Here is a 71,332-nt window from a genome sequence, read left to right as displayed (position 1 = left end):
TGCGGTTCTAAAACCGAAGCGTCTCGTAGGTGATCTTTCGAAGGCTGGATGATGTGGAAATACCTGAGTCATTGGCCAAATATTTCGTCCCTTTCTCCCTTTCCAGATGTGAAATCCATTACTTGCTAAAGCTGCCTCTGTGTTGCTCTAAAATGGGAACCAGAATGCTTTTCGCAGAAATATTAGATACTCCAAAAGTTTCTTTGGAAGCTCACCATTCAGAGCGTCTGTAACATAAGGCTGGGAACTCAAAGGTACCTCTCCCTTGATACTTGCTGCGAGGAATTTATCAGGCTGTTCTGAATCTGCTAAATCATCCTGACAGCTGGCTGCAGCGTTTCCAAAAACACATGCGCCATTTTGTCATGGAGATCACCTTTTTATTTTTTTGTGATGGTCCAAACAAGCCAAAGAGCTTCCAAGTAATTTGGGGCTAAGGAGAAACACATTGCGGAAAGGTCCCCGAGCGGCACCTCTCCTGACGCTCCAGGACTGGCTCCCCCAACCCCCCACACCTCCCAGCCCCCCTCACCCCCCCAGCCCCCCCCACCCCCCCATGCCCCCCACCCCCCGCCCGGGCAGGCCTCGAGGCCTCCATCATACTTTGTAACCCAGGCTTCCCCGCCCTCAATTTCCTTTTCTGTCCGCCCCGGCTTCGGGGGGGGGGGGGGAACCCCTAAGACTTTCCTGTGTCTTTCCTACTTTTCTCGATGAATAAATCAGGCAAAAATCTGCCACCATCCCTCACTTTTCCTGTCACTTAATCTGAGCTCATCTGTTTCTTGCCCCATCAGCATTTCCCCCTCGCTCCCCACAGCGTTCGTGCGAGGCAGAGTTCACATTCTCTTATTTATCTGTGTCCCACTGGAACTAGGCACCCCCCCTTACAAACGGAGGCCACGGCTTATTCCTCTCTGTGTCTCCGGGACATCAGATTGCCTGGCACATGGCAGATACCTAATATATATATATATTACATATATATTATAATAGATAATAATATAGAATATAATATAGAATATATATTTTAATGTATTATGTATCATATATTATAATATAGATATATTTGTTCAGTTATTCTGATATATGTACAATATATCGGTTATTCTAAAAGTAAAATGAAACTTCAACTATCCAGGACCTGTGGGAGAACTGGCTGAGTGTTCTTTGCGGGGATTGGTAAACCCTTCCAGGGCTCCTCGGAGCCTTTGTTAAATTCCTGGTTCTCCGTGATGATCCCGGCAAGCAGCGAGGGCGTCGGGGTTATGGGTATGCCACCCGTTCGTCCATTCTCTGAGCAAGGGCAATTCTGTGAAGACACGCCGCAGGGTTCTGTGGCTGAAGGAACATAGGAGGTGCGTTCCTGCCTCTGTTGGGTTTGTGACGTCACATCTTCCTGCCCTACTTGTGCTGGCCCTACAGAAGACCCCGTGCTGGAGTCTTTTGTCCCCGAGAAACCTAATGACGTCACCTTCTTGGTCTCTCCGTCACCCGCTCGTGTCCTGTTCTGTATCGGCACGGGAGGTGATGGTCATTCATAGTGGCGAGGGCGGTGGTGGTGGTGGAGGACCCGGAAATGGGTTCCGGGTGGTCCCAATGGATCTTCTGATGGAGATTTAATGATGCTCTGGTTTCTACCCGAGGTCATACCAATCAGCTCTGACAATATGGGTACACCTTAAGGCAGCCCTTCCTTTTGAAGGAAAGTCTCTCTCTTATGGATGACCTCGATCCTAACCCACTGCGTTGGATTCGGATTTTATTTAATGTCGTCGATCCCAAAGATTGATTACTCAAACCGTGGATGATCTACAACGAGCTGAAACTCTAAGCTGGCTTTCTGCTCGCCCTCCCAACCTTCCGCCCACCTTCACCTTCACACAGGCACACATCTGACCTGTTTCCTCTGCGTTGGTATGACCTCCAGCAACAAAACCCAATCTTAGCGTCGACCTAAGAAAAAAATACGTGGATGTCACGTCTATTGGCCCAAACGTGTACAATCCAATCAAGCATTTGACTCGGGACTGTTTGGCTTGTACGTGAGGTGATGAGAACAAAATGGGTTTGGGGAGGCCCTTCGGGAGTTGTTTTAAATTTCTGAAGCCAATAAGGTACGGCTCTATAAATTACTACTGTAGTACGCGAAACAGAGCCCGGGTAGATTTAATGAAGAAATGTGTCTCTAAGTGCCCCTTTGCTCCGAGGAATAACTCCCCCCGTTTGACAACAATTAGCAGGCGCTCCCTTCTACAGGTGAGGAATATTTTATACTATATTAGGTCCATTGTTTAATTGGCTGGATGCTATTACGAAGCTGTTGACAAGAAAGAAGTTTGCCATTATTGTTGACTCTCAGTCTCAACGATTTATGTTAATAATTTGGGCCCGACTGCGCGTTCAAACGTTAACAGCGAGAGCAAAGTATTGGTGTAACAGATGAGGTTCGATATTCGAGAAAGAACATTTAGTAAAAGGGCAAGATACGCGGCGCCTGGGAGGCTCAGTCAGTCAAGCCTCTGACTCTTGATTTCGGCTCAGGTCGGGATCTCCAGGTTCGTGAGGTCGAGCCCCACATCGGGCTCCGTGCTGACCGTGCGGAGCCTGCTTGGGATTCTCTCTGTCTCTGTCTCTCTGGCTCTCTCTCAAAATAAATAACTAAACTTGAAAAAAGGACAAGAGAGCTTGAAGTGATCACTCAGAGTGGATAATAATATGAACTCCTTCCAGAGGCAAATGAAGGGTGGGAACACACCCCTCGATCAATTAGGGAACCTGCCTATCTGTCAAATCCCAGTTCAAATGCTGAGTTTACAAAGCCTCCCTGGATCTCCCAGCAGGGACATCCAGGAAGCAGGAACAGAACAGACCGATGCTCGGCTCCGGGGAAGTGTTTGGCTGGTTCTAGGAACTGAGACAAGAAAGGTCGCTAATGCTGGAAAACAGCAAGGAAGGGTGAGAGAGGGCAAACGGAACTGGCAGAGTCATGGAGGCATTCTTTTTCCTGCGGGCATCAGAAAGCAACTGAAAAAAATTACACTGGGGGCGGACGTGGGGGTGGAGTGGGGCGGGCAATGTGATCTCATTGGCTTTCTCAAAAGACCACTCCTGCTGCCGTTCAGAGTACAGGCAAGCGGGAGATAATAATAGTGGAAACAAGACCAGTTAGTTGGCCTATTGAGGTGCCCAGCAAGAGAAGACGGTAGTTCAGACCAGTGTCGTGGCGCCACGGGTGGTGGAAAGGAAACAGATTGACTACATTTTGGAGATAAGAGTGTCAGGGACTGTCGGATCAATAGGCTGCAAGGGCTGAAGTTTGAAAAGGAAGCATCAAGGCTCTCCTCCAGGGCACGGGCTTCAGTAGCCAGTTGGTGATCATGACAAGGAGCTAGGGAACCACGGGGACCCAAAGTAGCACTTTGGGGCACTCAGTGAAGGGATGTTTGTAGACTGGGGGGACGGGCCGGGGCGGGGGGGGGGGGGGGCGTGGCTATGGAATCTCCTCTCCGTGCTAAAGCATCTAGGATTATTTTCAGTCCAACTAGCTTGTCTCAGCCTTCTTGGTCAATGTGTCGGCAGCGGATTCATTAAGAAATATTGATAAAAGGTCTACCGTGTGGCCAGCACTGCTCACGATCGACCCGGGGCCAAAAGAGAACTCGGACAAAGTAAACTAGAGCTTTTCCATGTGGCCATTTGAGAATTTCCACTGGCGGTACACAACGGGAAAGAACAAGTCAGTCCCCAGTTAGAAGCGGTAATCTGGATCAAGCAACATAGTTCTCGATGAGAGGAAAACAATCTTTTCAAAATAATATGGAAATTAGGCAGATATTTGAGCCGATGCAAAACTAAGTTAGATGCGGGGTTGAACGTCAGCAATTAGGAAGAAGTTGAAATAACATGGCATGTAAAACAGACGAGGTAGTTTATGTTCAAGGCACTAAATGTAAACCAAAGAGGGCGGCTGGGTGGCTCAGCCAGTTCAGTGGCCACCTCTTGATTTCGGCTCAGGTCATGATCTCACGGTTTGCGGGTTCAAGCCCCACGTTGGGCTCTCAGCTGATGGCACGGAGCCGGCTTGGGATTCTCTCCCTGTGTCTGTCCGTCCCACCCTACTCATGCTCTCTCTGTCTCTCTCTTTCTGTCTCAAAAATAAATAAGTAAACATTTTTTTTTTTTTAGAAAAGACAGTAAAGGAAGCGTCACTTACAGTCCCAATTCTGCCGCGAAATCACTTTTTGACCTTAGGCAAAAGTCCCTTTGTTTTCTGGGCCATAGTTTCCCCACGTACACAAGGCAAGCGTTGGACTAAATGGCCTCTGAGACCTTTTTGACTCTAACACACTGTGAGTCTAGACCGCAGAAAGCCTAGCCGCGAGTCTCACGGCTAGGGATTGAGTTGGGGTTCTATAACAAGCTTTTCCTGAGACAATAAGCAGATGAAATACACCCACATAAAATGATTTCTTAAAATTATATCTTGTCAGGGCACCAAAGGGTTAGAGATATGGAAATTATAAGTGGTAGAATTGACATGTAATCCAGAAAAAAGACATTTATAGTATAAGAGGATAAGAATTGCTTAGTATTTTTACAGCATAATCAGGAGAGACTGATCTGTTCTAGGCAGCAATTTTAGACAGAAACGTACCAGGAAGGAAGAACTTGGAGTCTTCGAGACCCCGGAGCCTGACAGGAACCTCTTCGAAACTCGATTTTGCTCTCCCTTCACTGTGATTCCTTGCTCAAGAAGCTTCTGAGAGGTGGACCGCACGGCCAAGTGGGGTGCCTATCACACAACTGGCTCCAGGGATCAGCCTGGGGGTCCCCCCTCTCGCGGTAAACGCATTGCCCAACTTTCCGATTTCCATTTGGTCTCTCACACGTTTTTCCTCGAAGAATGAATCCCTTCACTGCAACCAGAACACCCCTTGGGGAAGAGGGTTAAACACCAAACACCACAAGACGCAGCCCCCGGAGCGGACGTGGTCTTAAAAGCATAGGAACCGGGAAGGAAGTAAACGTGCCCCTGGCGCCAGAGTTGTGTTGTATTTCGCTCCAGACGCCGCCTGGTTATGGGGCGATCGTTCCTGTGGCTACAGACCGACAGACTGAGTGCGTCTGCCCCTCGGACTGTGAGAAGAACACGCGCTCTGAGAGTAAAAGCCAACAGACAATTTCATCCTCGAGATGGAAAAAGCACTTGGCAGGCGTCGTGAATTTCGTGCGCGCCACATTCCGATGAGCTAAGCACCACACTCCTCGCCTACACGGTAATCCAGAACTTGCGTTACAGGAGGAAAGTCTTAGTGGGTTGAACCGATCTCACACACATCCTTCTTTCTTCCTGAAATGTCCTCCTTCTTATTAGAAAGCAGCTGAACTCTCCGCAGGCTTTTTCATGTGTACGACCGGTTTACGTGGGCATAACGTGATTTCCCCCCCGTTTGCCAGCTCAGCAGAGTGGCTGTTAAACCACACAAATAGGTGTGGAGCCTCTGCGATGTAAAATTCTCAGATGTGTGGGGAGCAACCCTGGGAAGGACCCTACAGGCTCTGCAAACCGCCTGCGACGACATTATTAGGAACACAATTCTAGAATACAGCTTCAGCGTGTCTGTATGAGGCCGGCTTCAGAATTCCGGGGAAACGCGACGTTTTATTATCAGCAGCGGAAGGGTTTGGTTCAGTTGCAGCGAAAAGTGACAAAGTGGCAACCCATTAAATACCGTGGGGGAGGGGCCGTCTGGAAACATCTTGTTCAAATTGTGCAGTAAACATGTGGTTTCTAATTCTCTTGGTTACTGTGTTTCCTCTAAAAGGATGAGAAGCCCTTGTTCCCCAGGTCCCCGGTCCCCTCCACAATTTTGGTTCCATTTCGGGAGCCGGCTGGAGCCCGGATTCTTTTACCCAAAGAAGAAAATAAAAGACAAAGAAAGAAAGAAAGAAAAAAAAATTCTTGGGATTTGGTTTGCTTTTCCTTTTTTAAATGTGAATGCAGAGAGGTACACACAAAGGAAAACAAACTATCTGATAATTTGATGTCTGAGCTCTGGGAGCGAGGGTTTTAAATTGGGTGAACCGGCCAAACCAGAAGTTGAGCCCTGGGGAGTAATTAAACCGGGAAAAGACCCAAAATACTTGTCCTGGAAAGAAATGGAAACACAAAAGTATAATCTCTCTCCAAACAGACCGGCCAACTATCTTGATTGGTGAGCGCCCTTTATGATAATGCAGTGTTCTCGCCCCAGCACTTTGCCTCAGCTCATTTTAAATAAAAAGTTCAAAGTCTACATTCTGTTGCTGTCAGACCTACTTCTCACACCTTGAAGGAAGGGAATTCAAAATTGGTTTTGAAGTGTCTTCCAGACGGAGACCTTTTTTTTTTTCTTCTTCTTGGTTTTTTTTTTTTTTTTTTTAACCGCTTTAGTCTGTTCCTTTTAACAATTAGCCACTTATTTAGGAGTGGGGGGTGGGGGGCAGGAGGACGGTACCCCCCACGGAAAATAAAATTGCGCTTTCCACTTTTGAGGTTTTTAAGCTACGCCGGACCCTACTTCAATAAGCATGTCAAAAGACCCCTTTAGCAATTAAATGCACTCTGGATTGGAAATATACAACATACGGACACATGTAAAGTCGCCAAGGTATAGTTTCTCATGAATTCCTCCTCAACCCCTGGCTATCCTCTTTGCAGAACTTCTTAACGATTTCCTGCAAGGAACTGATTTCATCAGAATGTGTCTCCAGATAATGAAATAAAGGGAACGAGGCAGAATAGCTGCAGATTTCGGCATGCGCTTCAGATGTTCAGTAGATTGTGGCCAGGTATAGAACCCTCGAAGTTGTCAAGGAAACAGAGCGGCTTTGTGTGTCTGGTAGGGCTTTTCTTCTGCCTCTGCCTCCACACTTCTTCATTTACACTAACTGAAGCAGTCATGTCTGTGCCTTCTGAATGTTCCAAGTCACATGACGCACTTGTTCGGAAATACACTGCAGGCAGACGACATTCTTAAATACCGAGACGTTCCTAGGGAAGGCCTAATTGCAAATGTGCCCTTCACTCTGCAATGTTCTTCACAGATTGCATTTTCCTTAAACCAAGAGTCTCTTGAATTTAATCCCTGGAAGCGAGACTGTCGAGTAATCACGGGGAAACTTCCCGGTATTAGTCTTTCAATTCCCTCAGCACTTTGGTCTTAGAGCAAAGATAAAAACGTGATAATCCTCTCTAATCATCACAAAGTTACCTACTTAATCGAAAACCCACTGATGGGCCTTCGACTCCCGAATGGATAAGCCAACTGTGGTACATCCATAAAAGGGAATATTACTCAGCAGGAAAAGGGGAAGCGATGTAAATGACTCTCGCTCAAAGCATTATCCCACGTGACAAAAGCTAGGCTCAAATGGCTACACATTTTGAGATTACGTTATAGGTCATTTGAAAAAAAGGCAAAAACCTAGAGGGTAGAGAGCAGATCAGTGGATGCCAGCGGTTGGTGGGGAGAGAGGGGTTGACTCCACAGGGGTATGGGGGATATTCTGGGACTAATGATTTGGATGGTAATTAGACATTTGTCAAAACTCACAGAAGTATACACCAAAAATGGTAAATTTTACTATGTCAGTTATGCTTCAGTAAACCTGACCTTTAAAAAAACTTGTTTTTTTATTTTTTTAAAAAAAAATTTTTTTTCAACGTTTATTTATTTTTGGGACAGAGAGAGACAGAGCATGAACGGGGGAGGGGCAGAGAGAGAGGGAGACACAGAATCGGAAACAGGCTCCAGGCTCTAAGCCATCAGCCCAGAGCCCGACGCGGGGCTCGAACTCGCGGACCGCAAGATCGTGACCTGGCTGAAGTCGGACGCTTAACCGACGGCACCACCCAGGCGCCCCAAAACTTGTTTTTTTTAAAGGTTACTTATTTATGTTAAGAGAGAGAACACAAGCAGGGGAGGAACGGAGAGGGAGAGAGAGAGAACGCCAAGCAGGCTCCACACTGTCAGCACAGAGCTCAACGCAGGGCTCGAACTCACGACCAGAACCGCGAGATCACGACCTGAGCCGAAATCAGGAGTCTGACGCTTAAACGACTGAGCCACCCAGGTGCCCCCCAAAAACCTTGTTTTTACTCCCTCCCTCTAAACAAACCCACACTGGTGGTAATTTAAGCTTAGTATGTACAAGTTCTCAGTATAGTCATACAACAAATCACATGCACTATCATTATGTGAAACCAGACCACAGATTGGAATTACTCTAAGACAAGGGGCTATGAAGCAAAATTTCATTCCAAGATTCTTTATAACATGTTTTCACCAAGAAATGTTTCAAAGTCCCAGTGGCAATATCATAATGCTATAAGTTTCACTTGTACATTGCAGGTAAGAATGACCCAAGGTTATCGAAAGATGAGCTATAAAGACGAAACATTTTTATAATATGGTGTTTACATATATATCTCTCCAAACTTAGGTGAATTAAGTTTGCCTATTTATCATATACTGAACTATCGATAAGGTGACACTTGGAAGCTTATCATATTATACTTCTGGTAAACCAATATTTTCTTCTACTTTTTAATTAGTATTCTGATTATTATATTAGTGACTGTAAACATGATGCTAATATGGGGCGCCTGGGTGGCTCAGTCGGTGGAGCGTCCGACTTCAGCTCAGGTCATGATCTGGAGGTCCGTGAGTTCGAGCCCCGCATCCGGCTCTGGGCTGACGGCTCGGAGCCTGGAGCCTGCTGCGGATTCTGTGTCTCCCTCTCTCTGCCCTCCCCCACTCACACTCTCTCTCCATCTGTCAAAAATAAATAAACTTAAGGCAATTACGCTAATAGAGTTAATATAAAGGGGACCAACACTTAGGGTACACCTGCTGTGTGTCCGACGCTATACTTCCTCTTTCTTATCACATTTAATTTAAAATTTTTGTGACGCATGTAGGACTATCTCTGGGGGGTTTCTTTGTTTTGTTCTTGAGAGAGAGAGAGAGAGAGAGCGCACGGGCGTGCGCACGTACGCACACGCACATGGGAGTGGGGGAGGGGCAGAGGGGGGACAGAGAATCCCAAGCAGGCTCCACGGCCAGCGCAGCGCCCGACTGGGGGCGCCATCTCACAACGGTGAGATCGTGACCCGAGCGAGAACGACGAGTCGGTTGCTCAACCGAGCGAGCCACCCAGGTGCCCCTGTTTTATTGATAAGGAAGGCAAGGAGGAGAGAGACTAAGCGACTTGTCCCAAATCATCCAGCCCGCTCGTGGTGCGGTCTGGATCCCAAGCCAGGGCTGGTGGCTCAGAAGTTGAAGAGCTGCGACTTTCAGGTGACTGAGGTCCACTGGGTGCTGAAATAGGCCTGAGACGATTCAAGGTCTCCACGATAGAGTTGGAACCCCCGTACTTGATTCAAAAGGGCGCCAGAGCACTTTTCATTAGCTCAAGACATCTTATTTAAGGGGTTTTCGTGGGTCTGACTGGCCTAACTTCATCCATTTTTTTTTTTTTTCCATCTCAAATTGATTCCCTACATTTCACGGGGTCTTAGAAAAAGGTCTTTAATCTTCCAAGCCTGCAGACACAGTCAGGCATTTGAATGTTATTTCACGATGTGTTTGTAAAGGAAAAAGCCAGTGACAAAGTGGGGAAAAGGCAACACTTGCAAAAAGTCCCAAGCGCGTCTGTTCTTCTAGAACGTAGCTACACACAAAACACACATTACAGTCTGAAAAAGACAACACTATCTCCAATTGCTTCCTTTCTTCTCCTCAGATGATTAAAAGATTAAAGAGAACATGACCGCCTTTTTCCGGCACTATGAACTCCTTTGCAGAGAAGCACGGCCCGGCTAACTTCTTAAATTATCCAGTAGTTTGAAACGACAAAACCCTTCCACAGTGAAGGATCGTTAGCTCAGCTGTGTGGCCTGAGAACCTTGAGGCATTTTATCTCAGGCTAGTACTAAAATCCCTAGCAATTGAAAATCAAGTGAAATTCCCACACTTTGTCATTTAAAGGAGTGACGACTTTCCAAACTAAATGATCGGTTTCATCTGATAAATGCCTGTTGGCTTCGCGTCGGGAAAACATCCCCCAAGAGCCGGCCAACATAAGACCCCGCACACGCTGGCCCTGAATATCCCTCTTTTGGAATACAAACCCCATCGTTGCTAACCAAAATGTTTATGTAAGACCCATCAGAACTAATGACTCCTCTCCAGATGAAACGCCAAGGGGAAAAGCGAATGAAAACCCCCGAAGAAACGCCTCGGAAACGAAAACAGAAGCATCATGTGTGGTTACGTCTACTTGGAGTTTTCTCGCATGGGTCCGGGGAGCAGTGTTATCGGGCTCGTAATTACATTCCGCACGCAGGCCTGTTTCAAAGCAACCGAATTTTCAGCCCCGCCACTCCTGTGCGGCAGCTTGCAAAGTATTTCCTTGCTAAAACTCCGAGATAAGAAAACAGCCAAATTCACACCGCGTTTTGAAACTTCCTGACTTAAGTGTTTCGAATGCTCTTTTAACACTGTTTTGAACCCGTTTTTATTTAGTGTGCCCTCAAAGGTGTCTTGTTTTTTCAATTTGAAAAGAAAATTTTAAAAGCCAGTACTGCTCAGACTTCCCAAGCAAGAGCCAGCTCCCCTCGAGAGAGGAGTGACTAAGTACTGAGTGAGCGCGTTGTGTTTCAGGCAGAGGAAACCCACTTCCTTGATGTAGACAACCCACCTAGGGCGCGCAACAAGAAATCCGTTTAAGTCGGTCAGATACAAAAATCGCTAATCAATTATTGTTTTCAGCACTTTGCAGTTTCAAGGACCTAACTCAAATATCCATTTGCTTCAGGGCATTTGCGTCTGCTAAAACCCTCTCTGGGAACCAGATGTCATATTCCAGTCTTTCGAAATCTCGTTAGGTGGCCTCGTTCTCATCTCCACTGGAGACTCAGGAGAAGGCCAGATGTTCAGAGAAGATCCAACGGGTGACGTAATGAGACTTGTTTCTTATAAAACGGCACTGGACAGTTAGCTTGCTACAAAATGTGATTTAAAAGGGCATGCATGGGGGGGGGGGGGCGCCGGGATGGCTCAGCGGGTTAAGATGGAACCTGCTTGTGATTCTCTCCCTCCCTCCCTCCCTCCCTCCCTCTCTGCCCCTCCCCCTCTTGCACGCTCTCAAAACGAATACAGTTTAGAAATAAAAAATCAAAACCTACACACTGGCCACACAAAGCACGTTCCGCAGAACAAGACAGCAAATACACCACACACACATACAAGAAAGGAGAAAACGGTATCGCAGTGCTCAAGTTGGGACTACGGAAGATACTTTCTTCCTCTGTTTCAACCTTCCTTTCCTGGGTTGTTTTTTTTTTTTTTTAATTTAAATTTTTTAAGTAGGCTCCGCGCCCAGCACGGAGCCCAATGTGGGGCTTGAACTCACGACCCTGAGATCAAGACCTGAGCCGAGATCAAGAGTCAGATGCTTCACCGACTGAGCCACCCACGCGCCTCTCAACTTTCCCTTTCTAATTTTCTTTCAGGAGTATGCATTTTCTCGAAATGGAAACTTAAATCGTAAAAAGATTATTTCTTTAATCGTAGAGAAAACAGCTTTGTATTTATGGCCAGGTCATTTTGTTTTCACAAACAATCGTCACGGGTGCCTCCGTGGACACCCTCTGGTTTTGCTGACAGGTAGTAGTGAGTTAGGGTTTCAAGTCTCTTCAGATTCAGAGCCTATTTATTCCATAACTGTAACTCCTCGCTTACAACAATCTGGAGCCTAGAAATTCATTCTATCAATAGAGCTAAAAAGAATCATTTCCGTCATCAACACATTTTCACGGAGGACCCCCAAGGTAGGGATTAGGGGTCTCTCCCTCCTTTGCATTTCTGTGGAACTTCTTGTCCCTACAGCTTATGTGGCATTTAGCATTATTGCTGACTTATATTCGATCACGTTTCCACGTACTCATGTGTCGTCTACCAGGTACGTAATAAACCCCTTGAGCGAGCAGTGATGCTTTTGGTCCACGGCGTCGCAATATGGCGCCTTGGAAGTAAGAGTCACTCAGCACCTGTGATGATGTATCAGCCTCACGCACACACCTAGACCAACCCGTGGGGTGGTGGGGACAGAATGAGCATGGTAGATTAGGACTGGTCATGAGCCACCCCCTTGGAGCTGAGAAACGCGTCACTCTTCCTGAACACTGGGGAAAGAGAACACCAAAACGACACAGGACATCCACCCACAAGGAGAAAGGGGCTGAGGGAGTCAGGAGTGGCTTTACCTGCAGCAGCAGCAGATGATGATGATGATGATGATGATGAGATGATGGTGCTGTTGATACTGGGTCGGTGTTGAACACTTCAACCTCGAGAAGCTCAATTGATTGGACCCTGGGATCTGGAACACGCAGAGAAAATGGGTGAATACAGTCGCGACGATATCATTCGGTAGAATTTCTCGTACTATATGCATACAACACAGATCACATAAGCCCATATTGGTATCTACAATAAACACCCACAACGTACGAAATAGAATCAGTTACGGTTTAATTATGCTGCGCTATTAAAAGCGCCCGCGCCAGAAACGTATTGTTTTAGACAATCATTTTATTTCTCATGTGTGGAAAACACAGGCGACAGATAAATAAGGAGAAGACTCCTGCTGTAAGTTTGACAATTATGATTTGATACGCCCAAGAATATAAGTTGATTCATAAGATAGATTCCGTTGATGTGCTGCAGTACAATCTCGTCTGTTTGTAAAAACGCGGATCGTTTGGTTTTCGTCTTGTTTTTGCATCTTCCTTGAGGCTTACCCAGGCCTTTGCACTGACAAATACTGTATCAATATCGGATGAACGAGTAAATGAGTGAGTGATTAACAAATTGTGAAAGCAGAGAACATAATACTCATGCTATCCCTAGTATGAACATCATGGCCCCTGCCGACACGTAATATTATTTTGCCATCATTTTGATCTCTGAAAAATACACCCAGTTTCAGGGCAGATGTGAGACCGTACAACGGACGTGGGAGTCGATCTAGAGTTGAGTCAGCGTTTTTCGTCCCTCTTCCAAAAAGAGTAATCGAAAAGCATGTACTTCAGAAAGCTAGTTTTGGATGTTGAAAGGCTTTTTCCAACCAACTCTAAGCAACGCTCAGGTTGACTGACTAATCGTCAACAGCTCCTTCACAGAAAATACACACACACACACACACACACACACACACACACACACACAGAAGACAGTTCAGACAAACATTTATGTTATGCCTCTGTACCTTTCCAGGACGAGAGAGTGGACAGGAAAAGCGATTCAGGGAATTTCAGCAGGGCAGGGGCACAAGAAGATAGAACTTTCAAGTAATTTGACTAAAATATATCAATTACCCAGGAGAGAAAGCCCCGGCCCCTCCAAAGTCCCCAGGGCCATTGTCTAAGAAAGAGCCAAGTAATTGAACATGTATATGCAGCTGCGTGAGCTCTCAAAAGATTAAGTGATGAAATATTTTTCTTTGGAAACTGCTAGGGAATTGTGCATTTCCCCGAAATTGACATTAAACACAAACAAGATTCCTGATAACGATGCTTAGATAAGAATGCTTTCATTCGGAAAGTAGCAGCGTGGAAGAGGTCGTGGCACTCTGTACAAATACGGAAAATGACCGCAAATGTGACCTGATGAGAAAGCCACATTTATGGACGGCATCTTGAGACTTTGTGGTCATAACCCATCTAGTCAACTCTTAAGGGAGTTCAGAATTGGGCTTTTAGCAGACGGCAGCGGAAGGCTGTGTCAGGCATGTTATCAATTAACCACGCAGGCCATTCGCTTTACAAACTTTTGGCAAACTTTCCCTAAGCATGAAATGGGAATGAAGAAACGTCTCCGTGGAAAAGATGGGAATAAAGGAAATAATATCAATGAAAGGCTTAAGCCTTGAAAAGAGATGAACGGTAGAAACAAAGGGCAGGAGAATGCAGTAGTAAGAAAGCAGGATTCCAGAAGCCGATTGCCCACATTCAAACCACGTCTCCACCAGCCACGACCTGGGCAAGTTCCTCAAACTCTGGGACTCAGTTAGCTCATCTCTAAAATGAGACATACGGTAAACACTTCACTGAGTTACTGGGAGGACTCGGACACCGAGCCCAGTGCGTGGCCCAGAGGATACGCGACAAATGTTAGGTTTTTCCTTCTGTTCCTATGTTCGTGAATAACAAAAATGCTGATGAGGGGCTGCTGTATTAGGATACGGACTGCAAGGAGATAGGGCTTCCTCCCACATATTAAAATCAGCTTCTTTCATATGTGAATAAACCGATCCAAATTATTCCGTATGTTTCAGCGAAATAAAGATGACTTTTTTTTCACTCTAAATAACCTTCCCCTTTTTAAATGTAGCTTTTTAATGTTTATTTTTGAGAGAGAGAGACAAGAGTGCGAACGCGGAAAGGGCAGAGAGAGAGAGGGAGACACAGAATCCGCAGCAGGCTCCAGGCTCCGAGCTGTCGGCACCGAGCCCGACGCGGGGCTCGAACTCACGGACCGTGAGATCACGACCTGAGCCGAAGTCGGACGCTCCACCGGCTGAGCCACCCAGGTGCCCCAAGATAATGGCTTTTTGTTGAAGTGGCACTTCTGTGGAACTTAGGAATCGCCCTACAACAAATAAATCTCTGTGGCCTGGTGAGTTGTTTCACACAGAACTCCCTTTGTATCAGAGGCAAAATATCAATATTCCCGTTTGTTGGCCCACGCTCTTTAATCAAGAATCACAGATCATGTGCCATAGCAACACGAGCTGATTCTGATCATGGAGGGGACTAAAACAGAATTCGCGGGGACAAAGAGAATGGTACCAGCCTCAGTGACATTTGTTCAGGTCCCGCGCGGGACCCTCACTATGACACTGCCGAAGAGAAGGGCCAAAAACGAGCAATGGAAAGGCCAGATGTAGGCACAAGACAGGAGAAGGAGAAGCAAGAACGAGCATAGTAAGTTTCTTGCATGGGCAGACTTACCAAAGGCCGTCCTTCCCTTACCCTGCAATATACATGTGCAAGCACACACACGTGCGCGTGCGTGTACGCGCGCGTGTGTGTGAGTGCGCATACACAGGCACGCACACTTCTGTTCACCACTCATCCCTAGACTTGGATAATAGACGAATCTTTTGCAAGATGCAGTTCCCCTCTCCCAATATTCACTCACTTCATTTATGACAAATCGTTACCTGCAAGATAAAAAAAAAAAAAAAAAAACAACAACAAGTAGATCGCTGTTCCCGGAAATGAGAAGGCATAGCCAGAGAAAAAGTGTCATCTGGTAGTGCCTCGGTCCTCTTGGCATTTAGCGATCTTTTTGGTAGATGACTTGAGTCAGAAAACCTTTTGAGAAGATAGAACAAATGAGGAGCTAATAAAGCCCAGTGGTTGATGTGGAGGTAATAACACATAGTGGTTAAGTTAGAGCCAGTGTTGTGCTGCTAAAGGGCGGGGGTTGGGCCGGGAGCCCCGATATGTACAATTCGCCAATTTCCAGGACGTGAATACACCCACCATGACCATCTCAAGTTTCCAACAGACGTGGCCAATCACACGAGCTTCCTGAAAGTACAACAACGGGTTCCCACAAGCTAGTGCAAGCTAGCTCCCGCGCACCGCTGATTATAACTATATGACCGTAGGGCTAGTCGCTTAATCTCTCTGACTTTCACGTTCCTCTACTGTAAATCAAAATCACCATTATTATTATAGTATATTTGTCACGATCCTCCCCATCATCATTGTTGCAATCGCACTTATAGCCAGAGCTTCTGTGTTTCATGTCAAAAGCACCTTCGATCACATTCCAAAGTCTCTCATGATTAGCCAACTTAGCGTGGTCCAATGTCGAAATCCAAGACCATGGTGCTTATGGCAGAGCATCTCCCCAAATGCCCCCTCAGTGATGTAGTTTATCTCCAACTAGAGAGAAGGGAGGAAGGGACAGGAAAGAAAGGCCATCCTTATTTTTTCTGACTATTTTCTGCTTATACCCATCTACCCATCCATCATCCCTCTGTCTATTAAATTAGCATTAACCGAGTACCTACTATGTGTGAGGCACTGAAGATCCAACGATGGGCAGAACAGGCAAAGTTACTGTCCTCAAGGAACCTACCGCCCTCGTCGGGGAAACAGACACTGAACAGTCACCAAACGGACATGAGAGCTTCGAAGGAAAGGAGTGAAATATATGAAAATGTACGGCAAAGGAGCCTGACCTAGGGCAGGGACAGGGAAAGGGTAGAAATGTGCCAGAGAAGGCTTCCCTTAGGAAGTGGTGATGAAGCTGTGATCTGAAGGATAGGCGGCAGTTGACAATGTACAGATGGACACACAGAAGGCTGGTAGATAAGCAATTGGCTCTTTGGGTCTGGACCTTTGAGGAGAGGTCTGGACTATGGATACAGAGAAAGGGTAAAAGTAAGAAGGTGACCTAGGACCGAGCCTTGATGAACTCCAACATCTAGTGGTTACGAGTTCGACACCCGTATTCTCTACTAATTGGGACCCACTCCTAGCCATGTTAACAAACACCTGGAGAGACTACATGTGTAGGGATTAAGAAAAGGAACTTCATGGGGCACCTGGGTGGCGCAGTCGGTTAAGCGTCCGACTTCAGCCAGGTCACGATCTCGCGCTCGGTGAGTTCGAGCCCCGCGTCGGGCTCTGGGCTGATGGCTCGGAGCCTGGAGCCTGTTTCCGATTCTGTGTCTCCCTCTCTCTCTGCCCCTCCCCCGTTCATGCTCTGTCTCTCTCTGTCCCAAAAATAAATAAACGTTGAGAAAAGGAACTTCATATGGTAATTCTATTTTTCATTTTTTTAAGGAACCTCCATCCTGGGTATTTACCCAAAGAAAATGAAAACACTAATTCGAAACGATATACGCACCCCCATGTTTATTGCAGCATTGTTTACGACAGCCAAGATATGGAAGCAACCCAAGCGTCCATCCACAGATGAATGGATAAAGAAGAGGTCGAATAGATATACGATGGGATATTACTCGGCCACGAAAAATGAAATCTTGCCATTTGCAACAATATGGACGGAGCTAGAGGGTATAATGTTGCGAAATAAGTCACTCAGAGGAAGACAAATACCGTAAGATTTCACTCATATGTGGAGTTTAACAATCAAAACAAATGAACAAAGGAAAAAAGAGACAAAAAAAGAGACCCTTAAGGATAAGAACAGGGGCGCCTGCGTGGCTCAGTCGGTGGGGCGTCCGACTTCGACTCAGGCCACGATCTCGTGGCTCGTGGGTTCGAGCCCTGCGTCGGGCTCTGGGCTGACAGCTCGGAGCCTGGAGCCTGCTTCAGATTCTGTGTCCCCCTCTCTCTCCACCCCACCCCTGCTTGTGCTCTCTCGCTGTCTTTCAAAAATAAGTAAACATAAAATTTTTTTTTTTAAGTATAAGAACAAGCTGGTGGTTGCCAGAAGGGAGGGAGGAGGCGGGATGGGTGAAATAGGTGAAGGGGGCTAAGAATACACTTACCATGATGACCACTGAGAAATGTATAGAATTGTCGTGTAACTATATTGTCCACCCGAAGTGTATGTTAACTACACCGGAATTTAAAAGGTAAACACATCAATAGTTTAAAAAAATTTTTTTAATGTTTATCTGTTTTTGAGAGAGAAAGAGAGAGAGAGAGCACGTAAAGAGAGAGGGAGACAGAGGATCCAAAGCCGGCTCTACGTCACCAGCAGAGAGCCCCGTGGGGGGCTCGAACTCACGAGCTGCGAGATCATGACCTGAGCCGAAGTCGGTCGCTTAACCGACCCGATACATAAATATATTTTTTTAAAAAAAAGCAAAGGAAAGGGAGTTCAGTGTCAAACTGAGCTGGGCTGGAATCCGAGATTTGCTTCTTTCCACCTTCAACAAATTATTGTAACTCCCGTCGCCTCAAATGTGCCATCTATAAATGAGATCGTTACAGTACCTGTCACACAGCTGCGGTGAGGATAAAAGAACATAACACACACGAAGCACTTAGCACGGCGTCTGGCAAGTAGGAATCGCTCAATCAGCGGAAGTGAAGTCAAGAACCCACTGTCACAAGTGCGCTCCCTAACCCCGTGCTGGTGAGTAGGCACGAGCCCAACCAAGCTAACACCGTGTCTTTCTTCTGTTGGCATAACTGGAATGTAGCCGCTCTTCGGGTACCATTTATGAGCCCACCCGGCCACAGAGTACGCCAGTGCTTGGGGATGCGGCACGTGGTTCAATTTTGTCCTCAGAACTTGGCTTCTCGCTAAGCGAAATTAGTCGGAGAAAGACAGAAATCGTGCGAGCTCACTCATAGGAGGACTCGAAGGGACAAAACAGATGAACAGAAGGGAAGGGCAAGAAATGCAGTGGAGCTGGCGTGCACCTACATATGCCAACGTAACTTCTTCTCTTCCCCTGTGCGCGTCCTGCCATCTATGATGTTTCTTGAGGCCCGGTTAACCTTCCCAACACTGTTCCCAGCATTGCCCTACTTACTGAGCCGGACATGCATTCATTCTCATCGTCAACACGCATTGAACTCTAACTACCTGCAGGTAGTGTGCTAAGTTCTAGAGACGGAGGGTGAAAAACCAAAGTCCCCAGTGGGGGTAAAGACTGCGGCCAGAGTCTAAACATCATGATAAAGGTACTTGGTGCAAAAGAATCAGCGTGACTGAAAAATCATCTAACCACCAGCCACTACGTTTTTAAAGATTTTTTTTTTCAAAGTTTATTTATTTTTGGGACAGAGGGAGACAGAGCATGAACGGGGGAGGGGCAGAGAGAGAGGGAGACACAGAATCGGAACCAGGCTCCAGGCTCCGAGCCATCCGCCCAGAGCCCGACGCGGGGCTCGAACTCCCGGACCGCGAGATCGTGACCTGGCTGAAGTCGGACGCTTAACCGACTGCGCCACCCAGGCGCCCCTAAAGAAATGCGCTGTAACTGAAGCGTGAGGGACAAAAGAAGTGCAAGAAACGTTACGAAGCTGGGGAATTTCCTCTGGGGGTGTATTTAAGAGCTATCCATGTCTAGGGTCTAGATTAAGTATCAACAAGGTTTTGGTTAATTCCTCCATGAAAGTGGGGGGTGGGGGATGGGCCATGACGACATGAAGAAATCTCTTCCAGAATGGTATGATTCTGAAACTCCTTAAGCAAAGCAAAAGCAAATCAAAGGCCGATTTGGACAGCTACTACTGGCAATTCATTAAAAAACCTTGAAGCTTTCTTCATTGTAGGATGGGGGGCCAGACTGTATTTCTGAACAAACTATAGAAATTCCCCTGGAAACATAACATAAGCCATTTTATTTTTTCAATGTTTATTTATTTTGAGAGAGAGCGCGCGTGCACAAACACCCCCCCCCCACACACACACACGTGTGCACGAGCAGGGAAGGGGGAGAGAGAGAGAAAGAGAGAGAGAGAGAGAGAGAGAGAGAGAGAGAGAGAGAGAATCTTAAGCAGGCTGCATGCTCAGTGTGGAGCCTGATGCAGGGCTCGATCCCATGACCCTGGGATCATGACCTGAGCCGAATCAAGAATGGGATGCTCTGGGGCGCCTGGGTGGCGCAGTCGGTTAAGCGTCCGACTTCAGCCAGGTCACGATCTCGCGGTCCGGGAGTTCGAGCCCCGCGTCAGGCTCTGGGCTGACGGCTCGGAGCCTGGAGCCAGTTTCCGATTCTGTGTCTCCCTCTCTCTCTGCCCCTCCCCCGTTCAGGCTCTGTCTCTCTCTGTCCCAAAAATAAATAAACGTTGAAAAAAAAAAGAATGGGATGCTCAGCCAGTGGAGCCACCCAGAAGCCCCCGCGTATGCATTCCACGGACACATGATCAAATTCAAGGCCTACTGGAAGCAGAGCTTACACCTTCCTGACATACATACCTCCAGAGAATGATCAGATGGCTAGTCCCAACTGGACATCTAATGTCCCAACTGGACATTCAAGCACTACACAATGGGGACGCACGAAGGAAACAGGGACGGTTGGTCCCTTGCAACGACACTAGAATTTTGAGAGTGGGATGTGAAAACCCTTTGGTACAAGCGAATGAGCCAAGCGTGTGAACCTAGACCAGAACTTCGCTGCACCCAATATTTCTGGAAATAAATGGATCGATCATTGGTTGGAACTTCGGTATTGTTTTTGAAAGTATCATTTTATGAACAGTTTTGTTGGAAAGGGATATTTTTTTTTTTTTTTTGGTAACGGGATTTAATAGCAAAACTAAACGTGATACATGCCCAAATATTTAAAGTTGTCTGATTTCTCACTATATTTGTTACCTGCGAAGTTTTCAGTCATATAAGAACATCTTTAGTTGCACGTGCCTGAACTATGTTAGAATTTTGCTCCTTTAAGGGGCGCCTGGGTGGGTCAGTCAGTTAAGCGTCTGACTCTTGATTTGGGCTCACATGACCCCAGGGTAGTGGGATCGAGCCCCACTTCAGGCTAAGCATGGAGCCTGCTTAGGATGCTGTCTCTCTCTCTCCCTCTGCCCATCTCCCTCTCTCTCTCTCTCTCAAATAAGTAAAATAAACATTAAAAAAAAAGAATTTTGCTGCTTTAACAACACTGCAAATAGCCTGGCTGGTTCAGCCCATGCAGCACAGGACTCTTGATCTCGGGGTTGTAAGTTCGATCCCCACGTTGAGTGTAGGGATTACTTAAAAATAAAATCTCAAAAAAAAAAAAAAAAAAAAAAGAGAGAGAACACTGCAAATATATAGCAGCTGCCCAAACTTAATTATAGTGGTGTTCCTTAAACTCGAGAAATTCTATACAGCCTGGTTTCCAGGGTTAAAATTTGGATATATACTCTGAAACGTTTCATATAAAATCTAAGCTTGGAGAGATTTTTGTGTATATGTGAGTGTTAAATTTCTTTAAAATTACTACTTATAATTTTAGACTACAGAGCCCTGAAAATTAAAGTTCTTTTTTTAACTATTCCAATTTTTACTAGTATTTGTTGATTGGATTTTTATTCCTCACTACAAAATAATATAAACTTAGAACCTGTTGCCTAGCAGCAATTTTAATCGTTAGAAAAATTTGAAACATCAAATCAGAGTTTTAAAAATTTATGTCTTAAAGTTACGGATTTGTATATGCAACATTGTTTAAAGAAATGATAAACAACGTGAGTCACCTGTAGCACAACTCAAAGTATTTTCCAACGAAACACAATAAACGAGTAGATCACTGGGGCTCAAACTCACGAACCGTGAGATCATGACCTGAACGGACGTCAGACGCCCAACTGACTGAGCCACCCAGGCATCCCTGTCTTCTTTTTCAATAACTACTTATAACAATGATATTTAAGTCGGCCTTCCAGTTCCTGACATGATGGAGAATTCGTGTGGGTTGCTGGCTCTCTCTCCTGAGCCCAACCCTGAAAATGACCCAGAAGGGTGGATGTGTTTTATTTAAGTTTATTTATTTATTTTGAGAGAAGAGAGAGAACAGGCAGAGAGAGAGGGGGAGAGAGAAAATCCCAAGCAGGTTCTGTCTGCCCCATGAGCACAGGCAGAGCCCAATGTTGGGCTCAAACTCACAAACTGTGAGATCATGACCTGAGCAGAAATCAAGAGTCGGACGCTTAAATGACTAAACCACCCAGGTGCCCTGAGAAGGGTGTATGTATTGAGGGAAGGAAGGTTGTGAGATTCTAGAATAGAAAAGGAAAATTGGGGGCGCCAGGGTGGCTCAGTTGGTTAGGTGTCCCATTTTTCAGCTCAGCTCAGGTCTTGCTCTCATGGTGGTGAGTTCAAGCTTTGCACTGGGCGGGAAGGAAGGAAAGAAGGAAGGAAGGAAGGGAAGAAGGAAGGAAGGAAGGAAGGAAGGAAGGAAGGAAGGAAGGAAAGAAAGAAAGAAAGAAAGAAAGAAAGAAAGAGAAAATGAACATTTCAAGAGATTCCTAGGGACAGAAAAGGTAGTTGGATCCCATTGTTAGGGGTGGGGTTGTTGGAAAGAGAGAGAGAGAGAGAGAGACAGAAAGAAAGAAGGAAAGAAAGAAATAAAGATGGAAGGAAGGAAAGAGAGAAAGAAAGAAAGATGGAAGGAAGGAAGGAAAGAGAAAGAAAGAAAGAAAGAAAGAAAGAAAGAAAGAAAGAAAGAGAAAATGAACATTGCAAGAGATTCCTAGGGACAGAAAAGGTAGTTGGATCCCATTGTTGGGGGTGGGGGTTGTTGGAAAGAGAGAGAGAGAAAAAAAGAAAGAAAGAAGGAAAGAAAGAAAGTGGAAGGAAGGAAGGAAGGAAGGAAGGAAGAGAAAATGAAATTGCGAGAGATCCCTAGGGACAGAAAAGGTAGTTGGATCCATTGTTGGGGGTGGGGGTGGTTGAGACTAAGTGCCACCCCTCTCAGAGAGGGGGATGGCTGAAGGTAGCTTTCCAGTTACACTTTTCAGTCTCACCCACATTTTGCTGGGAAGATCTTCCTTGATCCTGGCACCATGGCAGGCTAGGAAACAACAGGGGCACTAGCAGAGGATGCTGGGTAACATCTGCAGAGCCCTCAAGCGCAGCTGTCATCAAGAGCAGATGACCACAGCCATCTCATGGGTTAGTTGTTTAAAACCCACGGAAAAAAGGGCGCCCGGGTGGCTCAGGGGGTTAAGCATCTGACTTCGGCTCAGGTCATGATCTCACGGTTCATGAGTTCGCGTCTTACTTCAGGTGAGCTTGAGCCCCACTTTGGGTGAACACGAGCCCCTCTCCGGATGAACCCCGCATCTCTCTCTCTCTCTCTCTCTCTCTCTCTCTCTCTCTCTGCCTCTCACTCGCTCGAGCCTTCTATCTCTCTCTCAAAAAAACCCAAAAAACAAAAACCCAGGAGGTTTCTTGAGGATCGGGGTCACTTGAGACAAGGGAGGCACAGAAAATATAAAGAAAGCTGAGATTATAGCCCAGAAGTTGTTATTTACAAACTCAGAGACTCCCGCCCCCCCCACCAAACACTCTCACACACTCACACATTCAGGAATAGTGGGTGGTGGGAGGCGGGTGGGGAGGGAAGTTACAGATATGCAAGAAGGGTGGTTAATCCACGTGGTAACAGATTAGAGTTAGAGACAGAAGCGTCAACTCGCGTTACCTTAATAGAGATATTGATAGATATTGATAGATCTCTATAAATAGATATTGATAGATCAAGAAATATTTATAGACCTTAAGGTTGTGAGTTCAAGCCTCACGTTGGGTGTAGAGCTTATCCTAAAAATTAATTAATTAGGGGCCCCTGGGTGGCTCAGTCAGGTAAGCATCCGACTCTTGATCTCGGCTCAGGTCATGATCTCACAGTTTGTGAGACTGAGCCCCACAGCGGGCTCTGTGCCGACAACTCAGAGCCTGCTTGCGATTCTCCCTCTCCCTCGCTCTCTGCCCCTCCCCCACTTGTGCACGCACGCAGCGCTCTCACTCCCTCTCTCTTGAAATAAATAAATAAACATAAAAAAATAATTTTAAACCGGTGAATGTTACCACGGGTTTTAATGTAACAGAAACATAAATTTCATTGATACTGATTTCAGATTCCACATTACGGCTTAGCTTTAAGAAATTAACCCTTGTCGGGGAGCCTGGGTGGCTCAGTTGGTTGAGCGTCTACTTCAGCTCGGGTCATGGTCTTCCGGTTCACGAGTTCGAGCCCCGCATTGGGCTCTGTGCAGACATCTCAGAGCCTGGAGCCTGCTTTGTGGATTCTGTGTCTCCCTCTCTCTCTCTCTCTGCCCCTCCCCTGCTCATACTCTCTCTCTCTCTCTCTCTCTCTCTCTCTCTCAAAAATAAATAAAACATTAAAAAAAATTTTTTTAGATTAATCCTTGTCAAGTTTTGGTGTATTATCAAAGGAAACTGTCCATCATTACCTAAAAAGGCTAATACAATAGCCTCCCTTTCCAGCTTCATTTGTGTGTGAGCCTGAATCTTTATTTATTTTTTTTAATTTTTTTAAATGTTTTTAATGTTTTAGTTTTAATTTTTTTCTTTTTTTTTCAACATTTTATTTATTTTTGGGACAGAGAGAGACAGAGCATGAACGGGGGAGGGGCAGAGAGAGAGGGAGACACAGAATTGGAAACAGGCTCCAGGCTCCGAGCCATCAGCCCAGAGCCCGACGCGGGGCTCGAACACACGGACCGCGAGATCGTGACCTGGCTGAAGTCGGACGCTTAACCGACTGCGCCACCCAGGCGCCCCTATATATTTTTTTTTAAGTAGGCTCCACGCCGAACAGAGGGCTTGAACTCTCGACCCTGCAATCAAGAGTCGCATGCTCTACCAACTGAGCCAGCCAGTTGCCCCTATATTAATCACAATAATATTGTCTAGTATTCCGTTTTAATTTATCCATTGAGTTTTTTTACTATATCTCTTTACATATCTATTTAAGTGGTTACTCTAGGGATTACCGTATACATACTCGACTGAGCACAGTCTATTTAGAATCAATATTTTACCACTTCAAGTGAGATGTAGAATCTTTCTCATCATATAGGTCCTTTTACCCTCCTCACTTGGTGTACTTGTCTCATACATTTCACTTATGTATATTTAAAATGCCATCAATCAATGTTATAATTCTTATTGTTGACCTTCATAATATTCTAAAGAACCTGAGAATAATAATTTCTTTTTTTTTATTTGCGAGAGAGAGCACAAAAGCGGGAGAGAGGGGCAGACGGAGAGAGAGAGAGAGAGAGAGAGAGAGAGAGAGAGAGAGAATCTTAAGCAAGCTCCATGGTCAGTGTGGCTCGATCCCATGACCTTGAGATCGTGACCTGAGCCAAAGTGAAGAGTCAGACGCTCCAACTGGCTGAGCCACCCAGGTGCCCCTAGGTCTGTATATTTTTTATTTATTTGCTGAAAGTTTCTATTTTTCCACTTGTTCCAAGAGTATTTGACTTTCTCCGACAAAAATTGAGGGAATGTGTCACCAATAGCTTTTATTGCAAATTATGAAAGAAGTTTTTCGGAGACAGGGAAAATCGTAAGTCAGAAACAGATCTACCTAAAGAAAGGAAGAGCGTTAAAGGAAAGTAAAATAACATCTTTTATTTTTCTTATTCTTAATTTATGTAACAGTTTCCTAAAATAATAGCAACAACGTATTTGGTGATGAGAGCCTATGGATACGTGAAATGAAGGACAGCAATGGTGTAAGAGACGGGAGGGAACAACTGGGAATAGGAGAAAAAAATGGAATCACATAAAATGCTTAATTAAAACCAGGGAAGACAGAAAAAGAGAAGATGGCATATTTGCCCTTATTTATTGAACCATGGTTATAATAGATGCTTCAAAGTATCTGTCATAATTCCAACATCTGTGTCATCTCGGAGTTGGAATCCGAAGAACATTTTGTTTTTTCCCTTGCAAATTGAGGTTCCTAAGTTTTCGCATGCTGAGTAATTTGGGATCGCATTCTGCACATTTTGAATACTCTAGTATGGAATACTCTGGGTCCTGTTTGATTTGTAAGCAAAACGCTGTGGTTTTGTGTTTGTTTTCTTTTTTGATGCTGTTTTATTTTTGCTTTAGAATGTAATAGAGACTGCTCGGGTTCAGGCTGCACGTTCCAGCCCAGCTTCTGTGGGCCGGGGGGCCGGTGCCCGTTCGGTTTTCGGGGTGTCCTGAGCCTCACTCGGATCTGTCTTCAGCCACAGCACTCAGTGGCCAGTCTGAGCGGGCAGTGGTCTAGTATGCGAGTCAGAAGCGTGCCCGGGAGTTCACACACGGCGTCATGGTGTCTCTCTCTCTCTCTCTCTCTCTCTCTCTCTCTCTGAGAAGTTACTGCCTCTCAGGGGCCCTCCTTCGCCGTCCTCTGGCCAGCAAGCTGGGCTGTTCATTTTCCTGTTCTGATGCAACAGATTCCCTCTTCTGCAGATGGTGTTGAGGGGAGGAAAACTCTCTTCCTCTGCCCTTCTGACTTACAGGCTGGGGCCCCTGTAACAAAGAGGAGATTCACGGGAGGAAAACGTACACGCTTATCCCATGTCAGTTTTCATGGTAGGTTTGATGAAGACTGGAGGGTCACGGGAAAATGTGAAAGGACAAGAAAAGGAGTCTGAGCTAAGTGTAGCAGACCGGGGGTGGAAATAGCCAGGTCTGGTCATTCGGATTCCTTTCGGCAGCCCTCTGTCTTCGGAGATAAGGACGCTCCTTGCCCCTGGGTGGCGAGTGTAGGAAGGACTTTCTCAGGTCATAGACCCTCACGTGTGAAGTGTCCTCCCTCCCCCCAAGGGGTCGGACAGCAGAGAGGTACAAAGAACGTTCCTGTACTCCGCGCCCTTGAGACAGGTGTCTTTCTGCGTTTAGTTGTTTTAGGCGATCTCCAAAGTCCCTTCCGACACAGAAAGGCTCTTCTTGTACATTAAAATTTTTTTATTAAATAATTTAAATATTGGTAGTAGCACACTACCTGGGGTTCAGGGTACCTTTGTTTGGACCCCATTTTTCATGTGGTTTCCTTTTTTTTTTTTTCTTTTTAAGTAGGCTCCACGCTGGGCGTGGAACCCAACGTGGGGCTTGAACTCACGACTCTGAGATCAAGACCTGAGCTGCGATCAAGAGTCAGGCGCTTCGCGGACTGAACCACCCAGGCGTCCCCAGACCCCATTTTTCCGTGAATCCTACTTACTAATTGGGTGACCTTAGAAAGATTACTTAAACTACCTCTCCCTTACTTTCCTCTTTTTTTCCCCCCTCCCTTTCCTCTTAATAGCATTTACCTCTTGGGGTTGCTGTGAGTTTTAAATGAGATATTGCCTATAAAGTATTTAGCGTACCTGACACATAGAAATAGTAACCACTTAGTACAACAGGAGCTAAATAAATAAATAAATAAATAAATAAATAAATAAATAAAAATAAAACAGGAGCTGTTACTTTTGTAATTTAAGGGGGGAAAAAAATGCTGTTCTAGGACAAATTTCCGTTTCAAAATCTTTGTATTATTATCAAGCAAGCAGGCCGTTTTACATGTCATGTGCTTTTGAACTTTAGCACCAAAGTTCCAACATGGCTTTAAACGGCCAAATTATACACACCTCATTGTTGTTCTTGTTCATGGTATTATCACACACGTTTATTAGCATGATTACACTGAATGTATCTGGTTATTCATGTGTATATTCATTAGGATTCATTCATGTGTATATGTATCTTTTTAAGTTGGAGGCAATATTTTTTTAACGAGGCACAAATTCCAAAGTGATTTATTATTATTATTATTATTACTATTACTATTATTTTAAGTAACCTCTTATGACAAACACGGGGCTCAAACTCACAACCTTGAGATCAAGAGTTCCATGCTCCACTGACCGAGCCAGCCAGGCACCCCTTCCAGAGCGATGTAAAGAAGAAACGTGGGCAATATGTTGTTGAACTCTGTGCTTCGGGAATACAACTCAGTAACAGGAATAATAACTTGCATTTGCATATTGCTTGTCTAACTTCCGAAGCACTTCCTCATCGCCTTTGGCGATTGAGTTAAATTGCACGTTGTAGTCCCAAGAGTGGAAAATCCGTCTCCACTTAAAGACGGGACTGAAAACAATCAATCTTTCATTTTCATACACTAGTATTTGTGCTAACAAGAGCTGCACTTGCGTCCTGGACAGAACCCACCCACCATCCCAGCGGTAGGACCTTTTTGGTCCTCCACAAAGTTAAGTGGAAGACAGAAAATCATTTTTGTGGTAGGCATCACACAAAGTCATGCAAGAGATAAGAAACCAATGGCTTATTTAAACTCAGGAGGTAGGGGCGCCTGGGTGGCTCAGTCGGTTAAGCGTCCGACTTCGGCTCAGGTCACGATCTCGCGGCCCGCGAGTTCGAGCCCCGCGTCGGGCTCTGGGCTGATGGCTCGGAGCCTGGAGCCTGCTTCCGATTCTGTGTCTCCCTCTCTCTCTGCCCCTCCCCCGTTCATGCTGTGTGTGTCTCTCTCTGTCTCCAAAATAAATAAACGTTCAAAAAAATTTAAAAAAAAAAAACTCAGAAGGTAATTTAACTATACTTAGTCATTTTACACGTGTAGAAGCATTCGACAAAAGATTTGCTGAATGAATGCCCGGTTGAACTTTTTATTAATTTAAACGATGAATTGCAATAAGGTAACATACAATTGAATTTCTGCCACACGTTTAAAAACCAAATTAATGGTTTTATCTAGTTTTGAGAGGGAGAGAGAGAAAGAGAGCAGAAGCAGAGGAGGGGCAGAGAGAGAGAGGGGGACAGCGGATCCGAAGCAGGCTCCGTGCTGACAGCAGAGAGCCCGACTCGGGACTTGAACTCACAGGCCGCGAGATCCTGACCTGGGCGCAAGTCAGGCTCAACTGGCTAAGCCACCCGGGTGCCCCTTCTGCCACACATGTTCTGAAGTTTACTTTTATTTATTTTGACAGAGAGAGAGAGAGAGAGCGTGAGCAGGGGAGGGGCAGAGAGAGACGGAGACGCAGAATCCGAAGCAGGCTCCGGGCTCCGAGCTGGCAGCACAGAGCCCGACTCGGGGCTCGAACCCCGTGAGATCACGACCTGAGCTGAAAGTCGGAGGCTTAACCGGCTGAGCCCCCCAGGCGCCCCTCTTTGTGCCTCTCCTTAAGCACTCTTCTCATTCTGTCTTGGTTTTATAGCTGTTTTTATATTGCCTTCTTATTCATCCTATGTTCCTGTCTCTTCCCTGTGCGCACTTTGAGGGCAAGAACTCATCCGTGCGGTCCCTAAAGCAATTAATAAGGAACCTTCCCAGTCTATTGTGCACGCCGAACAAGTATCTGTTGAATCAAAAAGGATACAAAACCTAGTTCCCTAATCTTCCAGCAAGTATTTCAATTTCGTAACTGTCCACTAAGAAAATAAGGCCCACCCTTGTACGTGACGCATATATGCGTTTGGGAGTATCATGAGTTACGTCCAAGCATAATAATCAAACAAACAGGAATACCATTTGGCAGTTGGCAAAGAGGAATCGGGGAACCACTGCGAAGTGGTTATTTCCAATCAACCATGCATCCATGGATGGTTTGTGAACCATGGTTAATTTAATATCCACACATACTTATTAGAAGTATTCAGCCTCTTGCTATAATCAACTTGTTTATATATTTACGAGTAATGACTTTCTGGTTATTTTAATTAAGAAACCCTTCATTCATTAGGATTCTGTTGCCTGATATAATCCCTTCCAATGGGGCAAACTGGTATTTATTGCAGTCGTAGGAAGAACAGGTTGACAAATTGCCACAAAGAGGTCTTGATTAACCTGTTAGTGGAAGAATTCAATCAGATAAACATTCTGGAGGGCAATTTTGCAAAAAATGCCAAATGCATATCCTCTGATCCAGGAACTTCGAAGAATCTGTCCTCACCACTTGCCCTAGTATATGCACATGATATGAACTGAAGCGTTGGATAGAAGAATATACACATTGGGCAACAACATAAACGTGTTGTCAATGGAGCAGCGGCGAAAGAAACAATGGTACAGCCACCCGGTGGACTGCTACACAGCTGTGAAAAAGATTGAGGAGGGCTGCCTGGGTGGCTCAGGCGGTTAAGCATCTGACTTTGGCCCAGGTCATGATCCCATAGTTCGTGGGTTCGAGCCCCGCGCTGGGCTCCGTGCTGTCAGCACGGAGCCTGCTGGGGATCCTCGGTCTCCCTTTCTCTCGGCCTCTCCCCCACTCATTCTCATTCTCTCTCCCTCTCCCTCTCTCTCTCTCGCTCGCTCAAAAATAAACGTTACAAAAAGAATAAAAAGTTGGAGGAAAAGCTACATGCAATCTGATGTCAAGGAGCTCCTCTGTTTTTCCGTCAGTCTGTCTCCCCATTGCTCGGGCTCCAATCTCCATTGTCTCTGACTGACCTCTTTCTTGGGAGACAGCCCAGGGCCCATCCCCAGTCTGTCAGTTCTGGCTAGCCCAATCCATTCTGTCTCCCACCTCTCTTGGTTTTCTCTTCCTGTTTTTGCTTTTTCCTTTCCCCTTTTTTCTTTCTGCTAGCCCAGGTCTTCAGCACCGCCCCCCCCAGCTCCCAGTTCTCACAGTTGCCTTCCAGTGGGTCTCCCAGCCCGCGGTTTCTCTTCCCAGGCCACCTACCCTCCCTCTGTCCTGTACAGGGTTCTCCTGATCCCCGGGCCGGGCGCCGGCCCGAAGCCCTCCGTGCCTCCCATCGGTACGTGTTCCAACTCCCGAGGAGGCTGGGCAGTCGGGCACCCTCCCACGGTTCGGCCCCGTCCAGACATAACTCCCAGGGCCCCACGCGGTGACTTCTCAGGACCCCACATGGTGCCGGGCTGACCCCTGGCCCCAGGGGTCCCCGTCTGGAAGGCCCTTCCTGCCTTTCCAGCTCGCTGAATACTAGCGATTCTTCGGTATCCTCCGGTGCCACCATTCTTCCTGGGCCCCAGCAATGCCTTACTCGTCCAACCCCTCACAGGTCACCTTCCCTAATGTCTGTCACTGCCGTAGGGGAACGTCCCCGAGCGCCGTGGGGAAGCTCTTAACAGTGGAAACCATGGCCCTCGCACTGACTGGCTGATCATGTAACGTGCAGTGTCTCCGCCTCCGCCAGCGCGTGGGGACAATCACGTCGCGAGAATTGATGCCTCCCTGACTTTTGTCCCTATCTGCTTACGGGGGGAGGCCGCCCTCCCGCAAAGCGCCCTTCCAGTGTTTCCGGGAGCCTCCGGGCAGCATCTCATTCGGGCTCATGATTGAGTCCCTGTCAGCTGTCCAGGCCTGCTACCCTGTGGCACACGCCGTCGCTTTCTTCATTTCCTGCTCTCGATCCCGGCCAGACTCCAATGCCCCCCACTGGGCACCACTGCGGCTTGCATTGGATACCACCAAATTATATTTCTTTGTGCTTGCCACACTGCTGTGAACCTAACAGTCTCTCACAGACATTAGCCGTTGAATGAAGGATGATATTCACTAGGACATGCTTTGATTTGCTTTTCCGGTCGCGGAGATAGGTTGCCCCGATTTCTTCTCACGCTCTCTCCAGTCACCACCGGGACCCGTCGGCAGACCTCGTGAGGTGGCTTTTCAGGGCTCAGGCTACACCGTCCTGAGCTGCGGAGCCAAGTAATCCTACCGGCCGGGGGTCGCCAGCCCAAATCGACGGGTCCCCCTCCGACGTGTTTTGATCCTCGCCCGGAAACTTCCGCTCTCCGGGCCTTCAGAGTTCAAATCCGAGTGGGAGTTGATCTCACGTTTCAGGAGGAGGGCAGCTCACACCTCAGACAGAGTTTCTTTGTGCCCATCTGGTGGGCCAGAGGGTTCCCTAGTGCAGTTCTCATCGGGGGACGACGGGGGAAGTCCGACAGTCCACCCAAACACTTTCCCCACGAGGAGCGCGGCGCACTTAGCGGTGGAGGGACAAACGCGCAGCGGGCGAGAGCGTATGTAGTGGAAGGGACGGGCAGAAGACGGTTTATGGGTGTTTGTTTCTTGGTGCTTAACCATATGACCGTTCAGACTGGCTCCCGGGAGGCTTTGAAGTTAAAGCCCCTGGGAAAGAGAAGGGTTCACACTTGGGGGTTTCAGTCCCCCAGACCCAAGGTCAAGTAAACCCGGTGGTGCGAAAGGCTCCCCCAGCAGAGGCTCAAATGGTAGGAAACCCATCTGGGCTCTCTTTTTAAATCCGGGGAGGATATGCGAATACCCTACCCTTATAAAAAAGCAGAAACGACTACTTCTTTAGCAGTCCTGGTTAGAAGAAAGAAAAAAAAAAGAAGAAGCTTTCGAATCATATAAATTGGGTTAGTCACTTCCTGTGACACATATAACAAAGGAAAGCTGACGGTCTGCAATGCATGGGATGTTAGTGGCAGATCCAGCGCTAGAATTTTCCAAACCCGGGGCGCCCGGGGGGCTCAGTCGGTGGAGCGTCCGACTTCGGCTCAGGTCCTGATGTCACCGTTCGTGGGTTCGAGCCCCGCATCGGGCTCTGTGCGGACAGCTCAAAGACTGGAGCCTGCTCCGGATTCTGTGTCTCCCTCTTTCTCTGCCCCTCCTCCACTCACACTCTGTCTCTGTCTCTGTCTCTGTCCCTCTCTCAAGTAAGTGAACATTAAAAAAACTTTGAAAGAAAGGTTTCCGAACTTTCTGCAGTGGGTGTCGAAGTTTCACCCACTACTTTCATACGACATTTTGGGAATTTCTAGGACATGTTCTGTGACAGAGGTCTCACTCGAGGAAAAAAACCGTAAGTAATTCTTCTTTGTCTATACAAAGGCCTAACAGGGAGTGACTATTTACCTACCAAAAGGATCCTCATCCCCTACAGAGTACAGTTGACCCTTAAACAAAGGGGGTTGGGCGCCCTGACAACCCCCCCCCACCCCGCACAGTTGAAAACCCCCGTATGACTTCCGACTCCTCAAAAGCTTATACCTACTGTTGATCGGAAGCCTTACAGATAACGTGAAAAGTCGATCAACACACAGTTTGTGTGTTATGTGCATTGTATCCCGTATTCTTACAGTAACGTAAGCAAGCAGAAAGAAAATGTTATTCGGAAAATCCTAAGACAGAGAAAATACATGCACAGTACTGTATTTATCAAAACCAATCCACGTGTAAGTGGACCCACACTGTTCAAGCTCATGCTGTGCAAGGCTCAACTGTCATAGGAGATTTTTTTTTTAACGTTCATTTATTTTTGAGACAGAGAGAGACAGAGCATGAACGGGGGAAGGTCAGAGAGAGGGAGACACAGAATCCGAAACAGGCTCCAGGCTCCGAGCCGTCAGCACAGAGCCCGACACGGGGCTCGAGCTCACGGACCACAAGATCATGACCCGAGCCGAAGTCGGCCGCCCAACCGACTGAGCCACCCAGGCGCCCCTGTCATAGGAGATTTAATTTACACAAATATGTTTTCTCATAACATTTGCCATTATTTTGTTTTATTTTTTTAAGGTTTTCTTTTCTTTTTCTTTTTTTTTTTTTTAAGGTTTTCTTTTTCAGTAAGCTCTACACCCGACTGGCTTCAAAACCCAAAATGGCGCTCGAACTCGCGACCTTGAATCCCACTTTCGTAGACTCTTTTTGGATGAGAAACATTGGGTTCTGGGGGCCCCGTGAGGCGGGTGGCCAGGGCAGAATTTCCCCCCTCCATTTTGTTTCATCTTTACTGTGTGTGGTTCTGTTTTCTTGTTGTAAACTATCAAAGCAATTGAGAGTCAGACATAGGAAAAGACTCTCCATCCTGTGCCGCTTTCACAACTGCGCTCCATCGAGAGAGAGAGAGAGAGAGAGAGAGAGAGAGAGAGAGAGAGTGTGTGTGTGTGAGCAAGTGGGGGAGGGGAAGAGAGAGAGGGAGACAGGATCCAAAGCAGGCTCTGTGCCGACAGCACAGAGCCCGACGCGGAGCTTGAACCCACGAGCCACGAGATCACGACCTGAGCTGGAGTCAGACGCTCAGCCGACGAAGCCACCCAGGCACCCCCAGTTCTGGACCTTTCAACGGAACTTTACAGAACACCTGGGTGGGGGGTGCAGAGAGACAACTGAGGTAGTAGCTTTCGACGACCAGCTTATGATGGAAAGTCCACACTCCGTTCCCAGCCCACCTCCTGGCAGGATCCTTCCAGCAGGTGCTGGCTTCAAAATCCACACCGACAGGAATCTTCAGGAAGTCTCACGCCAGGGATTTCCAGATCCAGCTCCCCTTGGCTCCCGCCAAAGGCGCCACCCCTCCCGTCCTGCCCGCTAAGATGGCCGGCCCACTTCCCCACCCCAGAGTGGTTGGCACTGAGATTCTTAATTTCCTCCTGGGGAAATCCCACTCACTCCTCAAGTCCCGATACCATGGCCCCGAAAGATAATCAGGAGTCCACAGTCCATTGCCCAAAGGCTGGTATGTTTAGTCTCAAATAATACCAAGGGGGCCATCGTTCAGCTGGGCTAGCCAGCGCTGTCACGGGTCCAACTCAGTTCCAGGAAAGCTCAAACCTCTCTGGCCACAGACTGATCTCAATTCCAAATCTACTGAGAGAGAAATCCCAGGGCAAAAAGCCATACCCATCTCGGGGTGGGGGGATCGGAGCTTAATCCATCTTTAGAAAAAGCGACATTCTTTAACTCTATTGGAGAGTAGTTTGTTTAAACCCAATTTACATCACCAAACAGATTGATTAGCATCTCACTCTGAAGTAAGTTTCCTCCTGAACAAAGGCTTCTTATGACAAAAGTTGCTCATAGAGGCAGAGTTCCCCCAAACAAAGCCAGGACCTGCTACCCTTGGAGGGTGTCCCTTCCAGCCCCCTCATGCTTTTCTTCCTACCTAAAATCTACCCAGCTCAAATCCCTCTTCTTCCTGGAAGCCTTCCCTGACCATCCCCGGGCCACCAGTGTGTCTTCCTCGAACGAATCACAAGAGCTGTGGCCTATCCTGTTTGCCTGGCAATGGCTCATCCGTGGACTTAAGGCTTGGAACTCTGCTTGTATTATTGCCCTAAACTGTTGAGAGTGATTTTATCATTTGTGGGTTTTGTTTTTTTTAAATCTATTTCATTTTGAGACACAGGGAGAGATCAGGGGAGGGGCAGGGAGAGGGGGAGAGAATCCCACGCAAGCTCTGGGCTGGCGGCACGGAGCCCGAGGCGGGGCTCGCCCTCACGAACCGTGAGATCATGACCTGAGCTGAAATCCAGACTCAGACGCTTAAACCAACGGGGCCACCCAGATGCCCCTCTTTTATCATTTAAATCTAGGCCCAAATATCATGAGCTACTTAAAGAGCGCCAACATCTCTCGGGCTTCGAAAACAGGTTCCGAAGGGTGAGCCGATGTTCTGAGGCCACACAGCTGGGTCACGCAGACGCAAGTCTGATCTGGCTCCCCAGAGAATGTTCTCCTAGCTGTTATTTCTAACTCCCTCCCAAGGAGTGTATTGACTGGCCCCTGAGATGCGTGGAAAGGTATACGGCAAATTCAGCGCCGGCCTAAGGGAGGAGGGCCTGTGTGTCAAGCCTGTGAAATCGGTACTTAATCTGATAAGCAGTGGGGCACCATGGAAGGCTCTTGAGCACAGAAGTGACAGGAACAGTGTGAGGTGTTAGGAAGATCAATCTGACAGTTGGGGGTAAAAAAACAAAAAAAAAAAACAACAAAAAAACCCCCAAAAACAACAAAAAAACCAGTGATGAGAGCCTGAAGGCTGGAGAGACCATAGTCCAGGTGAGGCAACAGTTCGAACTTGAAGGAAGGAGGAAGATGTATAAGATAATAGAGTCAACTGATCACGAAAACACTAAGAAGAACCGTCAGCACAACCCTCCCAAGTCCATTTCTAGAGCCAAAGAGGTGAAGAAAAGGTAAGCTGTCCATAGTATACAAAATGAACATACTTTTCACTTGGCGTTCCTTTTCTTGGGTCTCTTCTGATTCTGGTCTCCTCTCTCCCCTTGCGACTGAACTACAGTCACCTTACACGGGACTCTTCGGTTAGGTGTTGAATTTGTTTCTAAGGAACACAAACGTTTACAAGTTAGCATTGCAACCATCCCGACTGGGGACACAGCCACAGTATTGTATCTTCAGCGCTGAAATACAGTCAGACCTGCCCGATGTTTTTCTGCCTGGTTCGAACACCTCGGCTCGAATAACGCCTCAGAGAAAGCTGTTGAAATTAAAGATGACAAAGCGTGAATCGGGCACCTCTTCTGAAAATGGTGTGTTAAAGAAAATAAGGGAGGGGCACCTGGCTGGCTCCGCGGGTGGAGCATGCGACCCTCAACCTCGGGGTTGTGAGTTCGAGTCCTAGGTGGGGTGTAGGCACTACTTTAAAAAAAAAAGTGAAATCTTCAAAAAAAAAAAAGAAAGAAAAAGAGAAAGAAAATAAGAGATGTTTAACTTGTATTCAAGTCAGGGATTTGGACCACATCTAGAAGTTTAAACAAAAACAAAGAATTGCATGTACTTTTTTTTCTTGATGAGGACATAATCACTAATTTTAAAAACATTGAAACACTCAACCATTTTTTTCAAAACCTGATGCAAACGTGAGTATTTTGTCTCCTGCTCAATTCTCTGACCTTTCCTATCAGCCCTCCTCCAGCTGGATTTTTCCAGATCTCTTTTGATTATTTCTCTTTCTTTTTAAAAACATTTTTTTAATGTTTATTTATTTTTGAGAGAGAGAGAGAGAGAGACAGAATGCGAGTGGGTTGGGGCAGAGAGAGAGGGAGGCACAGAATCTGAAGCAGCCTCCAGGCCCCGAGCTGTCAGCACAGAGCCCGACGCGGGGCTCGAACTCACAAACCATGAGGTCATGCGTGACCTGAGCCGAAGTCAGGTGCTTAACCGACTGAGCCGCCCAGGCGCCCCTGGTCATTTCTATTTCTGTATCTCCAGAAAAGCGTATGGCTAGATGCTACTCAGACAAATGTGATCCTATGACCCCAGATGACAAAGACCCACTGGGTCCCATGATTTACACATCAAATGCCTTTCAATAGCTTCAAATATTTGGGATTACGAATGCTCCAATAATGCATTAGGCACTTGTGGTGGTATTGAAGCCACAAGAAAGGAATATTACTTTATTAATACAGGGTTGAAGATGTGCTCTTTCATCGAGGGAGGGAAACACACGCGGTAAAATGCACATATGCTCTCCTTCTCTGATACCACAGAATCCAGAGTAAACCTCATCAGACAGAATGAACCCCGGCGCCTGGCACCACAGTGTGCCCAGTCTTTCTGATTTCACGAGTGGAACGGTTAGTCCCCAAAAGGATCGCACCGAAAGGGGAAGTTGTCCCATGTACGGCACTCCGAAAGCTTTACTGTTACTGTGCCTCTATTTAGTGTGCCGATTGTAATAAAACCCATGTGTGAATGTTTATATTTTAAAGATGTTGGGGCTCCAATATGTTCTGAATTAGGGCTCTGGAAAATACTGTATAGATTCAGCACAAAGCTAACCGAAAGACTAATCTTCCCATTGTTACACTTTAATTAGTGCGACCTGTCACTACAACTTTTTATGATGGAAAGTATCAGGCCTTTTATCTTACTTTTAAGCCCCATTCTGCAAACAGCAGAAAGGGAACTGAAAAGACAAAGGAAATTGCATTTTATGGAACAATAAGGAGAGTCTTTAAAAATCCGGGGAAGTTCGCAAACGGCCAATGAAATCTACTTGGAGGCACCACCACTAGAAAGATGGCCGTTTACTGAGGACGCGATGATATTAGCAATCAGCTACCTCCTTAATCCCCTCCACAATCCAAAGGCTAAGAAAGCCTCACTAAATATTGTTCTGACACCTTTAGGAGGAAATCTGACGCCGAAAAAAACACAAAGATCGGTCCCGAAATTCGGAAAAGGAATTGGAAGATTTACAGAATCAGCCGGAAATTAAGCCCCACACAACTACAAATGTGACGGCCTGAGCTACTTTTATTAGATGAGCCAGATTTAGCAAACTTGACATCTAAGTAAATAATGCACTCAACATGTTCTCAGGAAATGGTGACTTAAGAGAAAGAAAGAAAGAGAGCTAAAAAAGCCAGAAGCCACAGACAAAAATAGGGCTCTCTGAGTTTGTACAATTCTTTTCTGCAAGCACTGTTTATGTCAACGTTATTGTAGTTCGTCCTCAAGATAGAAGAGGCTTGATATGAATTAACGTGCTGTCTTGAGGAAACGTGCGTGTTTTGAAAGCGCATGGGTCAAAAATCACACACACACACACACACACACACACACAAAGTCGAACGTGCAGTGTTTCTTTTCTGGGAGTGAAAAATAATTAGTGCTAACATACTTTTCCTTCACTCTTTCATTATTTATTCTCTAATTTGGGGGAGATTCAGCTGGTTTACTTTGTGTCTGACTTGGAAACCAAAGCTTTAAACTGAGATAGATTGAGAGCTTCTCAAAGCAGAATAGGGAAAGGAGGAGGGGGCTCGGAAAACAAAATTCCTGCCTTACAAATTCCAAGCCACAGGCTAATTGGTTCCCTTTCTCTGCTCCCCGCCTGCAGTTAAATGCTGGATCAGGGGCGCCTGGGTGGCTCAGTTGGTTAAGTGTCAGACCAGCTCAGGTCACGATCCCGAAGCCGGTGAGTTCGAGCCCCACGTAGGGCACTCTGCGGTCAGTGCGGCACCCGCTTCGGATCCTCTGTCTCCCTCTCTCTCTCTGCCCCTCCCCTGCTCGTTCCTTCTCTCTCTCCCTCTCCCTTTCTCTCAATTAATAAATAAACTTCAACACACACACACACACACACACAAAACACAACAATGAAAAGAAGCTGGCTCCTACATCAGAAGCCCACTTCAAAGCACACTCCAATTCTAGACTCCTCCTCAGCCCGACCCACCCATTTTGTCCGGGGTCAACAAACACTATCTATCATGGTGCCATCATCTGGCTACCTAGTGAATTAAAGTTGAAAGAGAATTGGCAAAAAATTTTCCTGTGGGGTAATCCGGAGACTCCAACTAGCACTGATTCCAGACAGAAATAAATTGTGGGTTTAAAAATAACCTAAAACCTCATGGCTGGCTCAGTCGGGAGAGCATGTGACTCTCGATCTCGCGGTTGTGAGTTTGAGCCCCGTGGCGGGGGTAGAGTTCACTTTGAAAATAAATGAGTGGATTGATTTTTAAAAAGTAATGACCCCAAACCTCAAAGGAAATCGTGGTGGAACCCAACAGTATTTGTTGGGAGCTCCTTGTATTGAAAAGACTCGACAGAGAACGCTCTACCTCTCCCAAAATGCAGATGAACTAATTTGCCCCTAGTTGCTGCATTCAAAAGGTATCATCTTTAATATCACGGAAAGGCAATCCTTTAGCACCCGTAATGCTAAAAGTTAACTTTAGACTTGGCTTTTTGTTCCAAATAAACCTGTTGGAATGTCTATCGAAAAGCAATACAGGGTAGGTGGAAGGATTATTGTTCCCACTACAGAAAAAGCGAGAGCATTATTTTCCGATCCAGGAAATGCCAGAAATCTGAAGACAGCACAGTATTTCTAATGTTACCATTTTTAATATGTCATGATCATTGACACAGAAAGCTGCAGAAACGTGGAGGAGGACTTTTGGCATAACGAATGGGAAATGATCAGAAATACAAAAAGACTTGGGTTTTGCATTGAAGTTAAATGTTAAATCAAACAAACACACGCTGAGGAATCTACCTCCTGCGTGTAGATGCCAATTTGTCCTCAGATCTACATCTATGTGTCCCTGGAGGGTTGGCAGTTCGACGTTGGCGAATGGAAGTAGAGGAAATTGAGACGACTGTCCACAGTGGAGAAATAAATCTGCCGTGGACAAAAGTCATTTTGCAGCTGATCAGTGGAACAGGCCATTTTGAGATGCTGACCCTTAAAAGACCACCGGTGAACGAGTAGATAAATTGGGGGCACAGCGTTCCAAGAATTTCGATTTCCGCCATTCTCTAGAAAATAGTTCTAAAACTTTCATAGAGATCAGATTCACCTGGGACACTTGTTGAAAAGGCATATCCCGGGGCGCCTGGGTGGCGCAGTCGGTTAAGCGTCTGACTTCAGCCAGGTCACGATCTCGCGGTCCGTGAGTTCGAGCCCCGCGTCAGGCTCTGGGCTGATGGCTCAGAGCCTGGAGCCTGTTTCCGATTCTGTGTCTCCCTCTCTCTCTGCCCCTCCTCCGTTCATGTTCTGTCTCTCTCTGTCCCAAAAATAAATAAAAACGTTGAAAAAAAAATTTTTTTAAAAAAAGAAAAGGCATATCCCCAGGTGAAGTTTGACTTCATTTATCTATCCTGGGTCCAAGAAATGTTGCGGTGGGGTTTTTTAAATTTGTTTGAAAAAATAATTTTTTAAGTTTTATTTATTTCGAGAGAGAGAGGGCGCGCGAGCAGCGGAGGGAGAGAGAGAATCCATGCTGTCAGGGCAGAGCCCGACGCGGGGCTCGACCTTGAGAACCGTGAGATCGTGACCTGAGCCCAAATCAAGGGTCAGACCCTTAACCGACTGAGCCATCCAGGTGCCCCATGTTGTTGCGGGGTTTGTTTTTTTGTTTGTTTTTTTTTTTTTTTTTAAGTAAGCTCCATGCCCAACGCGGGGCTCGAACTCACGGAGCCTGAGATCAAGAGTTGCATGCTCTACTGACTGGGTCCACCAGCGGCCTCCCCCCCTCCCCACCACCCCCAAGAAATTTTGATACAGGTGATCCACAAGACACACATCAGGTGGCCCTGTGACCTTCATAATTCTGTGAAAATATCTAAAGAAGCAAAATGAGAAGGTCGGTTAAATTACATGGTGTATTCCGTGCAAGCAAAGTGTTGGCCTGGATTCGATACAGCTCTCTCTCCTCCGGCTTGTAGAGCGCCTAACGAAATCAAGGAGGCATGCAGTGCAAGTCTTGCCTGAGACCATTCCTCGAGGCTTCAAGCGGAGAAGTTGCCGGACTGGTGCAGTGGTGGTCAGATCGTGCCCCGAGTGTAACCATTTCAGAGCAGAAAAGCCCGGGACGTGCCACACGCGCCTGAGGCCAACGCTCAACGTGAGGATCAGTGAGGTCTCCCCTGCTTTCATTCCGGACGATACACGTAAAACTCGTTCGAGCCACGTGCGGCGATTGCAATATTTTTCTAGCGCTGGAGAAATGGGTCTCACCCTCTCTTGTAGCTAAAGAATGTTCTCTCCTGATTCTACCAGGAACGCTAGTTTCGAACACCAGACTTCTGGGAACTCATACTTTTTTTATTTTTATTTTTTTAACTTTGTAAACGTTTACTTATTTTGGAGAGAGAGCCAGAGCCAGAGCCAGAGCAGGGGAGGGGCGGAGAGAGAGGGAGACTCGGAATCCGAAGACACCGTGACCCGGGCCCAAGTCAGAAGCTAAACTTGCCTGAGCCACCCAGGCGCCCCACGTGAACACATACTTTCGATCTAAATCAACGCATATGCGTGCACACGCAAACCACACTTCCTTTATTGAACACCATATATGCACAAAATAAGTTTCAATTAGTGCGGGCTACAGAATCGATCCCCGCCCCCCGCCCAACCCCAACCCAAAATGCCCGAGGCCGCACATTTAAAGAAATGAATGCAATTTGAAAACCATTGCACGATTACCTTTTCAAAATGATTTGATTTTAATTAACGCGTTTATACTGTATGTGGAAGCTCGGTTTCAAACACTCACAAGGAGCAAGTGTAGAAGACGTGATAAAATATTTATCGTGGATCAGGATTTTGTGCTTAGCGATTACCGATTCGTGTTCTGATTTAGTATCTGCCCAGTAGAAAACCATACTGGTTCGTTTATAAATTCAACGTTGTTTCTAGATTTTTCTCTCTGTTGCTGTTTCAGTAGGGAGGCGCCCTCGTCCTGGGTCCTGATTTTCAAGTCGTACATTCCAACTATTCACTTATCCAAAGTGATTACAGTTTAAGGCCAACCAGAAGCATTTGGGCTTCAGTTCGGCGTTCAAATAGTTGTGTGATACAATCAGTCAGTATGCAATTACAGGGAATCTAATGGGGCCAGATGCATGCAGTCTGGACACATGCAAAGTAGAGATTAAGTTTTATGCACGCAAAAGCAAATTATGCGGGTAAACAGGGCTCACTGATGAATTGCATCCATTTTTGGCCGGTGGGACCGTATGAATTGTCATTCCACTGGTTCAGAGCTCTGAAACTTTCAACACTTCCAAAAGTAGTATGAACCTTCAAGTACCCACAGCCAAGACCATCCAAAAAAGTTGTCCTCCATGTTTTTCCTAAATAAGGGTTTCTCTCCCCTCCCCCCACTCAGTTGCGAGCACAACAATGTCTTCGCAGAAAGTCTGGTGAGAACGCTTCCCTGCAGTCTCATTCACAAGATTAAATCTAGCGCCTGGGACAGAAACATGGTGTTGTGGTGTTCAGCGACATAACATTCAGCGGAAGAAGCTTCATTTCACCTCCTTGATACACCCGCAAATCAGGCTCAAAAACCATGGAAGGCTCAGAAATGATCGAGGAATAGATGGCCTGTTGGAACCGAGGCACAGACGCTGCGCTGGAAGAAAAGACAAATGCCGAAGTGCATAATGATTCTGAAAAGATTTCTTTATCGAACATGTCATTTGTTTGAAAGACCGGGGTTGTTGGCATCAGATGGGGGGCACCAGCTTGTTAGCAAAGTGAAACATGATGGCTGCAAGATACTGGCGACTGATGAATCAATTGAAGTCACTGGTGTTGCTCAACTGAACGTCTTCATTTAATACGTCAATGGTCAGGACTTGAGGAAACACCTTTGGTTTGGGGTTATCACCGCAACCAGGAAGATGTCACATCTCAGTGAATACCCGGGCTAAACGTTTTTTTTTTTTAATAAAGAATGGCGAAGTCTCCCCCAAGAAATGTTACCAGCTGGCCAACCAATTACATACTCTGCTGGTGATTAGCTGCAAAAACACAACACGAGTGAGCTTTCTCCGTGTCAGTTCTGGCTGGGTGACGTTCGTGAATCATTTGTACGCAATTCCCATGCATTGGATTGGTATCGGGATGTTAAAACGCATGGTTTACAGAGGGAATTGTTGGCAATCACATTTTTCTCATTTCACCCATTAAGTTTCTGATGACCTGATATAAACACAAAGAGGTCTTTTTTCTCCCCCCGCCCCCCCCCCAGGAAAGGCAACAGAAGCAGGAACACTTCTCTAAGAATCAAAGAGGGTGTTCTTCTGCCTGCCCCCGCACCCCCACCCCTACCTTCCTATTTTACCGGAAAAGACTGTGCTGACTGATTTGATCCTTGGGACTCTAGAGTAATGTCACCTCCAGGAGGATCCGGCCACGGGAGGCACTACAGCACTGCCCTAGACGTCAGTTTTGAAATAGGTCGTTTAAGACAACCTTGCTCTTGCTAAGTAATTAACAACCAACGCTCAGAACACGGCCGACGCCCCGCATCTAATGGGGCAAAGTCAGAAGGAAATAGACAAAAGTGATACAGCAGTTGAGGAAGGAATCCTGAAAAGTCTCCCAGGCCTCGGTACAAAAGCCATTACCATTCAGCAGTACCGCCTGTCTGGGAAGCTCCAAGCCCCCAAAGTCAGTGGGAAGGAAAGAAACACTTCCCACCCAGACAGTTCATTTGGGAGGAGCTTAGTGCGTTTGGCGTTTTTGTTTTGTTTTGCTCCAGGAATAGACTTAGCCCTGAGGGGAAAAAAATGCATCTCATAATGCTGTAATGGAGCATTTCTTCACTTTCAGACGTAATAAAACCAAAAGTATGGCTGTAAAGTAATTAGACTGGTGGCCACTGTTTGTTTTTTGGTTTTTGTTTTTATCTTAAGCGAGGCCATCACCTAGGGAGTCTGTAAACTTATTCTAAGGATGCTGACATCAGTCAAAACATTTTGGGGGCTCTTCTTTGAGAATGGCTTTCAAAGCTAGCTTCTAAGCCCCATAAGAAAATGGGCCTCATTATTCTATAGTCACACTCACGTAATACCAACATAAATTTAGTGGGGGGAACTGAATAATTTAAGACGCCATCCGATTTCATCTTTTGTTAAATGTGAATGCCGATTTTCACACTGTAAAATTGTCACTTAACTTAAATATAGTAAGAATCAAGCTGTTGACTCAAGTGAAATTGTACCGAATTACCAGCAAGCCATTAAATTAGTATGCTTACAGATTTTAAGTACACAACTTATTTTGATCCAAGAATAAGTGCATTCATTGGAAGATAACGAACAACAGGCATTTAATAACATTTTAATTTTACGCGTTTAAATATTCATGGCTATGTTCATAAACCCACGTGCCTGATCTAGCCATTATGCTTATGAAATGCAGTATTTCTTAGATACCCTAAGAAATTTTGTTGTTGTTGTTGTTAATCCCTGGAATAACCCTAGGAGGTATTATTATCACAGTGCAGCTGCCTCTCGCACAACTTTGTAGTCCACCTTTCCAAGGGCTTTCTAAATAATCCCATTATAATACTCCGCTGCCTGTCGGAAAGAACACAGTTCTTGTTCTGAAAAACAAAAACAAAACAAAACAAAATTCTACCGACACTGTTCTAGGGGCTATAAAAATGTCAACTCTCAGGGAGCTAAGAATCAAAGAATCACAGTCTTTCTTGACCGGCCTGTACTCCTACTCTTGATGCAAATGAACGACAAAAATCAGAGGGAGACGGGCCGTTTTCCCTCTCCTTAAAAATTACAGTATCATCAGTCTACTTAGAAATTTTAATAAAACTGGATCGAAAAAAAAGCCAATAGCCATATACTCTATCAGGCTGCGATTTTACAATACCTCATCACGGCATAATCACGTCAAATAAATAGAACGATGGCCACTCACAGATTACGTTAGATTACCGATGTTAAATTTAAAATGAGAAATCAAGTATCTGGAGTTCGAAGAATTGCTCTGAAGTGTCTCCATCTTCTCGAACACTACAGTTAATTAACGACAACTTGTGTTTTAATAACACCTATGTTCCATGATTCTGTAAGTGTCCTAATCAATGGTTGCCAACTTGTCTACCCCAAGAACCACTTTGGGGCCCCTGAATAACAGGCATGTAATGTTCTATGCTGCAATGTCTGGAGGCCCTCCTTTCTTCTTTGAGGCTATTTTTAGCTTTGTCTTTCCCTTTCTCACCCAAAGAGTGGTGTTCCAATGCTGTTGTTCCTCCCAACTCCTGCCTCCAGTCCTTCCTTCTTATCACCCCATCAATCCTTGACTTGGAAGTTTTCCCCTGACTTCCCCAGCACCTGGCCCTGAGTCCCTCTGGGAAAACACTGTGAGCTCAGAACAGTTGGTTGAGGTTTGTTCAGCGGGTTGGGGTTTTTTTCCCCCAGGTTCATCGCTCAGGGGAAGCCCAACTACATGTGAATAGAATATAAACTGTCCCAATTCAACAGGTCGGTCGACATTATTTTAGGAGTTATAGTTGTCACTGTAATAAAACAATAATCAGAAAACGTTTTCATGGTTTTATTCAGGTCAAACAACAACTGTAGGGATCTTGGATACTGCTTTTTGAACACAAACATACAAAATTAACAGAACAAGCACGCGTGTTTCTAGTTTTCAACACGTTAGCCCCACATGTGCGATGCAGGTATTTGAAAGAGACTTTCAACAAGGTCAACACAATGCATGAGATAATACACACTGGGTTATGAATCAGGCCAGTCTTCACCTCCGTCTTCCCACGGATAATCCTAAAGTGGCAGGGTGTGAAGGCCGGGGGAGGGGGGAGAGGGGTTTCGCTTTTCCATTTTCACAAATGATTGCTCAACACAGACTGAAATACACCAAAGGAAGAAAATAGTCTTTTTTATACCTCCGGAAGCTATTACTCTTACAATGATCGCTTCAAGGTAACAGACATCCAAATTGATGTGGTTTTCTTTGAAACCTCATCAGTAAATCATTTCTTGCACAGTAGGTTGGGCGTGAACCCTGCATTTAGGATAGGTAGTGTTATGGAGGGCTGGCTGCTGCATACCCACGTCAGTATCAAGTTCTTCGTCAGGAATTAGAGACTGTCCCGGATACCAAGCAGGACAACACTGGCAAAAAAACAAAAAGTGAACTGCAGACAGGTCAAAACAGGCTGTGTTTACGCTTAGAAAAAAATCTTAAAATGTTCATTGGAAATAATTGTTTCAAATGCTAGTCTATAATAGAACACAATGGAATCTTTTCCACACCGTATGTGCAAATGATCTTTACAGACGTTGCGTTTAAATACAACACGTTAGACAACATATACAGCCTATCCGAGATCAAACATAATAAACTTGCCTTCTGCTGATGGCTATTTTAACACTTACTGTAAGCTCAACCTTTCTCTCTGTTCATCACATTAGTCAACAGGTTGACGTGTCATCACATAAACACTACGCAAATTTGTCTGCTTTATTACATGATTTTTAAAGAAGGATGTTTTCTTTTGTTAAGAGATGCAGGTTTTGTTTTTGTTTTTGGAAACAGGGAGTTTCTTGAATCTCATTCAAAGAAGTTTTGCTCCTGTGCTATCAGCCCAAGTACCCTGAACCACTCCCCCCCGCCCTTTTAATGTTTCCTGAAAACTTAGTGGGTTTCAAGCTGCAAATCTCGACGGTTATGATAGAAACCAAGCCTTAGTGGGAAAAAGCAGGGCCCTTCAGAGTCATCCCACAAATATGAGAGTTCTACCGGTTTATCACTCATCCAGATTTGCAGAAATTCCATTCACATAACCCCTATGCAAATCAACCAGCTTTACCATATCAAATGACCCAAAGAACACCGCAGGTATCCAGGGGAGGCAGTTCACCAGCGCATCTTTAGCTTGATTTTAACGTCCCCTTAAGAGACAATCTGGGCTCTGTGGTTCTGAGAGAGACAAAGTGCCTGACCACCAGCTAAAGCTTTTTCAAGTTAATGAACTTTTCATCTTTCACACTTTCAGCACCAAGAGGTTTACCCAGGGGAAAGCCAAACCTCAGGGTTCCAACTACAGCATTGGAAAAATAAAGTATAGACCAAGGACCACCTACTTCCTTTGATCTCTCAAAGATGTCAATACTCCATTCCAGGGAGGGGGTGGGGGGGGGAGTGGCTGAACCCGGGAAGGAAACTTCAACCGAAGGGGGGGGAGAAAAAAAGATCTGTTTGGTGGCAATTTCAAAACAAGTTTCCAAACTGCAGAAGGGGCTCTGGCCCCTTTGACTTGCAGGAATTACACATAAGAAAAGGACAGAAAATACTACAAGGCATGCTTATGATTTTAATTGCCCAGGGGTTTCCAATGCAAAGCCCGACAACTTAAATGCATATTCCAAATTCTTGCTCCAAAGCCGTCTTCTTTCCGCACTGAAAGGGAGGAAAGACAACCCCATCAATTGTTCTCTGCAGATAAAGGCACTGTTTTGCAGATTTCCCCCCCAGATCTGGGCCAGCTTTGCTAATGACCTGCCCACCCACCTGGGACCCTTCCCAAGGTGGCCCCCCGGGAACTGCCCCACACCTTCAGGTGCCCAAATACTTGACAGTGGGCAGCCCCAAGAAGGCTGCCTTTTCCTTTAGCTCTCGGCCTCCACGAAGACGCAACCCGAAAGAATTCGTCCGCTTATTTTCCTAGAGGAGGCGGGGGTCCACAACTACCTCCTTTTATCTCACTTCCCCCCCCCCCCGTCCTCACGAAACACACGGCCGAAGGTGAATGTGCAACATTTTTCTGCAGAAAAAACCACGAGCCTCAGATCCCAGAGCTACCGCGGGTTCTTTCACCCGCCGGCATTTAGGCACTTAAGCAAAAGCTGAATGAAAGTTTTCGGGACTGTGACCTTTTTCTCCCCCCCCCCCCCCCACTTGGCGTAAGATCGCCAGCTGTTCCCAGCACATACAAAAGCTGCGACAGTGCCATTTTTCAAAGGCCCACGGTTAAATGAGATATGCAGGAAACGGGGCCCGAGCAACGCGTAAGGTTCGAACTCGCGATGGCACCTCTCGGGCGAGAAGCAGGGGCGTTTCATTCGGAAATGGTACCTGCGTGCTCCCCTCCCGGGGCCCCGCCATTGTCCTTGGCAGAGAAAGTGTCCCGCACATTGGCAGTTTTAGGGGCTCGGAGGTGCTGTGGCCTCCCGACCCGGCACAAGAACTCAAAATGGCATTCCCCGCCCCCCCCCGACCCGGGAGGAGAGGGTTTCGAGCGGGACGGGAGGGTGGGGCGGCCTCCGGCGGGTTTCAAGTCCAAGTCCCCTGGGAGCCCCAACCCCCAGAAGGCTCGCCAACTTCCCACGCCCAGAATGCCCTGGAAGAACTTCTTCGCTTCCGTTTTTTTTTCACAATTTTGCGTTCGGCCGCCGCGATCTACATTCTGCCGCGAGGCGCTCGGAGCCGGGGAATAACGAGGGAGTTTAAAGCACACAACAGTTCGGCAGCCCGCAGTCAGCGCTTTGCTGCGCTCCGCGGGGGTTCGCATCCGGCCGCCATGTTCACCACTCGAGAGCCGCCCCCAAAACCACCCCCCTTCCCCACACCCCTCCCCTCCCCTCCCCTCCCCGCTCCGCCGAGGCCGCGGCGCTGCAAAGCCGCTTTCAACTCTCCCCCCAACCCCCCCACCCCCCCGGCCGCCAGAGCGGCTCGACGGCTGCGGGGTGTGCGCCTGCGCGGGAGTGGGGGCGGAGGCGGGGGGGCGGCGGGCTTGAAAAGGCCGGAGCGACGGGGAGCGGGGGAGGGGTTGGGGCCCGGGCCGAGCCTACTCTTTCCTCGCAGCGGGTCCCCGCTCGGGCCCCGGCCCGGCTCTCGCACGTGCGCGCTAAAAACCCACTTCAAAGTCCGCTCCCGGCGCGGGGGCAGCCCCCTCCGGGCCGGCCCTCGGACCCTCGCACCCCCCGCGCGGGCCGCCGACCAGGCCCCGGGCCTCCCCCTCCCCCCCCCCCCCCCCCCCCGCCCCTCCAGTCCAGGCCCTGCGGAGAGACCGGGAGGGCCGGGTCGGAGGACGCCGGCTTAGGAGCCCCGGCGGCCGGGAGCAGCCTCCGGGCGTCCGAGTGTCTCCCTCCCCTCTCCTCCCTCCCCCACCGCCCGGAGAAAATGAATGGAACACAAAGTTTGCGGCCAGTGCTACGCTGCGGCCTTCGGAGCTCACCATTGTTTGGGCTCGTATTGACCCCAGGTCCGGATTAGGCAGCGGCTGATTCCTGCTTTACAGCCCCGCCGGCCTAATGAGGCCGGGAGGCGATGGGGCGCGAAGCGTCCGCGGAACCCGGGCGACCGCCGGCTTACGGCCGCCAAGGGCCCTGTAGGTGGAGGTCAAAGGGTCAGCGGGCCGAGACCGCGAGAGAATTGACCCTAGGAAACGAGGTCCCCCCCCCGCCCGAGCTTCGACCGGGACTTGCAAGAGCTTGGTGTGTGCACAGGGACTCTGGGCGCCCCGACGAGGGGCCCGAGGAACGCCGCGCCGGAGCCCTGACTTCCGAAACGCCCGGCCTGGTCCCTGGGGCAAAGCCCTGGCAAAGGCTTGAGCCTCGAGGGTCAGCCAGCCAGCCGGAGAAAACCAGCCAGGCTGCCAGGCCGAGAAGCCGCCCTTCAGGGCAGGGCACACCGGGGGCTATTCTTACAGAAAAACTTAAGTGGCAAGAGGCCGTTCGACTTTCCTCTTCGGTTTGGCGGGGGAGGGGTTTTAGGGGGAGGAGAGGGTGCCAGGGGCGAAGAGGCAAGGGGACAGCTGGAGGCGAGGAGGGGGGAGGGGCGAGGAGGTCCTGAGCACAACTTTCCTGGGAGGCTTTGTGAGCGGAGGCGGTCCCTGCTCGCTCTCCAACCTTCCCAGTAGCTAAGACCCACCGTCCCGCTTAGCCTGGACCCTGATCTTTAACCTTCCAAACTGGATGAAGGCCAGACTTCTGTCTGCTTGGAAATAGACACCTCCCTTTTCCCCACCCAACAGTGGAAATCTTAAGCTAAACCACCCATTTTGGAAAAGATAATGGACTTTTAACAAAGGTCTCACCAGGTGCAAGAAGGAAAATAACAGGTAGATCACTAAGAGCCCAGTTGACATTCATGGTTTCCAGCTGGGGGGGGGGGGGGGGCAGGTGCTTATTCTTTAAGGTATTGACTGAAAATTCAGGAATATAAATGTGCACCCCCAGAGTCAGATTACAGGAAAAAATGCCTGTGAAAAGTTTTCTACTAAAATAAACTTTTCTTTGCCAACAGATGACAAGGGCAGAGGACACAGACTATTTGAGAAATATGACGCTGCGCCAGAATTACAGCAGATCACATAGAGGGGCAAAGCCATTACGTGATCAAAATGTTGCTTATCATCATTGTTAATGGCTGTCTTCCCCTCCTAGGACACAACGCTTTATGGCAAAATTTTATGGTAGAATAATACCAAGTCCACTAAGGAAAAACCAAACTCTGATTTATGTCTCCGAAAGAGAGATTTTGGTATATGTAATGGCGGGGGGCGGGGGGCAAGTTTCTGAGAGAAACTTGCAACCAACCCATCACTCAACTCCCATTTAAGATTGGGTTAAGTTGGGAGAGGAAATTTAGGGAGAAAACAATAAATTGTGGAAGGTCAGTGCCTATTTCAGAAGAAAAACACGATTTAGACTTCAGTTGGAACACATCTAGAGCCAGTATTACGAATATAGACTTTCTGAAAACTTGCTGAGCATTTAAAGCGGCCTCGGGTTTGAAGTGAAGGAAAAATCCTGAAATAGGAATTTGGTCCAGCACCCTCAATGTCAAGGTCAAGATTGGAATGTCTGGGGTAGAAGTGGTATACTGACCAGGTTACCTGCTCATCGCTTGTGAAGTCATCCCAATCTCTCTGTTCATGGCATTCGGGCCCTTGCCTTGTCTATTGGTGGAGGAAAAGTGCAAAAAACCCCATTCTCCACAGACAAAAAATTGCATCAAAGCAGTTTGCCATTAGAAACTGTCAATAGTTGTTGACAAAGATCAGTAGGTAACTGAAAATAGGCTGCTTCAACTGTATCCAGGAAATCAAAGTTTCTTTTAATCATCATCATTTCTCTCAGCATTTCGATTTAAGGTTGATTTATTTGAACATGGAAAAAAAAAAAAAAGCGGGCACTAAATACAAAAATGTTGTAACATAAATAAGATGTGCCAAGACTTTATTTCTTCAAAAAGAACAATAAACAAGATTCTATAATTCAAAATGATTATGTATAATACCAAATTGATGGCCACCAAAAAACCTAGAGCATTGCTCCCTTCAAGAGAAGGAGGTACTTAAACCTATTCATTACATTTCTAATTCTTTACAATTCCTTATCTCCACCATTATATTTGCTGATTTGCAAGCTGGTTACTCATGCAGAGACTGGGGTCTCAATATTAAACGGCACCCTAAATTAGTTAAAGTCTCTCGATACTCTAACCCGCTCCAACCCCCCAATATAGTAATCAGGTTGTTTTTTTTTCCACATAACTGTAAAAGAACTGTTTATCCAAATGAGCTGCTTCGCTGAAGATTAAATGCATTGTTAATATTTTATCACAAAGCAAACAACCATTTTTCATTGTTATTGATTTTAATGGAAACAATGCTCTTAACATCTGTGCCTATAAACCATGAACTTTAAAAATACATATTTTGCAAATGTTTTTTCTTTCCATAATATCATTTCAGAACCGCTGCAGTTATCACACCGCTATAAAAACGTTATGAAGAATTGTGATAATCATGAATTGAACTATATACAGCAAAACAAATCAGCGTTTGCCTTCCAAAATTGTCAATGGACTATGGGTCTTTTTAAGAAGCACTTTAACCGTAAGTAAGCACGGCTGGACTGGCCTTACTCATCACCACTGTTTCAGACATACGCTTACTTTTGAAAATCTATAGATAGCTAGATAGATTTGATAGGCAGATTAGATAAGTCATAGATACAAACGTATATATGTATATGGGTGATCTCTCGATAGATTACACAGACATGCATCCTGCCACAATGTTCATTTTTATGTAAGGTAATAAAAAACTAAGGGACATAAAACTCATTAGGTTACCTTATGTTTATATATGGAGGGCAGGGATGATTAAATCCAGCTTCTCAGTCTTTGAAATACAAGATTGAGATGTCATGGCCACTAACTGAACTGATCAGTAATATTTGATTTGCATGCCGAAAATCCAGGACAAACACATTTAGACTCGCAGTTAAACAACCATCTGAGCTAGAGATAAAGAAAGGAGGGTCTCCCCAGATGGAAGCTGACACTATAAGGAATCTATACTGCAATAGAAAAATAATTTAACAATTAAAAAAGGGATCTGCGTGAGTTATAAATACCAACAAACAAGATTTCATTTGCTTACGTCTCCTCTTTGTAGAAGGAGGCTGTTACAAAACAAGAGAAAGGAGTCAGTGGTTCAAAAACTGTAAATTGTGTTCTTCTTTCAAAACAATAAAATTTAATGCTAAAGCAGTTATAATCCAAAGCTGTACAGCATTTGTTAGAAAACATTTTTCCATAAATATTGTTCAGTTCCCGGCACTTGTAGCAATAATTAAATTACAAACGATAAATATGGCATCAGTGGATATGTATTTACAAAAAAAAAAAAAAAAAAGTTATTACAAAAGGCAACCGTATACTAAACGTCACAATCCGTAGAGTAACATCACATCCTCGGCCTGAAAAAATACCGAACAACAGTTTCGACCCCATTAGACAAAAATACATTCACAAGTGTAATGCTTTGAGGAAAAGTTCAAGACATAACAGGACTTTGGCACGGTTTAAGACTGTGAGAGTTTAAACAATCACCACTAAGGCGAAGAATTTCCACCGTTTAACATCACCACCACCACCAAGCCTTCTATAACTTCCTCTCAAGAAACAGGACAAGTGTTAAAATGCACTGAAGGAGCTTAGGAATGGGGTGTGCAGAGAGCAAGAGAAAAGGGAGGAAAAAGCAGTGAGGAGATTTGTTTGGAAAAATCCTTCAAACGCCAAAACGTATTTTCTACTCCTGAGAACAGGGCATGACTACTTTTGGATCTTGCCCCCAAAACCTTCCTGGACAATTGCAATTGACAAGATGTAACCCTATATATGGCCTCTCGCCTTAAAACTCCATTTCCGTCTGATTGGTCTCAGTTTTCTTTTTAAAATGCATTTGGTCCATTCTATGGTTAACAGGGTTTGTGTTTGTCCTCAGACGTACCATTCGTTAAAATTGGGAGGAAGTCCAGGGTTGTGGCTGGTGCTAGTTTGAACTGCAGAAGGGGTTTTAGTGGTATCTTTACTGTTTGCAGAAGCTATAGCGGGTGGAGTGGAAGATTCATAGCCTGAACTGGCAGCAGGGGAGGAATCTGACCCTTGAGATTCATGAACCTAAAATTAACATGTATATATTATAATGAATATAATTCCAACTGGCATCGTGCAAGCAAAAACAAGAGCAGAATTCGAGCACTGTAGGAACAAGACCGCCCAGTGACCCACTTAGACGAGAAATGCCGCTGATTTTGGGGGGGGGGGGGTGGTTGTTTTGAATTTCCGGATTACCGAGGTCTACAAAACCCGGAGATGGTCGCCAAGAGAACAGCTTCAGCCCTAAGACTGGCATCATGGAAAAGGAATACAACACTGGGTTTCACTCCTGCCCTTTCTCCGCCGATGGAGTGGGATGAGCACTTAGTCTTGGGGGCCCTATGGAACACTCACTCCCGGCCCAGGTTTCACCAAGCCCGCTGCGGCTTGGGAAAGCAGGTACAGAGAAAGGTGGCACAGGCGCCCAGGGCACTTCGAGGTCTCAGACAAATGGGTGGGAATCAGACCAGGCTCCTCGGCCCTATTGTTTGGTCGGCAGCCGCAGGGCAGCCGTAGAGCGAAGGAAGCACCCACCCCCGGGTTCGGCGCGGGCACTCTCTCGGTTCCCACCGCGGGCAGTGCCGGGAAGACGCGGCCACCGCAACCCCAAGCCCCGGCGAGCTCGGTTAGAGCTTCCCAGTAAACAAGCAATTGTTCCCTCTGCTCCCTCCTCCTCCCCACCGTGCTCTCCCCCCGCCCTCCCCACCCCCCCCCCCCGCGGGCCCCCAAAATGGGTTCAAGGTGTCACCGCTGGAGCAAATCGGATTTAACGTGGAGGATACAGGGTTGGCAGCGCGGGCGCTTCCGTTCCGCGGCCCGGTGTCGGGCCGAGTGTTTATAAACCGCCGACCGCTAATAAAGAGGTAATTACCTTCATGTGCTTGCGCAGAGAGCTCGGGTGCGTGTAGGACTTGTCGCACACTTTGCAGATATAGGGCTTGTCCGAGGTGTGCACATGCATGTGCTTCTTGCGGTCGCTGCTGTTGGCAAAGCGTCTGTCACAGCCTTCAAATTCACATTTGAAAGGTTTCTCACCTGCAAAAGGCAAAAACGCAAAGGGGGGAAAATGCGGTCAGGGCCCGGAGCTTCCCAGGGCCCAGCAGCGGGAGACGGAGCGCCCTGCGGTCTGGCCGGAGAGGGAGCGCCGACTGGGGGCGGCCGTGGCATCTCGTTTCCCTGGAGAAAAATGGAGAGCGCGGGTTGAGCCTGCAGGGCCGGGGAGTGCTGGTCCGGGCGGGGGTGGGGCACGGCCGGCCCGGAACCTGCGCGTCCCTTTGTTCTCGCGCAGGATGGGGAAGCCTCAGGCTCCACCAAAGTTTCCCCTAACTTGTGCTTCCATCCCCACCACCCCCCCCCCGCCCCCCTCGGCCCGGGGCTCCCAACGCGTGGCCAACGCTCCGCCGCCACCTCGGCGATGTAACCCAGCCCGGGCGGGACAATGGGCCGGGGACGGGACAATCCCGTTCGGGTCCTTCTTTGTACCTTTTAATTCGCCTCTTTCAAAGGCAGCGGTTTGGCTAAACCCAGTATTAAAAAGCACGGGTCGGCGTACTTAACGTTGGAAAAGAGAAAACTAGATCAATCCAGGGGCTCCGGACAGTTTTACAAGATGTTCTGAACAAGCCACGAAACTGTGGTGCCTTTTCTACTTTAGCTTTCTTCCCGGAGGACTGAATTGAACCTGGAACTCCAAATAAAAATAGTTTGACAAAAGTATCAGTCATTTAATGAGGAGATGTGCCAATCAAGGGGGGGGGGGGGGGGAGAAAAGAGCGGAAGTAACCGAAAGTTAGTTTTCATTAGCATTTCTATGGTTGCCCTCCCCGAATGTGTGCCGAGAGCGGAGTCGCTGGTAAGCCATCCGCTCTCAACACGTTCGGAGTCCCTTCCTAGTAACCCAGAAAGAGAGACAAAAAGAGGCGGCGCTAGTTGGTTCCTGGGCGCGAGAAGGTTCCAATTAGTTCCTGAGACCGCGGGGCCGTCAGCCCGGGAAGTTAGAACTGGGCAAAAGCGCCGCAGGGCGGGGAGGGCGAGAGGTGGAGGGACACTGACAGCGCTTCTTTTCCGAAGGGCCCCCGCGGGGCGCCGCCCCTCTTCTCCGGTCGCCACCCCTCTCCCTCGCGCTGCCAGTCGGCTGGGTGGCGCGGGGCCGCGGTCAATCCCGCGCCCGCCTGCCTTCCCCCTTACCTGTGTGGGTCCTCTTGTGGATCTTGAGGTTCTCGGAGCGGGCAAAGATCTTCCCGCAGCCCGGGAAGGGGCACGGGAAGGGCTTCTCGCCCGTGTGCACGCGAATGTGGTTGACCAGTTTGTACTTCGCCTTGAAGGACTTGCCCTCGCGAGGGCACTCCTCCCAGTAGCAGACGTGGTTGTTCTGCTCCGGGCCCCCCACATGCTCCATGGTGACATGTGTCACCAGCTCGTGCATGGTGCTGAAGGTCCGGTCGCAGCTCTTCTTGGGCCGGCTCAGCTGAGCCTCGTCGATCCACTTGCACGACAGCTCCTGCTTGATGGGCTGCCGCATGTAACGGAAGAAGGCGCCGGGCCCGTGGTGGGCCGCCACGTTCACGCCCATGTTCATGTTCATGGGGCTGTAGTTAGGGAACTGCGCGCCGGCCGTGTAGGGGTCCGTGCGCGGACTGGCCACCGGGCGGTACGGGTCGGCGCGGCCGAACAGCTCCCCGCGCAGCCCCAGGTGGACCTGGTTGTTGTCCACGTGCCCTGTGGGCGACGGGTGCCCGGCGCCCTGCTCATGCAGCCCGGGGAAGAGCAGGTACCCAGGAGGCTCGGGGATGCCAGCTGGAGCGTGCAGGCTGCTCGCCGAGCCGGCGAAGAGCCCGTGCTGCCCGCCACCCGAGGCCGCCTCGCCGAGCCCGGAGCCGCGCTGGCGGAACAGAAAGTCGCGCGTGGAGTTGAAGGCGGCGGAGGCTGCACCGCCGTAGCTGGGCACCTGGCCGGCGTGGTGATGGTGGTGATGGTGGTGGTGGTGATGGCCCAGGGCGTTGGCGTAACCCGAGCCCTGCGGCGTGAACGCGGAGCTCTGGCCCGAAGACAGATCGTGAGCCGCGGCGGGGCTCAGCTTGAAGGCGGCGGCGGCGGCGGCGGCGGCGGCGGCGTGGGGCGAGTCCCCGAAGGGATTCAGCCCCATGCCCGCCGGCTCGCGGTTGGGCATCTCGTGGTGGCGCGGCGCGCCGAAGCTGCCCACTCCCAGCCCGGGGAACTGCGGGCCTCCGTCCAGGAGCATCGTCATGGGTGGGGCGTTCTGGGCACCGGCGAGAGCGCTGAAATGAGCGAGGGTGCGGGCGAAGGAGGAGATCTTCGAAGTGCCGTCGTCGGAGACGGTTGGCGGCGGTTGGACACGGCCGGGAGACCCCCGAGGCGGTGCCAGGGGCCGCAACTTTCCGTCGCTGGGAGAGTCTCCTGCAGAAGGATAGGAGGGAGGAGGGGAAGTAGAGGAGCAGGAGGGGGGGGGGAGGAGGGGGGAAGAAGGAGCGGGGAGAAGGGAGGAGAAAAGACTCTGGGACTAGATCTGGTGTAACAAACTAACAGGCGCGCACAAAGAAAAATAAGCAAAATAATAAGTGGAGGGCGGAGTTGGCCAATCCGGTCCCGGGCACCCCTCCTCTCCCCGAGAGCGCAGCGCCGCGGGGCCAGAAGGCTCCCTCGGCGCGGGCCTCCCGGCTGGGCTGCGCTTAGTAGCAGAGCCGGCTCGTGGCCGGCCGGCGGGCAGCGGGCTGGAGGCAGGCTCGGTCCTCGCCGCTCGCCGCGCGAGTCCCAGCCTCTTCGCCTCCAGAGTAATGTCCTTGGACTGATAAAGTCAATCACTCACTCCTCTCACATAAACCGAGCGGGAGGCCGCGCGGCGCGCGCCAATCGGGAGCCAGCTGGCCCGCGGTCACCTGACCCCCGGCCCTGAAGCCCATTGGCCGCCGCCACGCTGATTGGCAGCGCGGAGCGGGGAACATGGCAGCCGCGGCCGAGCGACCGCCGCTGATTGGGCCGCGGCCCGGCGCCTGGCAGGTGAGGCGGCGGCGGCGGCCCGGCGCCCGCGAGTGGGCTCCGCGGGGCTTGCGCGGCTGTGGGGGAAGCGGAGCCGGGCTCGATCGGCGGCCGGCGGGGCGGAGCCGGGCCTCTCCCTGGCTCGCCTCCGGCCCGAAGCGGACCAGCACCCCTCACGCGCGTTACCCGCTTTGGCCAAATGCACTCCTGGCCCCGCAAGGATCGTTCCCACCGTCGGCGCGGCGCTGGCCCCCCGCCGCCTCACCACCCTGAGAAAGTGCCCTCTTGGCGCCCGCAGGGCGCCGATCCTGCGGCGGGCGTAGCAGTTCCACGTTCGCGGCCCATTAGCCGCGTCCTCCCCACACGCCACTGTGGGCCCCGATGGCCCCGAGAGCACCGACCCAGCCCGGCCAGCTCGCCGTCCGGGCCCCGAGCTGCCGCTGGCCGTCCGAGGCCCAAACGACGGGAAACGGTTACAATTAGAGCCGATCTCCCTTCCGTCTGAGCCAAGCGTTGACTCTTCGGTTTGTGAGTGGTGGCTATAGTCGCCGCTGCCCCTGCCCCCCCTCCCCATATGTGACACACCAGCTACAACACAGCAAACATATAAAACGCAAGCTCGTAGCTGGGAACACGCGCGCAGCCCAGCAAACACACAACAGCAAGCGCACACAACCCAGTAACACAACAAGCTACACACAAAACAGTAGACGTAGGCGCACGCTTTGGCAAACACACAACCGACCAAATACACGCACGCAGCCCAGAAGACACACACACAAGCACAAGTAGTACACACGCACAGAATATACTTAGCCGGTGCACACGAAACACGCACACGACGCACTCAACACGCTGCATAGCCTAGCAAACTCACTACACACACACACACACACAGGATCAGCATGGTTTCCAACCCAAAGGGTAATCAGCTTCAAATTCTCAACATTTTCAAATGCAAAAGCGGGGGGGGGGGGCGGGAATGGGGACGGTGAGGTGGAATTTTCTTTCCTCTCAACAGCCAAGGCTTTGCTCTCGTCCCCTCCTACCCGGAGAAGCACCAAGTGACCTCGGGAATCCTTACCCCTTAAGGATTTGCTTCCCAGAGTTGTTGTGCGCGCAATCACACCCCCTCCCACTTCACCCCCACCCCGCCTGGTGCAAGGTCTTTCTGGACTTAATGGCCAGGTTCACACAGGGCTATAAATCTACTCATTTTTTTTTTTTTTTGGTCCGGCAGTGCGTTTGCAAAGAATGCAGGCGAGTGGGAGTGGAAAGAAAAGGCCCACAGAAACACGGCTGGGATTGTCACATCTCCAACGGGCCGAGTCCCCAAAGTCTGAGCCTTGAGGCAGCCTCACAGCCCGGCCGCCATCTCTCTGTAGGAAACAGAACATCTGATCAAGTTCAGAGGCGCTGGGAGAGACAGCCTCAAGCAGCGCTTTATAACGGCAGCCCTTTACTTCCTGTCCCCCAATCTGCCAGGCCTGGCCAAGACTTCACCTTCTTTCTTTGCCATTTTGCTGGGGGGGGGGGGGGGGGAGGTAGCCCTGCCCGTAGCACACTTACCGTAGGCACCCCCTCCCCCCCAGACTCACCCCAATCTCCCTCTCCATCCACAGCTCTCTCCCCAGGTTGGGAGGTGAGTCCACCACTGACTTAAATTATTACATCTACTGAAAATAGGCTCTGCAAGAACGGGTTCAGTGTCGCTCAGCAGAAGGTTTCTTTGCAGGGGGGAGGGGGCTCAGAGAAGAACAAATATGCCTAAATCATGCAAATGAATTCCCCGGAGTCAGGTTTACCGAAAGGGAGGATTGCTCTCCTTTCTCTTCCCCTTTCTTTTCCCTTTGCCCTTGATATCCTTCCTTCTCTCTACCCCTCTTCGCCTCCCACCGACCCCCACGGACCCTGGGCGCGGAGTGGCGTAGAGAAAGTTTGGATTTCCTCCCGTCGCCAGTGCAGAGGAGAGCGGTTCTCTAGGCTCGCGGGTTGGGGCGGGGGGTGGCTGTCGGGCCCCAGCACGGCCGGCGCTGGGGCGAGGGTTTGCGGAGAGACCGGCCAGGTACCCCCTGAGAACCTGGGGCCCGGCGCGTTTGGGAGTCGGGGCGGGCAGCCGGGCGAGGGGCCGAGGGAGGAAGGCCGCCGAGGGAGCCGGGTCGGCTCCTTCTGGGGGAGGGGTCCTGAGCGCAGGGCAGGGGGGACGTTGCGGCTGCTGACCTACCCGGTGCCCGGTGTCCGTTTTGATATGGCCACATTCCGATAATTAATTGCCTCCAGCACGTGCTCTGTAGTCCCTGGAACAAAAAGGCATAATTCAATTAGATCATCAACCGAGAAGTGGGGAGGGGGGGGATGCTTGTTAAGGGGCCGACCTGAGGCGGTTCAGCCAGGCCAAAACCCCGGGCGGTGGAGCCCTTCCTGGGGCAGCGCGGCCCAGCCCGAGTGTGCGACTCTGAGGGGGTGTCCTCGCTCAGCGAGGCGCAGGGCCCCCAGATGCCCCCCCAGAGGACGACGCTGGGGGCTTTGCGAACAGCAGGCCCGAGGCGGATCGCTTCGAATTCTATTTTGGCTGCTTTGGGTGGAGGTTTCCTTTGGGGGAGGGGGAAACCCTCACCCTCGGGACCGAGAGAAGGCGACAGATCTCCAGATACATCAAGTTTTCCGCGTGTGGAAACAAAACCCCCTCCCCCAAAGCAGACCACTGCTCTTAGGCAATCATAGTACTAATAACAATAATAAGGCGACGTTTTCCTGCTGACCCGCAGCCCCCACCCCTCAGCTTGCTTTCCGGAGGAGACCCAGGGAAGGACTTCGGGGGACAGACGGCTTCGGGGAGCCTGTGCCTGAAAGTCGACTGGTGGCCGGAACAGACAAGAAAAGTTTTTCCCGCACTCAAGCTGGGGCAAGGCAGAAGAGAGTTCTCGTTTCTTCGTTTCTCAGGTGGAGAAAGGAATCACTGGCCTGGGCAGGGCAGGGCAACTCGACCCCGGGGGTCGTGGTTTTTATTTCACGCGATAACCGGGGCTCCTTCGGCAGCTTTGGCTTACTGGGGTTTACATGTGTATTAGGCAGCGTAAATTAACCAATAAATCTCTTTTATGCGTCCCCCAGTTGTATGTGGTCTGGTCTAAATATCCACATGTCTGTATGGATAGGAAATCTAATGGGATCTGTTCCCTCACACTGAGTTCAAACAGTAAATAGGAAAAAGATTTATTCCCCTGCCCCAATCAGAAGCAATGAAACTGGCCACTGCCAAACAAGCAAAGCTTTTGAGCCTGAATTTTAGGGTCCATCTTAGAGAAGCAGGAGGCAAACCGAATGTCCAGACCTGCAGCACTGTATCACTTTTTTCTTCACTCCAGCCTCCTAAAAACACAAAACATGTACAGCATGTTGTGCTACCGGGCAGGATTTCTTTCTAAACACATTTTCTGTAGCGGACATGAAATTATCCTGAGTCGGAGACCTAGCGATTTTCTTTAAGTCCAAGGGAAACACTGCGGTCTTTTCTTCTGTTTTGTATTTAGAAAAGACTTGCAATCTAACACTCGCAACATTTTAAAGACCCTTTAAACCCAGCAAGCGGATTTCCGTTCTGCCAATGCTTCCTGATTTATTTCAATAAATGAATCTTTGAATCCAGGAAGGGAATTATTCCAAGAGGCTGAATTTGGTGCCCCTGCCTCTTCCTACCGGAGCACAAAGTGTTTCTCGTTGAAACTTGCCCTTGAAACTCACCATTATTCGCATTTTTTCTCCCTGGTAAACGACACTTTCTTTACATAAATCCCCACCCTCTCCTCGGAATCCCAGACCTTTTTAAAAGAAAAACTGCGAAACGCCAGAAAAAAAATGAAGGGGGAGAAAGCTGGGAAAGGAATGCGTTTTTAACTCCTCTTTATTTTTATGCTAAGATAAAGCTTTTAATTGGCTTCAGGGGCCGAGCTGAACTATCGATCTCCGGAGCCCCGGGACCTGCAGACACACTCGCCCACCGCTCATTTGGGCTCCAGGTTTTATTGGCTGCATTAGAGTTTTCACCACACTCCCATCATTTGACAAATATTGTATAAGCCCTAAATGCAATTAAAATACAATAGCGAATGAGCAAATAGATATGGTTCATCAACACCTTTAAAAAATCTGTTTTGCCTTTGTCCTCCAGTCCAAGGCATCGCTGACCAATGTAATGAAATGCAAACCGGACGGGAATGAGACATTTTCATTGTACTTGTCAATCAGGGCTGTGCAGAATATATATATAATATATATATATATTATATATATGCATGCATATAGAGATAGAGATAGAGATATGAACTTCAGAGACACAGGCTAAAGTAAATAGGATTGAACTTGGAGAGGGAAGGCAGGGAATTGAACTAGAGCTATCAGAATCCAGTTTAGGATGAGGAGGAGAGCCCCAGAAATATAGGAAATGGAGTGAAGCCGTAGGCCATGGGCAGTGCTCAGGGCCAAGTCCGGGAGCAAGGCTCCTAGACAGCCGTGGTTGTGGCCCACCGGGTCCTGTTGCCAGCGAATATCTTTACTGCTGTGGGGGTGCCTCTGAGCTCTAGGACACACTGGCTGTGGCTCTGAGCGCCAGAGGGACAAGTCACATTGGAAGAGGACTTCCCCTTTCCTTCAGGATCAGAACCCCTTGTAGGGGTGGGGGAGTGCCCAGGCAAGGCAAGAGGGACACCCAGGCGGAGGCAGAGAGACAATGGTACCCTTGATTTGTGTTTACAGGTGCTCCCCCAGAGACCTGAAGAGACAGGCGAAGGAGAAGGGATAGGGGTGTGAAGTTTGCCTGACATTCTGGAGCACACATTTACCCAGGACCCCAAGTTCCTTCTAGGCGCTAAATGCTCCATTCGTCCTGAAATGCAAATGATCTCAGCTCCAAAAGAAGTGGACAGAAGGCCTGGACTGTCCTGAGGTATTTGCTTCACGTCTCTGCTTTGAGACAGGATCCTGCGCGCAAAGTGACAGGAGGGGTACCTCTGGGCCACATCGTGGTCTCCGGCAGTGAATCTCAGCCTTGGTGCGTAGGTCTCGGGCCCCCATGGTCCATGGGTCACCAAGCTCCATTGCCCTAGTCCAGGCCCCCGTCCGTCCACCGTTCTTGGTCCCCCTTCCCTCCTCCCTGGGGGCAGAGGCTACAGTCCTTCTCCCCCTCATCCCCCCCCCCAAACAAGACAGAGTAGGGGTAAATTAGACTGACTCCTCGCCTGAATGTGATTTGGCGGCCTGCAAGCCAGATCTAGCAGACAGCCTGTGTTGTATTTGTATGGCCCCTGGAGCAAAGAATGTGTGTGCGCGTGTGTGTGTGTGTGTGTGTGTGTGTGTGCGCGCTTTAATTTTTAAGGGGTTAGAAGTAGAAAAAGGAAAAGGAGAAGAAAAGGTGAGGGAGATTATGGCTACCGGGACTGCATGTGGCCCGCAGAGCCTAAAATATTTTCTATCTGACCCTTTAGAGAAAAAGCTTGCTGACCCTAGAATTGTTGGGCCACAGCCTCTGTAAGAGGCTAAGTGTTCTGGGTTTTTGTTTGTTTGTGCGTGTGTTTGTTTGTTTTAGATTTTATTTTTAAGTAATCCCCATACCCAACGCGGGGCTTGAACTCACAACCCAAGAGCAAGAGTCACGTGCTCCACCAACTGAGCCAGCCAGGCGCTCCGAGGCTAGGTATTCTTAACTGAGGGGTTTCATCCACTATCACTCTCCTACTTTTCAAGCTTCATTTTACATGACATGATTTTTTTTATTTTTTTTTCCAGCCTCACATCTCATTGATTTCCGGTGATAAACTTTGGCTTTGGAGAAAGGCGAAAAGTAAAGAGTCAAGGGAGGACCAGCCCTCCAGAGCTAGAGGGGACAAGAAGAGAGGAGAGAGGAAAAAAGAGTTGTGAATATCTCAATCAGTGCCGAGGTGACCTCTGACCCCGAGGGTGGTTTTATTGTCTTTCTCCTTTGGCTTGAGATACATACTTTATTGACCCTTTCTGCGTGACTGAGCCCTGAGGGGCAACCGCAGCCCCCAAACCAAGAAAAGCATGTGAGTCCAGGCGAAGGCCAATGAGCAGCCTGCCTTCAGGAAGCCCAAGGGAAGTGACCCCAAGTCCCCAGGCCCGAGGGGCTTTGAGGAACAGAGAGGTCACCTCTCTGCCAATTCAACTGTCTCTCCTCAGTAAGGGCCTGCAATCCACCCCTCTCCCATCCCTCTCTCCAAAACACCGGGTCCCTTTCTCCCGAGGAAAAGGGCTTATCGGCCAGTACAGTTCCCTCTCTGAAAGCCCTTCCTTTAAACTATAAAGGTAGGTTAATATAAAGATTCCAGGGGCTCCCAACGACCCAGTTGGCCAGCTGCTGCCATAGCTTGTCCTCTCATTTTTTTTTTTTTAAAGTAAGCTCTGTGCCCCACGTGGCGCTCAAACCCCTGACCCTGAGATCATGAGTTGCACACTCTACCAGCTGAGCCAGCCGGGCATCCCCTTAGCTTGTCCTCTTAGATAGGTCTCTCCCTCTCCCTCCGCTTTCCTCCTGAACTCTTACCCTACCAGACCCAGGGTACCAAACGTTACCTTTATTTTTTTGATGCTTATGTATTTATTTTGAGAGAGAGAGAGCACGAAAGCAGGGGAGGGGCAGAGAGGGAGAGTGGGAGAGAGAAAGAATCCCAAGCAGGTTCGGCAGTGCCAGCGCAGAGCCCGATGCGGGGGAGCGGGGGGGGGGCTCGAACTCACGTACCTCGAGATCATGAAATGAACTGAAATCCGGAGTCGGCCGCTGAACTGAATGAGCCACCCAGGCACCCCCCCAAATGTTACCTTTAAAGGTTACATGTCCCCCCTGCTCTCGGCCTGTGCCCTCAGACTCAACTTTGGTAGATTACACATCACCCTTTGAACCGGACACAGGCCGGCAAACAGAGCAAACTAGCCCTCCATAAACAGCTACTCGAGTAGCGTTACCAGGTTTAGCACATAAATCTGGAATGCTCAGGTAAATCTGAATTGCAAATAAACAACCGTGTTTTGGGTTTTTTTTTTTTTTTTAAGTATAAGTATGTCCCAAATACCGCATGGGAGGTATTTATACTAAAAGATTATTTGCTGTTTATCTGACATTGACATTTAACTGGACGTCTTGTATCTTATCTGGTAACTCCACAATTCAGGAGTCTGGCTTAGATGGGCCTAGAAGGGCTAGATTGTCTCCTCAGGGAGATGTGGCCTGACCAGGTGTCACATGGGTAGGGCAGTGGAGAAAGAGACACTTCTGCATCTGGGGTCTTTCAGGTGCCATTTGTGGAAAATCGGCTTGGGAGTCGGGTGACCCCAGGAAGGCCAAGAAAGGAAGGCCAGCCCAAGAAAGGAAGAAGGGCTCTGGGCGACAGTCCCGTTCCAGCTCACTGAGGGTGCCAGGTGCCGCGTCCCTTCAAGGGGACCAGGCAGGAGCCATCTTGGTGAGATGGTGGTGGCCGGAAAATGTAAAGCGAGCCCCCTCCTGGCCCTGTCTTGAGAAACCCTCAGCTCTTGGAAGGTTGGGAGGGGACAACAGAATTCAGGGATTAGCATCTTCCTGGGCAGCAGCCCCCCCCCCCCTCCCCTCCGCTCAGAGCAGGCCCTCAACCCCTGGAGGGAAGCCCTGTGCATTTCCCTCAGGCACCCGTGGGCTTCTCTCCCAGGGCGCCTGCGTTGTCTCCCATGGCGCCTCAGGAGGGCCCTTGCCGCCTAAAGGGAGGCACCTGCCCTGTGTGCTTCCCTCAGCGGCCGTTGTCCCAGAGGCCCAAGGCACTGCCACCCCCGCACTGGGGACCTTGAAACCCCAGGCACCACAGGCCTGGAAGTACCTCACAGCACTGCCCTAGGTGTCCTTACCTAATTTTCTCAGCCTGTGTGCCCACCGGCCCCCAGGCCCCTTCCCTTCCCCCCTCGCCCAGAGTCGGAGTTCCACTCCAACCTGGCCCCCCGAAGACCTCTGCGCCTTAGCTCCTCGCCCCTTTCTCTCAATGTAACAAGGCAGGCCTTCAAGTATTGAAAAGCCTGATTTGAGCAACGACACCCCGGGGAGTGGCGGGGGGGGGGGGGTCCCCTCTGCCTAGCCCTGTCCTTCTCCCGACCTCAACCCTCAACGCAGAGGCAGCAGTCAACACTAGCTGCGCAGAAACCCCTCTTGCAGCTGTCTGGGGCTAAAGGTCAAGTTTTCCTCAGGACCAATGGCCTTGTGAAACGCATTTTACCAGCAGACCTCCCTTTTCCTCTTCTCCTGCCTCCCCACCCGTCACAAATTTCTAGAAAGACGCTCTTCTCATCTACCTACTTATTGAATGAAGGGGGGCCTAGAACACCTTTATTGCCTCCACATTACTTCTAAGGGCCTCAAGAACACTCCAGAAGACGCTTCTACCCCCATGCCCTAAATAGCCCTTTCTCACTTTAGGAAAAACTCACTAATTTTATCTCTCATCTTTCCCACCTTCTTCCTGAACTAGCTTCCTGAAGCCAAGGAAGCTTCCATACTGAACTTCCATAGTTCAGCTTCCGACTGAAGCAAACTAGCCTTCAGGGTGGTTTATATGCAGCCAGTCACCACGGAGAGGTGGGTACAGACTTCCTGTCGTCCCCAGTTTCTAGTACACCCCCTGTGAGTGGAGGACGACCCATTTCCCTAACGCACACCCTAGAAAGCTCGAACGCTCGTCTGATCTGTTTTTGTTGTTCTGAATTAGAGAGTTAAATTGCAACCTCCCCTTTTCTTTTTCAACCCTCACGCCTCCTCAGATTGGGGAGAGGGAGCCTGCCTTCTGCTCCAGAAGCATTGGAATCGCCAGCTCCCCAGGGGATTCGAGTCAGGGAACCTGGCACGAGTGGGTCGGCGTCCGGAGCCTCTCTGCTCCCACCCTGCAACCGTCCCAGGCTTCCATCCTTGGCCCTGGCGTCACCACCCAGGTCTGAGATAACGCGAACTTGGTGCGCTCGGTGGGTAAACTGGAGGCCTCCACTCCAGACCGATATTTCTGATATTTCTGTTCCCTCTGCCCGCCACATGCTCCCCAAATCTCGCCTTTCAGCTCCAGCCCCACTCTCTCTACTTTCTAGCAATGAACCCTTGCCGTGCCCTGGCCTGAGGTGAAAGAAATCAAGGGCGTCTGGTCAAGACGTGGTTTGCTCCTGAGACCGGTCCCATTGATGTTAGTTCAACTAAAGAGCTACGCTTTCGCCGTTCATAGAACCAAATTGCCCCGGGAAGACAGTGAGAATGGAGTCACTTGAAGAAAAGGGCTGTTCTTTTTTTTTTTAAAAAAAAATTTTTTTTTTCAACGTTTATTTATTTTTGGGACAGAGAGAGACAGAGCATGAACGGGGGAGGGGCAGAGAGAGAGGGAGACACAGAATCGGAAACAGGCTCCAGGCTCTGAGCCATCAGCCCAGAGCCTGACGCGGGGCTCGAACTCACGGACCGCAAGATCATGACCTGGCTGAAGTCGGACGCTTAACCGACTGCGCCACCCAGGCGCCCCTTTTTTTCTTTTTTCTTTTCTTTTTTTTTTTAATTTTTTTTGAAAAGGGCTGTTCTAATAACCACTTCTGTCCACTCTGCTCAGCCCGGTCCTGACCTCCTGGAGAAAGATACAAGAAGGGGATGGGGGTGACTTCCTTTGCTGTCCCCGTCTGCCCCTCAATCTAGGTAGACTCCCCAGGACTGATGAGGGGAACCGTATGCCTCTCAGGGTCTAGGTAATTACGAAGAACAGACATGTCCAGGGAACGCGCAGTGTGTCTCAGGTCCCAGGGACATCTGCCCCGCGTTGTAGAAGGCAGAGAGAGATGAGGACAGGTGGTCGCAGCTCAAGTTGCAGAATGATTTGAAACTTAGCTTTTTGTATCCTTCAAAAAACCTTTTGCTTTCACAGGATCGCTACATTTCCACTCCATTCCGAAAATATTTAGGGGCGTCTGGGCAGCTCAGTCTTGATTTCGGCTCAGGTCATGATCTCACGGTTCATGGGATCGAGCCCCGTGTCGGGCTCCACGCGGACGGTGCGGAGCCTGCTTGGGATTCTCTCCCTCTCTCTCTCTCTCTCTCTGCCCCTCCCCTGCTTGTGCTCTCTCTCTCTCTCTCTCTCTCTCAAAATAAATAAATAAATTTAAAAAAATACTTACAGTCTGCCTGCCACATGCAAGACACTGCCTTAGGGATTGTGGGGGATACAAGAGGAAATGGCATCAGGACTCAGGAGCCGCAAAACGGTCTAACACCCTGAAAACCTGTGCCAGGATCTGACGTTCCAGAACAAGTACTTCATGAATACTCTACTGACCACTGGAAAGTTTCGGGGGTAACTATCAGAACTTCTTTATTTGCTGAAATGAACACCCAGGTGGAACTTTTAGAGCCGAGTTTATCTTTTTGTGAGGAAAAAAAGAAATCAGCTTGAGTTCATTGTTTTCCCAATTTGGGCAGTGGTTCTTCCCTTACATTCTACTTCTGTCCTCTTCTGCGATTTTTGCCTTCAAGGCCGAGGGCTCCATTTAGTGTTGCTTCCATTGTGGCCCCTTTAAAACAATTTTAAAGATCATTTCGGAACCATGTGAGGCTTATTATTATTCTTAATTTCTCAATTCCACAATTCCCCCAACACACACACACACACACACACACACACACACACACAGGACTAACTATAGGAGAGTGCTTTGTCGTTCACTTCCATAAGTGAGCCTCACTTTCCGGGTTATGTGGTCATCCTACAGCTTGGTAGGTTCAAATCGTTACGTTGAGCATAAAGTCAAAAAAGTTGGAAGGCTACTGCTCTGGACGCTGGGTTGGCCCTCCTTTGTCATCGTGCACGTCACTTACTCTTTGTTGATTGGATTTTAGAATGTGGGTCCGTAACAATTTGATGAAAGAGAAAGAACCTTTAGAGGATAATACAATGAAGGACGCATACTGTGCCCATGCTCTGTAATATCGAACTTTCTTATTCATAGAAACCCCATATTCAATGAATCATTTTGATTATTATCAAAGGATCTTTGCAGTTGTTTCGCAAGTTCCATCCAAACCTAGCATATGCTTATGTGTGCTGTTACCTCGAGAGAGTGTACACGGTTTCAAAAGGAGGACTTGATACTGAGGACCGCAAATTTCAGACATGTTTTGTGGAAGTGCTGACTGTGACATTCTTCGAGGCTGACCTGCGCCCCCTGACTTCGGTCTCACGGTCTCGAGTGGGAAGATGCCACAAGGAAATTTGCCTTGGAGAAAAAGGCAGAGAGGAGGCCTCCCAGCCCCGTGGTGGCTGGCGTCACCCCCATCCCGGCTCCCAGGAAGAAGAAAGCCTTGACTTCCATTTCCATTGTCGGTGGGAGGAGCAAATGTGGAAGGGAGGGGAGTTGTTAACCGCTAGCCCACCAATTTCCAGGGTTGTGTTCTGGGGTTTGTCTTTGGGCCAGATCTGCATCTCTTATCTCCCTCCCTCCCTCCCTCCCTCCCCAGACTCCACAGGTTTGTATTTTGAGTTTTCTGATCTCACCAGCAGGATGAGCCGTGCCCTCTGGGGTTAAGGCCTCCGAGAACACGCCTACCATCACCATCCCACCGCCGGAGCAGCAAATACTGGTGGGCGAGTGCCGCGTGGGGGGCTGTCTGCGCGCGGGCTGTCTGCAGAGCCTCCCCCAAAGTAAGCGTGGAGTGTGTGTGTGTGTAAGACGAGGCCTTGCTTAGGCTCACAACACGTCCTACCATTAGCTTCTCCCTCGCCTTTCTGGAGGCGCCACTTACGACAGCGCCTGGACGCCCGCGCTTTCAGAGAGCAGATGCGGGCGAGGTCTCCCCTCCCTGTCGGTCGGGCATCGGAGGACCTCCACCCCCCCCCCCTTACTTCGGGACCCAGGGAGGGCGAAGTGGCCGGAAGTCGGAGCCCAAAAAGCCGGGGAGTGGGCAGAGACCCTAGGGCTCATCGGGTGCGCGTCGCTCCCCGAACCAGCGAACTGGGGGCCCGAGAGGGCCGGAGGAGGAAGGGACATCGGCGGCAGCGGGGGCGCAGTGGGGGCGGGGGGAGCCCGGAGGGGAGGGGACTGGAGGTTGGCGCGGAGCCCAAGCTCCCAAGACGGCCTGCGTTCCCTTCGTCTCCCTGGAGGGAAAAAACCTCCTCCCCTTCCTCTCTTCTGCTCCCAGCGCTCAGCCTCCGCGGGGCGCTCGGGTCCTGCCGCTTCCCGAAGCCCCCCAAAGCCCCAGCCTGCTGCTCGCGGCCCAAAGGGCACTGGGGCCTGCGAGCTCGGCTCTGGGGTCGGCCAGCCCTTGCGTGTTTCCTAAAGGGAACGAAGGGGCACAGCGCCTCGCCTCCCTTCCTGCTCGCCGCCGCCGCTCGAGAGGGGCTGCTTAATTAAAGGGGAACCCGCAATGTATACGTCAGATAAAAGCAACGCGCAGAATAAACTAATTAAAACATTGTGTTTGCAACACATTTTATTTCTCTCTCTCTCTTTTTTTGATCTTCGCTGTGTTTTAAAGAAATGTCATCGCACCATAAAGCGAGCCGTGAAACGCTATTTCCTTATAGTGTGCGGCGCTTTTCAAAGGCTAGTGTGATATATTTTAGAAAAGGGATCCCGCTGTGAAAGCTTGCGTGTCTTCCCTTTACCAAACTAAGCTCATGTCAATCACGCCGAGCCCGGTCCAATCACCGAGATTCTTTTTGGAAAGCAGCTCATCCCGCTGTGCTTTTATACCGCGCTCCGCAGCCTGTTTTGATGCATTTTTACCAGCACGTCCAGGGAAATGAATGATGAGGCCGCGGACAGCGCAGGCCTGGCTCCCCGAGCACCCGCCCGGCCCTAACACAGGCGCCGGCGCATTGTGCGCGGCCCGGGCTTTCTCACGTGGCGGTCACTTCGCGGGGGTACCCTGACGTCAACTCGGGTCAATGCTGGGGATCGTGGCCGCGCGATCGCTCCCACCCCGCAGCGGATGGCCTGGATCCGCGAGGCTCAGTCGTCCCCCTCCTGGCCCATCTGCCCTGGGAAAGCGAGCCCCTGCGCAGCCTGCCGGGGCACCTCGACCGGGGTGGCGGGGAGGGGGGGGGAGTCGTGGGGGCCCTCGGGCTGCGCCTCGTCCCCAGAGCAAGTGGGATCCAGGAGTGGGGGGGAGGAGGAGTCAGGGTCGCCGGCCCCCACGTAAGAGGTCTCTCTGTGTCGCCTCGCCCGGGGTCTGACTAGCACGTTGTTCCTAGTAGGCAGCAGGTTTCTCCCCTGTGTTCTCCCCGTGCCCCATCGTAACCAGAGGCCCTGGAAGGCTTCCCCGACCTTCCCAAAGGCCGCCTCCATGCTTTCGTGGCCCCTCTGGGTGGCCGAAAGAGAGGCCCAGCCGGAGACGCCCACCGGTAGGACCGAATTGGTGGCCCTGGGCTGGCCGAGCCCACAATTAGCCCGGCGCTTACTGGCCTAATGGACCACGGAGCCGCGGGGCTGGTGCCGGGGGCCCCCAAAGGCCAAGTACAAATGTGTACACCATTCTGAGAACCCACGGGAGAAGCGGGAGCCGCCCAGCTCCAGAGTCCCACAGACCCCCTAGGGCCCCCCCCCGCCCGCCTCCCCCCCCCCGCCGCCCCCCCCCCGCTCCCCCCCGCCACGCTCCGAGTTGAGTCAGCCTCTGTTAGAGCTGGGGGCGCTCCCCGCCAGGATGATGAGGAGGGGAGAAGAGGGAGGAGGCTCTGTGGTCCTCCTTTCTGGCAGCGCCGGAATCCTTCGTTGCCTGCTTTTGTTTCCAGTTCCACTTGGAACTTGAACTAGAACAGTGCGGTTTGGCTAAGGTCTCAAGGGACGAATAAGCGAAAGCTGTGTGAGATTTATGCGTTGGTAGAATCGACCAAACTCTGCATTTTGAGATAAGTCATCCACTGTGATCCATCCGTCCATCCTGCCCCTGTCTCTTATGTCTCTGTCTCTGTCTCTCTCTCTCATTCTCTTACACACTAATACATACATCCCCTGGGCTCGATCACACGCGCCCTCCGTGCCTATTTTCAATTTCCACGGGACGACCACACCTCTGCCTCCTCCGGAGCTCACGCGCCCCTCTTTCGCTCACCTGCCAGTTTCTCTAGCCTTCCTAAAAGACTCACCATTTGTTGGTAAGGGCCCGAGTCCGTCTAGGAGCCGTGGGCGAGGGGGAGGGGATGCTTAGCTCCCCTGAATTTTTGCTCCCCCCACCCCCAGGCTCTCCCTCGTTGGAAGGGAGAATCGCTGCCCACCCCGTTCCTTCCCAGGGGTCTCTTCAGTCCGGGACAGATCCTCAGGCTGACCCTACAACGAAGGAGGAAGAAGAACCTCCTTTCCCCTTAGGGCCAGGTCTCCACTTCCGGGCCCCCCGCGGTGGTTGGCACTCCAGTCGCCTGGAA

General features: G+C 49.0%; 1 protein-coding gene across 2 annotated transcripts; it reads right to left on the bottom strand.

The window, feature by feature from the left end:
• Nucleotides 1-45,493: 45,493 nt before the first annotated feature.
• ZIC3 (Zic family member 3) lies at nucleotides 45,494-56,172 on the bottom strand. Of its 2 annotated transcripts, none has more exons than XM_047844579.1 (3): nucleotides 55,113-56,172; nucleotides 53,797-53,960; nucleotides 45,494-45,643 (listed from the first exon to the last, which is right to left on the bottom strand). In XM_047844579.1, the coding sequence occupies exons 1-3, from the start codon at nucleotides 56,170-56,172 to the stop codon at nucleotides 45,494-45,496; spliced, it is 1,374 nt and encodes a 457-aa protein (XP_047700535.1). The 2 variants fall into 2 exon arrangements, with proteins under 2 accessions (XP_047700535.1, XP_047700534.1); XM_047844578.1 differs by lacking the exon at nucleotides 45,494-45,643 and adding an exon at nucleotides 52,767-52,946.
• Between the last annotated feature and the right edge of the window lie 15,160 nt (nucleotides 56,173-71,332).

This window comes from Prionailurus viverrinus, chromosome X (genome assembly GCF_022837055.1).
Source record: "Prionailurus viverrinus isolate Anna chromosome X, UM_Priviv_1.0, whole genome shotgun sequence".
NCBI lineage: Eukaryota > Metazoa > Chordata > Mammalia > Carnivora > Felidae > Prionailurus > Prionailurus viverrinus.
This window is presented reverse-complemented; position numbering and strand designations above follow the sequence as displayed.

Bases quoted from the DNA above. Each gene is read 5' to 3' on its own strand.
- ZIC3 (XM_047844578.1), bottom strand. From the start codon at position 56,172: ATGACGATGCTCCTGGACGGAGGCCCGCAGTTCCCCGGGCTGGGAGTG. The intron at 53,961-55,112 runs GTAAGGGGGAAG...TGCCTTTTGCAG, and splicing joins CCACAAGAGGACCCACACAG to GTGAGAAACCTTTCAAATGT. The intron at 52,947-53,796 runs GTAATTACCTCT...TGTTAATTTTAG, and splicing joins CTCTGCGCAAGCACATGAAG to GTTCATGAATCTCAAGGGTC.